At 49.4% G+C, this 68,916-nt stretch overlaps 2 protein-coding genes across 2 annotated transcripts; one reads left to right on the forward strand and one right to left on the reverse strand.

Annotated features, from left to right (window-relative positions):
* The first annotated feature begins 14,780 nt into the window (after positions 1–14,780).
* GRP (gastrin releasing peptide) lies at positions 14,781–27,461 on the forward strand. The gene is made up of 3 exons (XM_068993969.1): positions 14,781–14,919; positions 21,365–21,592; positions 27,424–27,461. Exons 1-3 carry the CDS (start codon positions 14,781–14,783, stop codon positions 27,459–27,461), a joined length of 405 nt encoding a protein of 134 aa, XP_068850070.1.
* Positions 27,462–49,489: 22,028 nt separating this feature from the next.
* Positions 49,490–53,538, reverse strand: RAX (retina and anterior neural fold homeobox). Its single transcript, XM_068993534.1, has 3 exons — positions 53,250–53,538; positions 52,692–52,948; positions 49,490–49,990 (listed from the first exon to the last, which is right to left on the reverse strand). Exons 1-3 carry the CDS (start codon positions 53,536–53,538, stop codon positions 49,490–49,492), a joined length of 1,047 nt encoding a protein of 348 aa, XP_068849635.1.
* Between the last annotated feature and the right edge of the window lie 15,378 nt (positions 53,539–68,916).

Raw genomic sequence — 68,916 nt, forward strand, 5'->3', positions numbered from 1 at the left:
CCTACTTTCTTCAATTTCAGTCTGAATTTGGTAATAAGGAGTTCATGATCTGAGCCACAGTCAGCTCCTGGTCTTGTTTTTGTTGACTGTATAGAGCTTCTCCATCTTTGGCTGCAAAGAATATAATCAATCTGATTTCACTGTTGCCCATCTGGTGATGTCCATGTGTAGAATCTTCTCTTGTGTTTTTGGAAGAGGGTGTTTGCTATGACCAGTGCATTTTCTTGGAAAAACTCTATTAGTCTGCCCTGCTTCATTCCGCATACCAAGGCCAAATTTACCTGTTACTCCAGGTGTTTCTTGACTTCCTACCTTTGCCTTCCAGTCCCCTATAATGAAAAGGACATCTTTTTTGGGTGTTAGTTCTAAGAGGTCTTGTAGGTCTTCATAGAACCGTTCAACTTCAGCTTCTTCAGCGTTACTGGTTGGGGCATAGACTTGGATTACTGTGATATTGAATGGTTTGCCTTGGAGATGGACAGAGATCATTCTGTCATTTTTGAGATTGCATCCAAATACTGCATTTCGGACTCTTTTGTTGACCATGATGGCTACTCCATTTCTTCTGAGGGATTCCTGCCTGCGGTAGTAGATATAATGGTCATCTAAGTTAAATTCACCCATTCCAGTCCATTTTAGTTCGCTGATTCCTAGAATGTCGATGTTCACTCTTGCCATCTCTTGTTTGACCACTTCCAATTTGCCTTGATTCATGGACCTGACATTCCAGGTTCCTATGCAATATTGCTCTTTACAGCATCGAACCTTGCTTCTATCACCAGTCACATCCACAGCTGGGTATTGTTTTTGCTTTGGCTCTATCTCTTCATTCTTCCTGGCATTATTTCTCCACTGATCTCCAGTAGCATATTGGGCACCTACTGAGCTGGGGAGTTCCTCTTTCAGTATCCTATCATTTTGCCTTTTCATACTGTTCATGGGGTTCCCAAGGCAAGAATACTGAAGTGGCTTGCTGTTCCCTTTTCCAGTGGACATCAACTATCTCTAATTCAATCCCCACTCCCACCCAATGTAATGCTGCCATCCAGAGAGCTAAGTGGCCAGCCATGGGGGCAGGTGTCTTTACTCTTCAACTGGATTAACTCCTCCATCTTTTTTGAGTGATGGTGATGGGGGAGGAGAGGGACAGGATTGAGAAAAGCCCAGATGTCATTAGGTTTCTCAGTCTCAGCACTGCTGACGTTTAGGGCCAGAACCCCCGTGTGTGGGGACTGTTCAGCACCTGGCAGAATGATCAGCCACATTCCTGGTTCCTACCCCCTTGAAGTCAGTGCCTCTGCCCTCATCTGTCACCTCTGAGTTGTGACAACTGAAAACGTTTCTAGGCATTGCCAAGTGTCCTGGGACAAAGGGGTTGGGGATGGGGGTTGGCAGCAAACTGGCCAAGGTTGAGAACCACTGGATTAAAAGATAGTGCAGTTACAAGCTACTAACTTGGTAAAGAGTAGGTAAGCTCCAGTGTTTAAACACAAGCGGGATATGTGCCAGGCTTTCAGGAGTCCTCAAAGTCATCGCGCCTGCTGTGGAGAGAAGCAGAGTCCTGGGGTCTGGGAAGGCTCCAAACGCCAAGGAAGATGCATCAGAATGATGACTCGGGAAATGAATATTCTCGGGGTCTGCTTTCCCTTCCAGGTAAGGCTTCAAGAAATTTAATAAGAAAATTGATCTGTCTGCGCATGGTGGACAAGAATCTAATGAGCACCGAGCCAGGCAGATTCAAAAGCCTCAAATTATTCCCCCTAATACCAGCACGGCCATTTCTGAACACAATTATGGACTTGAAACGCCCCTGGGGAATTCAGTGGAAATCATTTCAACATTTATTTGATATGAAATCTCTGACCCAAGAAATTCATAGAGCAATTAAAGAAGTGGGGTCTGGGAGATTTGACGGTTACATAGTTTGGGGTTCTGTTGACAAATGGTCAGTGCAAGTAACATTTAGTGGCATCTTAAATTAGATCTGAATGTGAATAAGAATCAAGGATCCCATAGGGTTCAGTACAGGACACTGTATTATCCAGTAGACAGTGCTTATTAACAACCGGGAGGGGAAAGGCAATTCGACGTAGATTAAATTTGTAGATAATACAAACTGAGTGACAAGTGAGAAATGAGAAGACAAATTAAAGTCAGAATCGCCAGAGTTGTTGGAGGATCCTGGTCAGAACTGGATAAGATGGAATTTAATGAGAACGGGGAAGCTATTACCCCGTCAGGTTCGATTACACTCGACGACCCACGGAATCAGGTAATAAACACGAAGGAGGGGTCAGGATGGTGGTGGATAAACCAAAGGGAGACGTCGTATTCCTTCAACACGCCTCCAACGGTTGGCTCAATAACTTAGCATATCACGTCTGAGGGAGATTTTGCAGCGGAGGAAGTGGGACATGGCAGGCATGAACCAGCTGCCCCTGCAATTCCAGGTCAGGGGTATAGGGTTCACCTACAGGGAAACGGGATTCTGGCGGCACTCATACTCCAGTAAAGTGCAGGGTGATTCAGTGATTTACAAGCTATCGTTCTATCAGCACCATCATTCTCATCACCTATTGAGTTCCTATAGACAGTTAAAAGGACTTTATGTCATTAAAAAAATTTAGAACAAAGGTTGCTGAACATTACTCTGTCACTTAAACACATATATGTATACTGAACAGAAAACACCTAACAGAATACACAAGGGCAAGATAAAGATCAGCGTGATGGAAAGGGCTTCTTTCCCCTGATAACAGAATGATATAAAATTTTAAAACACTTTTTATTGGAGTATAGTTGATTTACGTTGCTGGGTTAATTTCGGGTGTACAGTAAAGTGAATCGGCTACATACACATGTAGCGACTCTTTTTAAGATTCCTTCCCCATATAGACCATTACAGAATCCTGAGTTGAGTTCCCCGAGCTGTATGGCAGGTCCTTATTTTGTCCATTTTTTAATATAGTAGTGTGTAGGTGTTAATCCCAACCTCCCAGTTTATCCCTCCCCCCTCCCCTTATTCCCAGCAACCTATGTTTTCTACTTGCTCTCACTCTGTTTCTGTTTGGTAGACAAGTTCATTTGTAGAATAAACTGTTTGTTAGATTCCACATATAAACTACATCATATGATCGCTGTCCTCCTCTGACGTCACTAGGTCTGACAATCTCCAGGTCCATCCTTGTTGCTGTGAATGGCATTATTTCATTTTTTATGGCTGAGAAAGACTTCCTCAGTGATCAATGCAAAGAAATAGAGGAAAACAACAGAATGGGAAAGACTAGAGATCTCTTCAAGAAAATTAGAGATACCAAGGGAACATTTCATGCAAAGATGGGCTCGATAAAGGACAGAAATGGTATGGACCTAACAGAAGCAGAAGATATTAAGAAGAGGTGACAAGAATACACAGAAGAACTGTACAAAAAAGATCTTCATGACCTGGATAATCAGGATGGTGTGATCACTCACCTAGAGCCAGACATCCTGGAATGTGAAGTCAAGTGGGGCTTAGAAAGCATCACTACAAACAAAGCTAGTGGAGGTGATGGAATTCCAGTGGAGCTATTTCAAATCCTGGAAGATGATGCTGTGAAAGTGCTTCACTCAATATGCCAGCAAATTTGGAAAACTCAGCAGTGGCCACAGGACTGGAAAAGGTCAGTTTTCATTCCAATTCCAAAGAAAGGCAATGCCAAAGAATGCTCAAACTACCACACAATTGCACTCATCTCACATGCTAGTAAAGTAATGCTCAGAATTCTCCAAGCCAGGCTTCAGCAATACATGAACCGTGAACTTCCAGATGTTTAAGCTGGTTTTTGAAAAAGCAGAGAAACCAGAGATTAAATTGCCAACATCTGCTGGATCATGGAAAAAGCAAGAGAATTCCACAAAAACATCTATTTCTGCTTTATTAACTATGCCAAAGCCTTTGACTGTGTGGATCATAATAAACTGTGGAAAATTCTGAAAGAGATGGGAATACCAGACCACCTGACTTGCCTCTTGAGAAACCTATATGCAGGTCAGGAAGCAACAGTTAGAACCGGACATGGAACAACAGACTGGTTCCAAATAGAAAAAGGAGTACGTCAAGGCTGTATATTGTCACTCTGCTTATTTAACTTCTATGCAGAGTACATCATGAGAAACCCTGGGCTGGAAGAAGCACAGGCTGGAATCAAGATTGCAGGGAGAAGTATCAATCACCTCAGATATGCAGATGACACCACCCTTATGGCAGAAAGTGAAGAGGAGCTAAAAAGCCTCTTGATGAAAGTGAAAGAGGAGAGTGAAAAAGTTGGCTTAAAGCTCAACATTCAGAATACTAAGATCATGGCATCTGGTCCCATCACTTCATGGGAAATAGATGGGGAAACAGTGGAAACAGTGTCAGACTTTATATTTTTGGGCTCCAAAATCACTGCAGATGGTGATTGCAGCCATGCAATTGAGACGACCCAGAGGGATGGTATGGGGAAGGAGGAGGGAGGGGGGTTCAGGATGGGGGACACGTGTATACCTGTGGCGGATTCATGTTGATGTATGGCAAAACCAATACAATATTGTAAATTAACTAACCTCCAATTAGATAAATTTATATTAAAAAAATAAAAGATGCTTACTCCTTGGAAGGAAAGTTATGACCAAACTAGACAGCATATTCGAAAGCAGAGACATTACTTTGCCAACAAAGGTCTGTCTAGTCAAGGCTATGGTTTTTCCAGTGGTCATGTATGGATGTGAGAGTTGGACTATAAAGAAAGCTGAGCACCGAAGAATTGATGCTTTTGAACTGTGGTGTTGGAGAAGACTGTTGAGAGTCCCTTGGACTGCAAGGAGATCCAACCAGTATGTTGTAAAGGAGATCCATCCTGGGTGTTCATTGGAGGGACTGATGCTAAAGCTGAAACTCCAGTACTTTGGCCACCTCATGGGAAGAGTTGACTTATTGGAAAAGACTCTGATGCTGGGAGGGGTTGGGGGCAGTAGGAGAAGGGGACGACAGAGGATGAGATGGCTGGATGGCATCACCGACTCGACGGACATGAGCCTGAGGGAACTCTGGGAGTTGGTGATGGACAAGGAGGCCTGGCGTGCTATGATTCATGGGGTCACAAAGAGTCGGACACGACTGAGCGACTGAACTGAACTGAACTGAATATTCCATTATATACGTACCACATCTTCTTTATCCAGTCCTCTGCTGAGGGACACTTAGATTGCTTCCATGTCTTGGCTATTGTAAATAGTTCTGCAATGAACACTGAGGTGTATATATCTTCCAACTATGATTTTCTCTGGATATATGCCTAGGAGCATGCTTCAAGTTTTTTTCCCCTAGCTTAAAAAAATATCCTTACAATTTCTACGTTTTATAAGTGAGGAAACTGAGGCACAGATAGGTTTTTGCCCAAAGCCAGGCAGAAAGTAGCAGAGAAAGGATTATCAACCCATATTCCTTGGGGAACAACCTGCAGCAGGGAGAGGTTGTGAGAAGCCCTAAAGACTCCTGGCAAATCTGAAAAAAGTGGTGAACGCTATTTGGAGACAAATTCTGTTTGTTGGCTCTAGTTAGAGAAACATGAAACATGACATTTGCTGTCAATATGTTCCCATCTCCTTTTCCAGAACCTCCTATATTGGTTAGGGGTTTATCTGGCTGTAAGAAAAGCCTTATTCACAGCGGCTTAAAACAAATGTGGTTTAAACAGGAGTTGACTGGTCACATGTAACAGAGGCAGACACTAATGATAATTTCCCATCTCTGCAATGTCAGGGCTGACATCTCTGTGTATTTCATGCCTTTCTTTCACGGTTGCAAGATGGGGCCAGAGCTGGGTGGAGTGTGGGTTCAAGGCAGGAAGGAGGTGGGAAGGCGGCACCATCCACGTTTGCTCCTTTGCCCTGATGGCAGAAGCTCTCCCAGAAGCCATCACAAGCTGACTCTCACTAAGGTCCCTGGGCCGAAAGGGGTCACATGGGCATGCTGGCTGGGGAGAGACCGGGAAGATAAGAAACTGGATTGTTAGGACTGAATTGGAGCAGCCACTGGAAGCAACTATGTATCTATAATTGACACCATTCATCTCAGATTGGGGCTTGAATCCACGTGCCAGGACTCAAACCCGGAGAAACCCGTGGTCTTCCAGCTGAGACCACACGCCTGGTTTTAGGACCTATGGAAGCTCAGGTTCTTAATGTCTCATTGCAGAGAGAACTGCGTGATAGGCTAAGTGATAGGTAAGAAGAGGATTTATCTAGAGAGAAACACTCTCCACAGACAGAGTCTGGAGCGTCTCAGAAAGCAAGAGTAGCCTCGGGAGAGTCACACTCCACAGACAGTGTGGGCTGTTACAGAGGGCGAATGCAGCCTCGAAACGGAGTGTGGTTTGCCTTCATGGGCTGGGTAATTTCATAGACTAATGAACAGGACTATTCCAACTATTTTGAGAAAAGTTCCCATTTTCTAGGGATTGGGCCACCACCCATATTTTGATCTTTGGTGGTCAGCCTTGGCACTGCCATGGGGCCTCTGGGTGTGTCACTTAGCCTGCCGATGTGTTACAATGAGTGTGTACTGAGGATCGCGGTCCAGTGACGTTGACTTGCCTGCCATCTTTGACCCGTTTGAGTCTCCTTGGTTTATGCCGCGCCCTTGATCTGCATCATTTGAAGGCTGTGTCCTGCCTGCTTCCTCCTGGTCCACGATGACGTCCTTCTCTCCTGCTTTCCGTCCACTCAAGCGGCCTGATTCCAGCAGCGCCTTGATCTGAGCGGATGACAACGTGTCTACACTTCTTTGAACTTTAAGAGAATCAACACTAATTTAAACTTGAATCCGATTTCCAATTTTGGTAGAAACGATTGTTTAATTTATCCAATTAAAACTGCTTTGTGTGTTGACGGAAAATAGTTCACTCCAGTGTGTATCTGTTAATTTGTCATCAAAAGAGCACTTTGCCTAACAGAAAGAACTGACAAGTGTGCAAAATGTTTACAATCTTTTGTGAAATTGCAGTTCATCATTGGTGTGTATCTGTCAGTTACTGTTACAAACATTACCTGTACTTTTTACTGTTAAATATCATAGCAGAGCTACGATAAGTGGTTTAAGCAACTTCCAGACTATTTGTTTGAGCTGATGCTGCCGTCATTGCCATTGTCCGTGGGCACTCATGCCGGCATGAGGCTGCTCTCCTGTCTCCCCCGTGTCCCCACGGGGCTGTGCTGGGAGGCCCCCGGTGTGTTCTTGACCCACCAGACCCCTTCGTTTCCACGGTAATGTAATATGCCTGTCTGAATACCTGGGTGCCTTATGCTAGGCGCCATCCAAAGGAGTAAAAGAGAGATAGACAGATGTATGTTGATTTGATAACTCAAATCAGATTAAGCTAATGGAATTTCAGAGATTTGCCTGAATAATGTTTTCCTTATGAACTTGCTACTAAACTCGGTTGCAGTTCGATCTGGCTAGACTTGAGAGGCTCCAGCCCAGAGAAGTCGACAGGCGAGGGGGACGGTGACTGGGAGATACCACACGGCACACGGGTGCAGTCGGCTCTTCACCTGGAGTCTGCAGAGCGGTCTCACGTTCGTGGTCGCTTGTATGCTGTCCTTACAAATATCCCAGGCGAGAGGCAAGCCGAGGTGCGCAGCCTCTGAGGGTAGGTCCCTGGAAGGAAGAACCAGAGCTGCTCCAGCCCGGAACGGCCCCAGCCTCTGCACCATCACCGAAGGCGCTGGGCCTCCTTCCACCCTCGCGCCCAGCGCCCTGCTCTCTGAAGGGTCGGGGCAGCGTCTGGAGCCTCCCAGCCTTCCAGGCACATCTGACCTGCGGCCGGCAGCTGCTTGCACTGTAGCTTTCATTTCCCCAGAAGGCCAAGTGACACAGGCATGTACCTGCGGAAATTTCTGGAAAACAGTGCCCCTTGCTCACCAGATCCTCTGATCAGTGCTCAGCACCTGTGTTTCTCCCTTTCTCAGGCTTAAAGGGAACACAAAGGATACATGTACCCTTACATTCACAGCAGCACTGCCTACAGTGGACGAAACATGGAAGCAACCTCAAGGTCCACTGACGGATGAATAGATAGAGAAGATATACTATATACGTGCGTGTATATATATGTGTATATATATATACACATATATATAGTGGAATGCATACGTACATATATATATAGTGGAATATTACTCAGCCATAAAAGGAATTAATGCCATTTGTAGCAACTTGGATGGACCTAGAGATTATCATTCAAAGTGAAGTAAGGCGGACAGAGAGAGACAAATATATGATACCACATATATCTACAAATGAAATCTACAAAGAGAAAAAATGATACAGATGAACTTACTTACAAAACAGAAATAGACTCACAGACATAGAAAGCAAACTTATGTTTACCAAAGGGGAAAGGTGGGGATGGGGAGAGAGATAAATTTGGAATCTGGGACTAACAGATACACGTGACTATGTACAGAATAGACAACAGCAAAGGCCTACTGTAAACACAGGGAGCTATATTCAGTGTGTGTCTATCTGTCCAATATCTGTATCTATATACGTGTATAACCGAATCAGTTTGCTGTACACCCGAAACACTGTAAATCAACTATGCGTCAATGAAAAGTGAAACAACACAAATTAAAAAAATAAAGGGGACCCTGGAGGATGTTCAGATCAGTGAGGATGGGAGAGGAGGCGCAGTCCTGGCCTCTGAAGAGGCGCTGCCAAAACTGAAGACACCAGTGAAGAGAAGGACGGGGCGGGCCCGGTGGAGTCTGCCAACACGAGGACAGGGCAACAGAAGAGGCCCCCTCGGCCCACAGGGGCGGCAGGCTGGAGAAACGCGTGTGGGTTCACGCTAAGGACGAGTTTCCCGGCATCAGCCGTCTCCAGGGAGGAGGAGGGAGTTCTCCAGCACTGGAGATGTTCAGGTGCAAGGAGCACCAGGTGAGGCGGGCGCTAAGGAGAAGCTGGGTTAGGGCAGACCCTCAGCTGGAACATTGCAACGTCTGCGGATCTTTTGGTTGTCACCCTGAGACACGTCACCAGCATCTAGTGACTAGAGGCCAGGGGTGCTGCCAACTACCCCACAGGGCCCAGAACAGCTCCCCACAACAGAGAATCATTCACCCCAAATCCGAACAGCACTGAGGTTGAGAAACCCTGGAGTCGATAAGCTAGAAGGCTGGAGTCTAGGGTAATTGACCCTGCAATCTGTCCAGGAGCTCAGAAGACCACAGAAGGTAATCAGTGAAATGCCAGAAAGAACCGGAATTAAAGGAAGAGTTCAACGTCAGATGTTCAAGTAGACATCAGAAATATACTTGCAGTTTCTGACATTGTGGGCTACATTTTGGGACTCTGGCGGTCCCAGCTATAGCCCAACCCAGGAGCCTGTTATCCTCCAAAAAAGCAAATTCATATGTCCCCAGCACCTCTGCCTTCTTCCACGTACAAGTTGGCAGGCCAGGCGCACAGATCTAGAGGCGGGGTGGGCAATAGCTGAAAAAAGTGGACAGAGGAGACTGCCCGCAGTTTCACCAGAGGCCTGTAAAAATGATCCCTGATATCTCCTCTAAAATTATTTTAATATACATTTACACCTCCTGGGTGATGGAATTTATTGACCCACAAAAAACTATAACCTCAAAGGAACTCATCTTTGCCAGATCTATCGCACTCACAGCTTAAGAATCAGATGGCTCTGAGCTGACTCTTGACTTTGCCAATTACCATCGGATCATTGGCCAAATGTTTTGCTGGAAGATTCACTTCTTTTTTTCAACAATTTTATTATTTAGTATTGGCTGTGCTGGGTCTTCGTTGCTGCTCGGGCTTTGTCTCTCTCTTGATTAGCGGGGGTCCACGCTCCAGCTCGGGCAAGCCTCCCCTTCGTGGAGCGCAGGCTCCCGGGAACAGGGGCCCCAGCAGTTACAGCACGTGGGCTCACCAGCTGTGGCTCCCGGGCTCCAGAGCGCAGCCGTCCCACCGCATGCGGGATCCTCCCAGACCAGGGACCGACCCGTGTCTCCTGCACTGGCAGATGGACACCTCACCACTGAGCCACCAGGCAAGCCCTTACTCTCACTTTAGGTTTAAGGTATTCGTTAACAAAAGAAAGCATTCTTTACACACAAATGAGCAATTTCAACTTTTAACAGAAGATTATTTAACTTAATTTCAATATACGGTCATTAGGAAAAAAAGAAATGGAGACAGTAGAGGGAAGTAATTATATATATACACATCACCAAACGGGGCCGGCCTGCATCCAGACTTGAACAGCCCCGCAAAGTCCCTCCTAAACAGCAATCTGGAGTCCCAACTGGGAAAGGGTCCTGGGCGGTGCATCCACCCCACAGGTGAGATTTCAAACAGCAGTTCGGGGGGCTCCTGCTTATGATCCCAGTCCTCAGACTGATTTCACCATCAGCTTGTGCGCAAAATCGCAGCTCTGGTTTTACTTCAACTTTACAGTGCTGCTTAACCCCAAGATGTCTTAGACCCTGGAGGGCTGGCCAGAACTCCAGGGACTCACGAATTCCAAGACCCACTCCCTTTCTTATCTAAAGTGCCACCTGCTTTGCTGTGCTTGCAGGCAGGTACAGAATCCGGACGGTGTCCAGGCAGGTTGGAAGTGGGTCAGAGGTCTGCTCTCCTGCTTCTGAAGCCTGAACAAGATTTCCTCCATTTTAATTTCACTAAGAGCAAGTTATTTAACCCTCCTGTGCCTCAGTTTCCTTGTCTATAGTGTGTTAGTCACTCAGTCGTGTCTGACGCTTTGTGACCCCATGGACTGTTAACCATGTCCCTGGGATTCTCTAGGCAAGAATATTGCTGGAATGGGTTGCCATTTCCTTCTCCAGGGGATCTTCCTGATCCATGGATCGAACCCAGGTCTCCCGAATTGCAGGCAGACTCTCCACCGAGTGAGCCACCAAGGGGGCCATTCGTCTATAAAACAAGACAAATGACATCCGTGTCACAGGACAGCTGTGCAGACTCCACACACACCCATGCACAACACCTGGGACACGCGAGATGCTCCCTGAGTGGCAGCTATCATTTATAGGGTCACCTCCTGGGGGGATCAACATAGCACATGGCATTGGGTTAGGCAATGAGCGAGGAAATTATGCCATCTTGACACTCACATCTAAGATAAAAATTAGCTTGTCTTAATTATAGTTCTCCATTATTATTAATTAAACCAGTGAAGTAGCTGCCAGTTAATAGAGACACATGACCTCACTTGATCCTCCTAACACCCTAGGGAGGGAGATATTGCCAAATCAATGGAGAAACCGGGATGCAGATGCCAAGTCACTGGCCTGGGTCACACAGTAGGTCCTCAGTGGCAGAGGCAGAATCGGAACGCATGTGTGTACAGGACACCAGTGCCTCCCTGCCAGCCCCTCCACCAACTGCTTTCGCAGGCTACTTCCTCGGCTTCGGACCGGACCTGGGGCTCGTGAGGCATCCTACTGCAGCCAGACCTGCCCTCAGAGCCTTCCTAGACACCGAGGTATAAATGACCAGTGACAGCAAAACTAGCCCCTAAACCTTGAACAGAGACCCCCCAACCCTGAACCTAGACTCTCCTTAGGACAAAGTTAGAGATGCATGAGCTATCTTCCATATTTCAAAAAGCCATTCATTTACCCCGATGCAGCTGCAAAGATGAACTAAAAGGCAATGTTTCACTGATGTAAGCTAGAACGACATCGACTCTCTAAGGTAACACTGGTGACTTCAGCCTGATTAGAGACTGCGATGGACAGACAGTTCCTATGTCTTTGATGGGTGAAAATGAGACAGAAGCAATATGGCTTTTTTCACAGTAAAAACACACACACACAAAAACATCAAAACCTGAACTCATGGAAGAGAATAATAATAATAATAAATGCCCTTAATGTAGTCTGGGGGTCACCAAGCTAAACAGAAACAGCAGAAGTCAGGAACTGTCAGGCAGAAGCTGGTGCCTGAGCATCCGGGGAGGAGGGCCGCGGTGTGTGAGACATCAGGGTGCCTGCCCACACCTTCTGTTTAGGGAACACTCTCCTGAGCAGAGCCCTGGGGAGTGAGCACTGCCATGCCTCTCACCATGTGTCCTGACCCTGATAACAGCGCATCGGACAAGGTGTGTGTGCTTAGCCGCTCAGTCGTGTCCGACTCTGTGTAGCCCACCAGACTCCTCAGTCCGTGGAATTCTCCAGGCAAGAACATGGGGTGGGTTGCCACGCCCTCCTGCAGGGACTGACCTGACCTGGGGATTGAACTGCATCTCCTATGTCTCCTGATTGCAGGGGGATTCTTTACCTGCCCAGCCATCGAGGAAGCCCCGGACATTGTAGACGCCCTCACCTTTAAGCTGTTAGGCAATCTAGAATCCATGTACTGTAGCTGGGTCAAAATAATGAGCTGGGTCCATCACGTTTCTCTCTTGGAAATCAGGAGTTGGGAAACAGAGATGGAGGCAGTTTCCAGTAGAGTTGGAAGACGGGAGGCCAGGAACCCAGCCCACCTGCACACACGCAAAACAAATGCCACTGAGATATGATGGCTGTTGGGTGCATCGATCTTTTGTGGAAGCAGCTAAAGGGTTAAGATCCATTTAGAAAGATTAGATGAAATGTTCCCAAACGGGGAATTCAATGAAGGAGTACCCTAATTTGTGCCACAGTGATAAGAGGGTGCAATGCCCCACTGAGCCAAAGCAAGTGATGTATCTAAGCCAGAGACTGGGTGCAGAAAGCCTGTAGACCAGGGGTCTAGAGCAAAAGCTGAAATGAACAAAGGAGCCCAGGTGCCTCTTGGCCTGTAACAGACCTAAGAAAGAGTGGCCTGCCTGAATTAGCTCTTTCTGTAGAACTGTTCCCACATTTTATTATATTTACAGTTGCTTTCCCTTGGTCTCATAGTGGAAAAAACTTTATTAAAAGATTCTAAAATAATCTTGATTAAACTAAGGGGAAAGGATACTTTTCTATCACTTAATCTGGAGAGAGAAAGGTTTAATGCCCCTCTGAAGGCACCGGTTGCAGAAGGCATTTAGATGCGAGCATTTCTCAGGTTAGCTGTTCATTCATCAAACAGCTGCTGTGTGCCACTGGGTCCAGGCGCTTTGCAGGCCCACAGGGGAATGAGACCCTGTCCCTGTGTTCAGGAGAGCTCCCCGCCAAGTGGGAGGCAGTGAGCCTACAAATGGTCACCTGATGGTGGAACATTTGCTGCCTAATAAGCAGAGCCTGGGAACCCAGAGGGATGGAGTCGAAGCCGATGTGGGCTTTCCCCCTTAATTTTCACTTGGGGGCAATTCCCTCAGGATGCTATTACTCTGTTGCCTGGCTAATAATAGTGCTCTTGAAATTAGTGCCTGTTTTAACCTTCTAGCCAGACACATGCATGGAAATACTCTTCCAAGCTCAAGAACACTCAGTCATGGGACATGCACATGTCACCATCTGAGGCTGGCTCAGGTGCACTGGGCCACGAGATAGAGAAGAATATGGTTTCAACTTAATTGGTATCAACAGCCAGTATTGACACGGAACACCAGCAGGGACCCACCAGCGAGTGATTCACCAGCACTTGGTGAGGAACAGGCACGCAGGAGCGCGGCAACACACCCCCAGCTCTGGCAGCCGAATCGTGGGCAACAGCATCCTCCCCGCTTCCAGTCGCTGCGGCACGGCTATGGCGCCCACCCGCTTTGTATCCATGGCATTGAGTTGAGCCGGTGGCCCTTCCTCATCTCCGAGAACAGAAGGAGCAGAGCAAAGATGCCCAGCCCTAGAGGAGTGTGTAAACAGCAGCTGAGGGACAGTTTGCGCCGTCTGGTAGGCGCAGCCTAGGAAACCAGCATAAAAGCTTCTTCCATTAGGCGGACGCTGATGAAGGGAACCAGGAGCGTAGTAAAACTGTTGCTAGTTCCATCACATTACACGTCTTTCCCGCTCCAGCTTCCATTGCACCTCACGGGCAGGGACGGAAAACCCAGGTGGGGTGAGGGTATTTGCTGGAGGCGGTGAACCGGCGGGGGTTAGGGGCGCTCTGCAGGAGGCAGGCAAAGCTCTGGAGTTTCGCGGGCTAGGACGCGAGGAGGGAGGTGGTCCCCAGAGCGGAAAGGTCTGAGAATCAGAAGTGCTTTGCAATTCGGGCTCCAATCCCCTCCGGCAAAGCCCGGCCTAAACACATCCATCCTCCGTGTTCATCCCTCTCTACAACCCGCGATCCGGCGCGCCCCTCGCCCCTGGGGTCAGGCGGCCGCGTCCTTGCTCCCCCTTGCTGGATCCGAAGGCAGCTAGCCAGGAGGCGCCCTGGCCGAGCTGCGAAAGGAGGGCTTCACTCCATTGTGCTGGAGCGACGGCGTCGAGGGTGGAAAGGAGTCCAGTGTGGGGTGGCGGGCGGGTCTACGGGGGAAAGAGAGAGGCGCGCGGGGTACACCCGGCCTTTTCACCCCTGGGCGGGAAGATGGATGGTTTTCGGAGGCCGTGGTCCCAGCGCCCCGGCTCTCGCCACAGGGAAACGTCAGAGCGCTCGGGGCCGCGGCGGAGGAGCCCCCCGCCCCCCGCTCCACGCCCCCCTACCCCGCCCTCCCGGGCTTGCATATAAAGCCCCGGCGCGGCGGCGGCCGGAGCAGAGGCGGGCGGCGGCGGCGGCGGCGCTTCTCCGAGCTTCGGGTCCTGGGCTTGCCTCCGTGGGGAGAACGCGCTCTCCGCCCAGCCTAGCCGCGGCGCTCCGGACGCCTCCCACCGGTACCATGCGCGGCCGCGAGGTCTCGCTCGTCCTGCTGGCACTGGTCCTCTGCCCGGCGCCCCGGGGATCGGCCGCCCCGGTGACGGCTGGCAGAGCAGGCGCGCTGGCCAAGATGTACACGCGCGGCAACCACTGGGCGGTCGGTGAGTGTCCCGCGCGCTCGAGTCCCGGCGGGGCCAGCCCGCCGCCGGCGCGCGTCTCCGCATCTCCCGGCGTTCCTGCGGCTCGGCCTTGGGGGGCTGGGTTTGCTCCGACCTCTCCACCCAAACGCCCACCCTGCCCTTCAGCATCCAGGGAGGCCGTCGGGCCTTGCCGCTGTCTTCCCTCCTCCCCAGGACACCCCCTCAGCACGCAGCGCTCCGAAATGCCAGCGATAACCCTCCGTGGGCATCTCCCTGCAGCACCCTTTATCCACTTAATCACAACCCTGTCTGGCACGGTTCTCTCCCCGAACAACTTCGGGGATCCGGGTCCCCAGGGCGTCCCGGAGCCCTGGTCCGGCCCGGCGGCTGCGCCTTTGCGCCTCACAAAGCCACAGGTGTGGGCCCGGGGCGCGGCGCCCACCCCGCCTTTCAGATCCGTTCAGCGCTTGAATCCCACCTCGCTTTGGGGCCCGCCTGAATTTCCTCAGTCTTTTTTTTTTGCCTTGAAGCGATTTTCTTTTCTCTGCCCTTTTCCCTCTTTCCATCTAGCAGGCTCCGCGCTCGGGGAATCGCCCGGTCTCCACGCGGACCCCGCGCCTCTGTCCCCAGAGCCCTGATTTCCCCCGCCTCTCTCGCCCTCTAACCTCGCTCCTTCCCCCTGCCGCTCCGCCGGTAAGTCCCGCTCTCCTGGCTTGGAGGTGCGCTGGTCCCTGCCCGGCGCCGCGGCGGGTTGGACGCCCGGCCGCGGAGCGCGCGCTCGCTGCCTTCCCGGGCCGCCCGGAGCGACCCCGCCGCTTCGACATCACCCCGGAGCCCTCTGCCGTGCGGAGCAGAGGCTCTGGCAAATAATGCAAAGCGTTCGGTTTCCTCCACCCCACAGCCAGCTGCAATAACCCAGCCTTTCCCCGGAAGCCAGTCGATCCCTAGAGAGATGTCAGGCGGCGTGTGTGTTTCACGATTCCCTTAGTCATCTACTTAGGAGAGGTGGGAGGGTGTGTTGGAAAGATACCTGCTAATTCAACTCTCAGAGGCGTTACAGGATCTCTGTGTGAAGACCGGGATGCGTTTATGGGGTGGGGGTGAGGTTAGAACTTCGGGCGCTCAGATCCCGTGCCTTGTCGGGGTTTCCCGCAGAGAAGCGGAGAGCTCTGGGTTGCAATAGCGCAGTTTTCATGACTACTTAAGGAATCATTTGCCACGTCCTCAACCCCCAGACAGGAAAGTATTTGTCATCTTTGAGGGAGAGGGAAGCTTAGGAGCCGGGGTACAGAAAGGAAAGATTGGGATGAGTGAAAAGCCCTGCACACCCAGAGAGGACACTTGGAAGGTATTAAGAGGCCAAACCTAGAATTGATACTGAAACAGCTGGGTGTGTTTGGGGGGTTCTGAAGAGCTCTGGTTCCACAGGCCCTTTACGTCCTGAGACCTTACTGGGCTACGGTTTCATGATCAAAGGACAAACAGGGAGGGGGGAAGGGCTTCTTGGCTTTGAGTAGACGGTCACGCGTCCACCATCAGCCCCTCCTCCAGCTTGGGCAGGGGGGTTCTGCAGTCCCTGTGTGGTCAGTCTAGGTCTACAAACTGTTGCTTTTCGTGTGTCCAGAGAGCATGTCCTAGGGACCATGAACTTACTGAGCTCACTGGCAGGATGTGGGTCTCATCCCACCATTGCTTTGTTGTTTGGGGACATGTCTCATTCTTCTGTTGCATGGTTTTGCTGTAAGCAAGCCTGCTTGGTTTTGTCATTAAGCAAACCCGCTCTCTTTGAGTAATCGTGAACTTACAGGGGTCTCCCATATTTTTCCTACTTACAATCCTCTAGTGGGGTTAACTACTTAATTACCTATTTTGTCCCTTTACTATGTCCCTATCAATACGTAAAAAGGGCTCCTGGAGTTTAGATCAGGTGGCCGGTGCCTAGTCTGGCCAGCAGCCAATGGGCTGAGAAGGTGGAAACCTCCAGATTTCTAGCCTCTTTTTGCTCATAAAAGAGAGCTAGCAGGAAAGAGAGAGTTAAGTTGTTTCTTTTTAAAGATTAATTTTGGGGACTTCCCTAGGGGTCCAGTGGTGACAATTCCGTGCTCTCAACTTAGGGGTCCTGGGTTTGATCCTTGGTCAGGGAGCTAGATCCCACATGTAGTAACTAAGACCCGGTACAGCCAAATAAATATAAATAAATAAATAAAAAATAACAATGTCCTTCTAATTTATATTGGAGTATGGTTGCTTTACAAAGCTGTCTTAGTTTCTGCTGTACAACAAAGTGAGTCAGCAGTACATGTACACTTAACCGCCTTCCTTTTGGGTTTCCTTCTCATTCCCGTCACCACAGTGCCCTAAGCGCTTCACAGCATGTTCTCACTAGTTATCTATTTGGTACACAATGTCAACAGTGTTTACGTGTCCATCCCCACTCTCAGCTCCTCCCACCCTCTCTTTCTCTCTTGGTATCCATATATTTGTTCCCAGCTCCAAAGTGTGCTGACCACTGGCATCCCAAATTGTCTTATTCTCTTATGTGCTCGCAAACACACTCATTTTCCTTTTTCAGAGTTGTGCAGAGTTGATGAAGGGAAAGAGGGAGGTGATGCAGGGAATCACATTTGCGTTGAAAGTGACTCAACTTTTTCTGCAGTGCGAAGGAGTTTGCTTTGGGAGGATGTGCCCTCTATCAGCCTGTGAGCATTCACAAGCATGAACACCACGCTAGGCTTTCAACTGAGCTTTCCGCTCTAAGTGAATGCCTGTCCTCCTCAATCACTGAAGATATGCAGTTTGGTTTTAATTAAAGCAAACGAAAGCCACATATCGCTGGCCATGAAGAAGCTGTCAGCACAAATTTGCAGGTTTGTCGAATGATTTGCTTCTTCCAGCTGAGAGGAACGTGATGTGGCCTCTGAAAAGAAGTTAGCAGACTGAAAACTTAGCCAGTTCTTACCTGGCTTGATGTTCATGGAAATGTTCTGTGTGTGATGCAAATGCAGGTCTAATGCTGGGGCCTCCCCCCTGTGTGCCCTTGAAGCGTTTCTGGTCGTGGTTCTGACTCTGGTGTGAAGCGTGCCGTGGAAGGTTCCATTCCGAACGCCAGTGCTCAGCCGCAGAACGGTTTACATAACTGCTGCACCAGCCACTGTAACGCACGGCTGAAGTATCACCTCCCCCCAAAAGAAAGAAAGAAAAACCAGCTCTTACACTCAACACTTTCTGTCTTAATAGATATTGCCTGAAGTTAGGATAATCTTCAAGTTTGCAGTTCAAGAAAATTCTTTTCTCTTGCAAACCTGCCATTTTAGTGATATTTTTAAGTGATAAAAAAGGACAAAACCCACCCCCGCCCCAGCGAGGGTTAATTTTTTCTAGTGCCTGTCTTTTGTCTGTGCTGAGATCTCCATTAATGTGATATGGACACTACAAATGATGATGGGAGAAGAGATGGAAGTGGGCATATCATCCATGTTGTCATGGAGACAATTGTTTGGTTGATGGTCACTAGCTAAGTAGTGCATTAGGACCCAGGGGATGTGTGCTTCCCTGGGATGTTATAGGTGGTGCACTTTCCTTAGAAAAGGAAAAAGGTCTGTGGTCTAGGGAAGGGAGTCTGAACACCCACCCACCAAAATGCCAAATACTGAAATTCAGTACAGGGTCCCCATAGCTGTGTGTAGCTATGTGCTAGGCTCCTTCATGTCTGACTCTTTGCAACCCCATGAACTGTAGACTGCCAGGCTCCTCTGTCCAGGGGATTTCCCAGCCAAGAATATTGAAGTGGGTTGCCATTTCCTCCTCCCCTGGCCCAGGGATCGAACCTGAATTTCCTGTGTCTCCTGCATCAGCAGGCGGATTCTTTACCACTGAGCCACCCGGGAAGCCCCCAAGGTCCCAAGAGTCTATGTTAAATCATCTGCAGAATGGAGGCCTACGTTAGCCTTCCATTGTAGAAAAGTCACAAAATTACTCAAGCATGACAAAAATGAAGTCCTTTTTGTAAAAAACATCTCCATCGTCCCTCCGCTTCAGTGCCAAGAAGGCCTTTCTCATTTCCAGCATCCTAACTAGATGACAGGCAATGACCAAGAGCAAGAGCGACTGAGGTCATTATTGGGAGCATCAGATTCTAATCCTGCTTTCCCATTATCATGATTCAATTTCCTCCATAGTAATAAAGCCAAGTGACTTGCTACTTCCTGGGAAGTTGTGCAACATAATCATTTTGATGGCTAAAGGCAAGGTTACTTAGTGCATGTCTGGACACCAAGTTCACCAAGCAGATAAGTAGGGAGCCAGCCTTTCAAGATTCCAGTCCTTCAGTTGGGACAGTGTTCTCAATCGAGTCTTAAAATTGTGTGAAGTGTCAGGCCCTAAGCGACTTGGCAAAGCTCACACTGCAATGCGGGAAAACCTCATTTTCAGGCTTCCCAATGTGCACAGAATCAATTTTTCTGAGTCACATAATGAGTCATGACATAGTGATATATGATCGCCATTCCTTTTGATGATATTAGAAAGCCTTTTGTAAACCTTATCCTTATTTCCAAGCCCCAGAATGATTTCTAACTGCCTTATATTCTTAGGAAGTTCAAAGACACTTGAAAAGCAGTATAATACCGTAGAGTCTGGACTGCGAGCTGATTTGAATCCCAGAATCTTTACTTGCATGTGTGCGACCTTTGGCAAGTCTCATTTTCATCAAATTGATTGGGGTGTGGGTCAAATGAAACAGTCCGCATTTAAACATCCTGTGGACTGTAAGTCACACACACAAGCAATAAAGTCACGGTCTGGGCTTCTCTCTTGGTAGACAGAGCTGTTAGGAAGGAGCCTCGTTCCATTTCAAGTGGTCTCGGGGTCTATCAATCCCTTTTTCACGGTCTTTGCCTTACGTACTTCTAATGCCAGTCAACCCTAAAGCCACAAAGAGCTCTTTCCTTGTGAACTTTAAATCAAATGCGCCATAGTTTTATTAATGTGAGAAAGTAAAAGTGTTCTAAAACTCAATTACGCAGACTTCCCCGGTGACTCAGTGGTAAAGAATCCACCTGCAATGCCGGAGACTCGAGTTTGATCCCTAGGTCAGAAAGGTACCCTGGAGAAGGAAATGGCAACCCAGTATCCTTGCCTGGGAAATCCTGTGGACAGAGGAGCCTGGTGGGCTATAGTCCATGGGTTGCAGAAGAGTTGGACACAACTTAGCAATTAAACAACAAAATCCAATTACAGAGAAATGAGGAAAATCAACCGGAGAAAGTAAATAAGATAACGTGCGTATATTTAAGCCATGTTAGGAATGCAGTCGTTAAGTTTCATCGCCTTCTGACCCTATGGCTATCCCCATTTGAGTACATGAGTTTTTATGTTTTTAGTGGTTTGGCCTCCTACATAGCAACTTTTATTTTTTTATGGCAAATGCTCGTCTCTGGAGCTACTGATAGACTTCTGTGACCATTTTAACCTCCAAGAGAAAAATCCTGCATCTCAGTGGCTGAAACGCATTGGCCAGAACTTGTCTTCAACTTATTTTTCATTACAAACGGTAATTTCTAGGCACAATTTTAGCTTCAGTCTCAGCTAAAATTCTAAGAAAGTCTAAATGAAAAATTCCTTTGGTACAGATAAGAGGGAAGTAACACCATTTCAATCACACAGAGAAGAGCATGGAGACTTTTCAGGAGAAATTCAAAATTGACTGGGGAAGATGTTCAGATGCCATCCTTTAGCTGGGAATAGAATTCTATGCACACAAAGCTGAAGAATTTTAGATGTAGAAGCTTCCTTCCATGTCATGTGACCCAACACGTTCATTTTATGGTTGATAAAATTGAAGGCTGGGGGTGCAAAATGACTTGAGAGAGGTCACCTGGCTAGTGAGCAGAGGGACCAGACCCAGGGCTCCTGAGCTGCGGTTCTGAATTCTGTCCATTCATTAGGGATTTTGATCTGGGAGCAAAATCTGTCAGTTGTTTACAGACTAACTCCTCCTACTAATAAAGTGCAATTTATATCGCATTTAGGAGGAGGAAGCACAAACACAGTTGGTGCCTTTTTTAATTTCTCGTTCATTCATTCCCCTGGGTTAAATTAGTGGCACGCTGTTGTTGTTTTTTTTCTTACCCAGAGTATATGTTTATCTTATTTTTTATGAATGTGGCATTGAACATCCTTTTTTAAAATTGGGGTGTAATTGACATCCAGTGTTTTGTAAGTTGCAGATGTACAAGGTAGTGATTCATAATTAAGGTTATACTTCATTTCTAGTTATTATAAAATATTGGCTGTGTATAGTTTCTGCTTTCGCTGCTGCTGCTGCTGCTGCTAGGTCGCTTCAGTCGTGTCCAACTCTGTGCGACCCCACAGACGGCAGCCCACCAGGCTCCCCCATCCCTGGGATTCTCTAGGCAAGAACACTGGAGTGGGGTGCCATTTCCTTCTCCATTCTGCTTTTGAACAGGACACTTAATGGGAAAAAAGAGTGTGGCAGAGTCCCCACAACTTCATGAGGAGGAGAGCCTGAAGGAGCAGCTGAGGGAGTACGTCCAGTGGGAAGAAGCGACAAGGAACTTGCTAAGCCTCCTACAAGCAAAGGTGGCCCAAGGCCACCAGCCACCTCGATGGGAGCCCCTGAGCATTCACCAGCCTGCCTGGGATTCCGAGGACGTCAGCAACTTCAAAGACGCAGGTTCGAGACTCAAGGGTACAGAGAACATACCAGGGAGGTGGAGGTCAGGAGAGGTGGGCTGGGGCGGGGGTGGAAGGTGCACGGGGAAGTTGGAAGGAGGGGAACTTTTTTTTGCAGGGAAGAGCAGAGCTGCTCTTCATGGCGGCTCCTGCAGGGGGACGCTGTACACATTCAGAGGGCGCGTGGCCAGTCCCCACGCTAGCTTTTCTTTTCGACGTCATCAATTATCTTTCCTCCTAAGACATTGAACTCCAGTTTAGGAGTTTTGTTAGCAATTGTGCATTGGTAGAGGTTTTTAATCTACCACATCCTTCCCCGATATTTTGATCGTGAGGCCATAGATTATTTGAGTTGATCCCGTGGAATTATAGGTATGTTGGTTCATTCGTATATATTTTAAAGATTCATTTATTTGGCTGTGCTGGCGCTGAGCCGCAGCACCCAGGACCTTCGATCTTCATTTCAGACCTCTTTAGTTGCAGTTTGCAGGGTCTGTAGGTGTGGCACGTGAATTTTTAGCCTCAGCATGTGGGATCTAGTTCCCTGACCAGGGATTGAACCCTCGTCCCATGCATTTGAAGACGGATTCTTAACCCCTGGGCCACTAAGGAAGTCCCAATATATGTTTATTCTTTGATGAACACTAGTGGAAGAGCCTTTTACAAGAGAGCATTCTTGTTTGCTACTTCTGATGCAAGCTAGTACCCCTTCATATTTATTCCAAATTTACCTAGTTTGGGTCTCATCTGAATATTTTAAAACTTGGTGAGAATATAAAACTTGATCAACTAATCCATTCTGTATGTGATTTTACAGAGGACAGAGGAAAATCTTTAAAATGGGCACTGTTAGGTGCAAAGACAGTAAATAAGATGAAAGAGAAAATAAAATTTATAGGAAGAAAGCAGGGCAACTGAAAATGAGATGTCTTGTTAACTTTTAAGAAGTTTCCCTGAAATTTATGACAAAGGGCAAAAGTAATCATTGAAATCCTCCCAATAATAATAGCCAAACTAACACAACATTGTAAATAAACTCTACTCCAATAAAAAAGTAATTAAAACGAATAATAACCACTAGTGTTAGTAAGTATTTTCCGTAATCCAAGAGCTGACCTCTCCCCCTGTCCTCGAGTGGATGCTCACAGCAGTCTTAGGAGGGAGACTCAGGAAGGTTGTCTTCCTCTCTCCATTTTAAAGGTGAGGAAACTCGGAGGCTGGTCATGCAGCCTTTCATGGGAAAAGCCAGTGGGATCTGCTGTGGACAGTCCGCCGCCGTTCGAGGGGGGGAATGGTCCCTGCTGATCGTAGAGATGAAGGGTGTGGGAGGCAGCGGCAGCCTTCCCTCTTGCTGCCTCTAGTGAAAATAACATTGTGCTTCCCTCGCAGACCATGGGGAGCTCTCACGCAGTTACCTCTGGCTGATGGCCCCTTAACAGAGGCTCCAGGCTGGCGTGGCCAGGCCTTGGCTGGTCTCTCATGGCCTTTCTGTGTCAGTCTACCGTGGGCTCTCTGTGCTGAATGCAAACAAAAAAAAGGTTATCTGTTGCATTAAGCACCTAGAGAGAAAGTCTCTTCTAGCCTTTATTCAGAAAGAAAATCTGGATTACATCAACCGATACAGAAATAAGTACCAACTTTGTGCAGAGCCCCAAGGGACTGATTCTCTGGTCCACACCGGTATTATATAAGCTCCCATGTCTGCTAATGAACCGCGTGGCTCTGAGGGTTCTGGGGATTTGTGATTGACTTCTTGGGCCCTGGCTGACCTGGGCTATTCTTGGTCAAGTGCTTTGCGGGACTTCCCGTGGGTGGATATCCAATAACAGGGCCTTCTCCTTGGTCAGAAGACTAACCATGATCACCACCACGCTGCTGCTGCTGCTGCTGCTGCTGCTGCTGCTGCTGCTGCTGCTGAGTCGCTCAGTCGTGTCCGACTCTGTGCGACCCCATAGCCGGCAGCCCACCAGGCTCCCCCGTCCCTGGGATTCTCCAGGCAAGAACACTGGAGTGGGTTGCCATTTCCTTCTCCAATGCATGAAATTGGAAAGTGAAAGTGAAGTCACTCAGTCATGTCCAACTCTTAGCGACCCCATGGACTGCAGCCTACCAGGCTCCTTTGCCCATGGGATTTTCCAGGCAAGAGTACTGGAGTGGGGTGCCATTGCCTTCTCCGATCACCAGCATAAAACCCTCTAAAATAGCAAACATGGAAATGGACTTACCCTCACAGAGCATTCATAGAATACCACCTCTCTACACCCCGGCTGCCCAGGTGTCTTAGTGGTAAATAAACAGCCTGCAAATGCAGGAGACCCAGGAGACTCAGGTTCCATCCCTGGGTTGGGAAGACCCCCTGGAGAAGGAAATGGCAACCCGCTCCAGTATTCTTGCCTGGGAAATCCCATGGACGGAGGAGCCTGGCAGGCAGCAGTCCATGGGGTCGCACACAGTCAGACATGACCAAGCACACGTGCACACACACCACATCCGGCCGTGTTATTAATCCACAGTGCCTCACGGTGACTCAAGCAATGGCATCCACTTGAGCTGCTTTATTCCCCCAAACCCTGCTCCGCACAGCTCTGGAATGTTTGGAAAGGTGCAACTCCTCCCTTGAAGATCAAAGTTCTTCTGCCATCTTCAGAAGGATGTTCTGCAGACTTCAAAAGCAATTGCAAAAGATTAGCTCCAAAAAAGGCTTTGGGCGGCAGTACTATAAGATGGATTGGGTGGGCAGTTACAGAGAGTGGCTGTTTTAAGGGGACCATATTTATCAGTATGCAGTGTGAGCTGAGGAAGTCATCTTTTTCTAATCAGGCCCTGTGTTCCATTACGTCTCTTTACGCTCTGTTCCTCTTTTTGCAGTTTCAGAAAGCCCATCTCATTTAATTCCACCTCAGACTGAATAGCTATTGCACACACTGGTCCCATTCTTTTGGACTTATTTCCCAGCAGCATGAAAGACAAATTCAACAGTTAGTCTTTGCAGAGACCAAAACAGTTATCACTTCTCTTGCTTTAGAAACTCCACCTCAGTGAAAGTATGTTGATATGAAAATTGAAAACATCCTGCAACTTTCTTACACAGAGGAAGTACCAAGAGAATCTTTCTGTTAGAAATCCTTATATCTCTCGGTGTTAGAAAGAAGTTTAATAATTCAGCCAAGCATTATCAGAATTAACAGCAGGACTTTTCTTAAAATTAAAAACTACCCCCATGTTCCCCTCTCCCATTTTAGTGATAAAGCATCAAGTCCCGTTGCCAAACCTCCCAGACCTGGAGTTACAACTGAGCATCTTCCTATGTTTGATGACAAAGATGTTTACTTGATTCAGGAAAAGATTTGTATAAATGCACACTGAACCTAGACTAGCATATCATGACCAACAGGATCCAGAACTTTATTAGCAATGATGGCCAATAGTTTCTCAAGGTTAAACCTATATCTTTTAACTCCACCCTTCTCACAAAAGGTAATGGAGTTTTCCCCCTATGGTTTCCATAACATGAGACAGTGGTCAGCTCAGCTACAGAGTCTAATCCGTAATCCTGGAGGTGGCTGTGGTTTGTCCTGAGTTTCAGTGAAGGTTGAAGCTGGTTTTAGGGGTTCTTTTTGTAATCTGGACCCAGCTCTTTTTATTTTTTCTCCTTCTTCTTCTTTTTCAGCCTCGCATTTTTCTCTTATTTGGTCGACATGGGGAAAGGGACCTGGAGAACGCACTGCAAGGGGTGTTAGGGAAAGAAAGTAAATGTTCAAATTTGCCGTCACTTTAATTTTTTTTTCTTTTTAAGTTAGTACTATTTTAATTTCGTTTGGCCTCACCATGAAGTATGCAGGATCTTAGTTCCTGGACCAGGGATGGAACTTGCACCCCCTGCATTGCAAATGCAGGGTCCTAACCCCTGAACCACCAGGGAATTCCCTGCCCTCACCTTTAAGAGATTGCTCTGACTGTTCCGTCAGATCAGCAAAGGGAAATAACTTTATTTATTAATATGTGAAATGCTCTAATGGTAGTTCCAAATATCATAAAAACAACATACAACTGAGAATACTAAAAAGCTTCTGATCACCCTGACCGTTGACATGAAGGAGCAGAGTAAAGCCGGCCCCCACCTCAAATACGGTTCCTTCCTACCCCTAACCGTGGACCCTCTCCTGCCTCCAGGCCCCTGATTTTCTGAGGTTACACGATTTGTCTTTTTGTCATCACTTTACTTTCATTCTCTTGAGCCAAGCTCTCAGATTCAATATTCTGAGCCAACACAGGGGATTTCCATGTGGCTTGACCTCGTCTGACCCCTTGTGTGAGCGGTGGCTCATATCACAAATGTATGGCAGCATCTTCAGGCAGGCTGGCAACCCTTAATAGTGCAACCTGGCCTCCTGGAGAAAAGCGAAGCTAATTGGCCTGTGTGGGAATTGAACCTGAGGCCCTGGCTTCATTATCACCTGGTCAAAACAATCGAGCCACTGAGCAGGTAATCACTGACCTGAGAATCTCAGTAATTCCTTTATTAGGAACAAATGGCTGGTCTGGATGTTGGGGAACCTGAATCGCCGGAGAATCTTGGAAGGTATAATAAGCTCTCAACTGGATGAAAAGCGGATAAAGGGAGCTGTATGGAAACAAAACAAGTGGGTCCAAAATCAAAGCTACTCATCCTTCCGTCTTAGTTAATTGTAACAGAAGCCACAACAAGCCAGCCACAAGCAGTGTAGAATTGGCAGAAACCCACATTAGCTCCTGTTCCCAAGTTGCCCACACGACTGCCATTTACAGTCATGGGTTTATAATGTGTAATTGTGTAATTCATGAGCTAGCCTTGACTTGTGGAATGAGGCTTTGCCAGAGAAGCAAAGTAGCAATTAAGATTCCACCTTCCCTAGCAGTTCCCCCACCCAGCTGCTACTTTAGTAGCAAATTCCTGGAAATAACACACTTACATTTCCAATGTCAGTCTAACTGTACCTGTGTAAATGCTCGTATCTGTGAAGCAGAAACGGAGTGACGAAGAGGTGGGACTCGTGGTCGCCGAGGGTGGAGAGGGGACGGATGAATCGGGAGGCTGGGATTAGCAGAGGCGAACTGTTCCGCACAGAGCAGGTGAGGCACAGGCTCCGCTGCACAGCGCAGGGAACTGCGTCCAACATCCTGAGACAAACTGTAACGGAAAAGAACAGGAAAGCAGAATGCATGTGTGTGTGCAATTGCTGGAGTGCAGAAATTAACACGTTATAAATCAACTACCTTTCAATAAGATACATTTTTAAGAAAAGTTTTTTTAAAACTCTGTGAATATACAGAAAACTTTGTGAAAATATATGTGACTACATCTATGTAGTCACATCAGGACGTAAAGTAAGCTAATATACCAAAAAGACCTGAAAATAAAGCAGCTCCCCGAAAAGAGGAAGTTAATTTCCCTCTAGGGGGACAGCTGTGGTCCTAAGTATTAACGTGCTCAGAGTCCCCTGGAGGTCTTGTGAGAGCACAGATCACTGGGTCCCGTTCCCAGTATTTCCAGTTCAGTAGGTCTGGAGAAGGAAATGGCAACCCACTCCAGTGTTCTTGCCTGGAGAATCCCAGGGACGGGGGAGCCTGGTGGGCTGCCGTCTATGGGGTCGCACAGAGTCGGACACGTCTGAAGCGACTTAGCAGCAGCAGCAGCAGGTCTGGGGCAGACCCACGAATCTGCCTTTCTACCAAGCTCCCAAGTGATGGTGTGTTGGGAACGGATTTACTTTGTAGTATTAGACTTCAGCATCGCTAACTACACCTGCTTAACTCTTCCTAATATTTTTGCACGTGGACTCTTCACTGCAGGTTCTCAGCATGAAGGAGGGAACCCCCAGCTGTACTGACAATGACAATAGCCGCCTCCCTCAAAGAAGCAAAACAAAACCCTTAAGAAACTGCGTTCTACGGGCATCCGTTCTACTGGATCATCAACAGATTTCCTTTGTGCAAAATACTTAACTATTCTTGTACCTTTCAACTTTGACTAAAGTCATGATTTTCAAGCAGCATCTTCCGGTTTGAACTTGTTTGCTGTGAAAAATTGTCCATAAAGAGTCTTCTAATTAATGTTCTTTACATCTAGGCTATCTATTAGATTCCAGTCCCCAACCTGTTACCAGTCACAATAAAAGCTTAAACATATTGTCCAAAGGCCAGGTAGTTCTCTTATTTTAGTTCCAGATAAGAGGGAGTGATTAGCACTGAGATTAACAAACAGCTTGGGACTTCCCAGTGGTTAAGACTCCACCCTCCCATGCAGAGAGTTCAGGTTCAATCCCTGGTTGGGGAACTAAGACCCCACTTGCTGCAGGGCGCAAACACACGCACGCGCCCCAGAAAACAACAGCAAAAAAGAAACAAGCAGCTTGATAATAAACTGGTATGCTTACAGATGAAGGTGGGCTGAATTTTTAGCTTTCCCTTCTGAAACCCAATTTATTGATGAATATATATATATATACTGAATTCTTTATAGATGCCATTAGAAGCACAGACTTGCTTTATCGTTACCAGCGGATGGGCTAGGTTGAGCATAGAGGCTGGCCTTTTTTATCATGTAATAATTCCCATTTTTGCAGCCCTTACCATGACCAGGTATTTGGTCGATGTTACTGCTATTCTCCTCCTAAAAGTTTCGTAAGCTGAGATTACCATTCTCACTTAGCCAAGGAAACAGGGAGTCAGGTCAGCTGACTTGCCCAAGGTCACACAGTCAAGGGAACTGGGATTCAAACTTCTACAGTCATCGGATATTCTGTAGCATTTCACAGTGTTTCTATTACCTCATTTTGAGGCCCTCTGCCAGGATATTTAAGCCTAGCAAGTAGCACCATTTCTTCAATATTCCACCGCCAGTCTGGGAGAGGTAGTCCCCGCAGCCAGATTTACTCAGCTCCACAGCAGAGGAAGAAGACAGGCTCCCCAAGAGCCCCTTGATTCTCAGAGAACACGGCCTGGCAGTTCACAATGCCCCGTTCCATTTTCATCATGGCATTCACACATTAACAGATTTTAAAGCCTCTTGCCATATGTTTAGATTTCTTTCATTTGGGGAAATCACATTTGAAACGGTGAAGAGATTTATCTTGACTTGGCTTTGATTATCAAAGAATCACGTAAGATGTGCCGTGTTGTGACCCTTTTAAAACTACATTGGCTCCCAGCTTATCCAGAGCCAGGGGACCTCCTCCTCTTCTTTGGATCTCCTAGTCCCCTTTCCTCAAGAACTCAGTCCTGGGGGCTGAGCCCACTAAAGCCTGTCAGGCAGCTGGTGATAAGGGGAAGCACTGTCACCAGCATTTACCCTCCAGGGGGCCTCCCTGGTGGCTCAGCTCGTAAAGAATCCACCTACAGTGCAGGAAACCTGGGTTCAGTCCCTGGTTGGGAAGATCCCCTGGAGGAGGGCATGGCAACCCACTCCAGTTTTCTTGCCTGGAGAATCCCATGGACAGAGGAGCCTGGCGCACTACAGTCCATAGGGTTGCAAAGTCGGACACGACTGAAGTGATTTAGCATGCACACACAGAGGACACTCATAAAGATGGGAACAACCTTTCCAGACTCAGGGGACATTTCTCTAGTGGTGGCATTTCAGGTCGGAAGAGGAAGGCAATGCTTCTGGAATAAGCCCATCTAGATGTCTCTTGTTTGGTTGTTTCATGAGAGCAGATATGATCCTTTGTTTTGGTTGCAATTATTTTTTCCTCCCATGTCCTGACCTAGACACAGGAATTCTCACTCAAATCTCCTGACACTTGCAAGCTCCCCTGTATCAAGCCTTGGTTCATCCATCAGTGACTAGATAAAGACGATGTGGTACATAAATACAATGGAATATTACCTAACGTAGAAAGAATGAAACAATGCCACTTGGAGCAACATGGACGGCCCTAGCGATGGTCGTATTAAGTGAAGTAAGAAAGAGAAAGCCACAGGTCACTTACATATGAAATCTGTAAGGATGACACAAATGAACTTGCTTATAAAACAGAAACAGGTTCACAGGCATGGAAAACAAAGTGATGGCTACCACAGGGGAAAGGTGGGGGAGAGATAAATTAGAAGCTTGGGATTAACATATATACACTATCATACGTCTGAGCCACTAGGGAAGCCCATACATAAAATAGAGAATCAACAAGGACCCACAGCACAGGGAAGCCGACTCAATACTCTGTGATGGCCTACGTGGAAAAAGAATCTGAAAAAGAACAGATAGATGTGTACATGTAACTGAATCCCTTTGCTGTACACCTGAAACCAAGCAACAGTGTAAATCAACTATAGTCCAACAACAACAACAACAAATTAAAACGTAAAGATCAGAATCCCTTCAGTGAAAAGATAATACCTTTCCCTACACGGAGAGCTTTCTTGGACCCTTGTTTTCCAAGTGGACTCCTATCACCTATCCGTGAGTGCCTACTGGGCCTGGGAAATCTCAGCTGCAGGGAACAGCATCCACCTTGAGTTGCTTAAGGAGGAAAGGAAAGCTCTAGGAGGAGACAGTGAGTGGGGAAGCCTGGAGATCACGGCTGAGCTTGCACGTCCAGGGCTCAAAGCCACGTCTCCGACAGGTCGATGGGACAGTTCCCCTGCGGCCTTCGACAGAACCACGGAGTCGGCGCTGTCTGCCACTGCCTGTGCACACAGCTCTGGGCCCCCAACTCTCTTCCGCCCTTGGCTTGCTTCTGAATCCAGGGTTTCGATGTCTGTGTCTGATTGGCAGAACCTAGATCACATGCCTGAGACTGGCATCGAGGGGAGCTGGGAAATGTAGTTACGAAGGTTCTGCTTCGGGAATATGGGACAGACGTTGTGGGACCTAAACATGGGTCCTTGCCACCTGCCTCTGCAAGGATGCGGTTCACCGGCCACTGTAGTTGATGACCTTCAACACACCCTGCAGGAGCGAAGGGGGATCAGGAGGGAGGCACTCTGGGCTCCGGGAAGTCTGGCAGGACAGGCCTTAAGGTAGTTATTGACAGATATTTCCAGGAGACGATTTATGAGCTCGGTTTCTTGCTCATACCTAGAAAAGCATTAAAATCATTAATGGACGCATCTGCTCCTCGTGACCGGCGCCCACCTTCTTGTGACCAGCGGCCACCTTCTGCCAAAATGTGTGCTCGATTATCCTTAACTCCCTTCCCCAAAACCACAAATACTCCAGGCTTCCTCCTACCCCTTCGGAGCAGCTCCTAGAGCTGTCTGAGCGCTGTTCTCCAGGCTAGAGTCCCCATTTTGCCCCAAATGAAGCTTAACTCACAACTCTTACGTACCCTTCTTTCCCCCGCCTCCCCCCCCCCCCCCCCCCGCCCCCGGCACAGTCAATAGACCCTATCAGAGAAGGCAGTGTATTCAAAAGCTGTGGTCAGGCTTCCTGGTGGTCCAGGGGGCAGGACTCTGCACTTCCCCTGCAGGGGGCACAGATTCAGGCCCTGGTTGCTAAGTTCCACGTGCCACGGGGTGCAGTCCAAGGTGGGGGGAGAAAAGGAAAATACATAAATAATAAAAAATGAAAGATATGGTCAGCCCCAGGTTACAGATGTCCCCTGCCCCTTGTGGTTCTCAAAAAAGAATTTCCTCTTTGATTTCTGCCCATTCCTATTCTAGAGAACAATTCAGCCCCAGCCTGGGACTCTGGGGGAAGGAAGAGGCTTCCGATTGTTCCCAGCACCACACAAGCTGGGTGTCTGTATGCCCACAGCGAGGAGAGAGGGTGGCTTTTAAGAGGTGACAGTATTTAGGCCTCCTTGCAGCAAAGCGGGATAATTAAGAGGAAGAATCCAAAAGGGAAGGAAGTAATAATTGCCTTCAAATTTGTTCTCTTAAAAACCACAGTCATTTTTTTTCTATGTGCCATGGGGCAGGTTGCTGTGGGTAATTCAGCAGTCTTCGCTTACGATCAGAGGCTCAGCAACTCGCTAAGCGGGCACGTCAAGCCGTGCAGTATGATTTCTAGCCCCACAACACCCACCTTTCCATTCCTCTTGGGGCATTTGGTCACCACAGGGCATTCTAAACTAGCTTGGATGCGTAGGGAGTAATCTAAGCAAAAAGTGGGGTTTACATAATTCATTTCCTCAACCACAGGCTGCCTTAATCAGAGATTATGAGATAACCCTTCAAGGGAAACCCGCAATGAAAAACTGTCGCTATTCCCAAAGCAGAAAGACCATGTGTATAACGCTACAATGGATGTGAGAACACAGGCATCTCTTGGAGGTGCGGATCTCATTTCCTCCGGGTTCCCACAAGTGGGATTGCTGGCAGTCCTAACCATAGCCCTGCTTCTCTTTGCCCTGTGATCAGACTCATTGAACTAAGTAGTGAATAATGAATGAATGGGTCCACGTGACTCTAGATGGAAAAGAGACTATGTCATAGACCTCCAGCAATGATCGCTGTGCCCATTAAGATACCTTTGGCTGTTAGTAACGGAAAACCCTCAACTCAAATTGGCATAAAAGATCCGATTTATTGTCTCATATACTAGAACTCCAGAGGGAGGTAGGATTCAAGGTTGTTGAGTTCAGTTTAATTCAGTGACTCAGCGATACCCTCAAGGAGAAGGGTCTCTCTGTCTTCCCGCTCTGACACCAGGATTCAGATTTATCCTTGAGCTGACTACTGTCGAGATCACAAGACGGCTGCTGGAGTTCCAGCTGTCACATCCAGACAAGACAACATTCAAAAGGAGAGGGGCCACCTCTTTTTAGGCTTCATCTTATTAACAGTGATAAGTCCTTTCCCAGAGGTCTCGAAATCCCTTGCACCTCAATGACCAGGTGGGTCACATGCTTGGCCTAATCCTGCCGCTAATGAACAGAACCAGACCACTGCAACTGACCTCACTGATTAGGATTTACCCATGAGTCATGTGTGAGGAGGGGCAGGAACCTACGCAAAGTCAAGACTCCCTCAGTAAGGACGTGGGGGGAACTTCCAGCGGTGCTGGTGACGGGCATGAACTTCATTTCTTTTGACCTCACACAACCGTGGTTCCAGCCGGAAAGCAAGTTCAAAAATGAGGCACTGCTGGGTGTTATTCCGTGCTCGGATGCCCACAGAGTCCTTCTGATGGGCTCAGGGCCATGAATCCCTTAGAGCAACAGTCCCTTTCTCTCGTTGCCACACTAGGCTGTGATCGCAGCTGACAGGACGCTCCTCACTCCTGACCCAGCTTTTCTGGTCCTTACTCCTCCTTGCTTTGCAAGATGAGTGCAATCAACATAACAGGTCCCCTGACACGCAGAAAAGGAAAGGAAATCGACAGCTTCAACTGGTACTCCCCACGGCCTGGCAGTTTCCCAAGATGCCTCTGCTAGGGACGGCCTCAATGGAGAGGCTGGGGATTGAACTTGATTTTGGAAAAAACAAAACCAAACAAATAAAGATGCGTAGGCCAGAGAGATCTTCCTTGCTTCCCCACCCACTACCCCCGCCCCCACTAAACTCCTGGGGATGGAAGGAGAAAAAAAACGTGAATGATGTGACAAACAATTTATTAATGACTTAGCAGTCAGGGACTGGCTGCCTGCTGGCCTGGGGAGTGTCTTAGAAATGAAAATTAGGGATTTCCCTGGTGGTTCAGTGGCTAAGACTCCACACTCCCAATGCAGGGGGCCCAGGTTCAATCCCTGGTCAGGGAGCTAATCCCACATCCTGAACCTAAAGGTCCCACACGCTGCAAAGAAGACTGAATATCTCAGTTGCCACAACCAGGACCCAGTGCAGCTAAATAAATGAATAAAAGAAAATAAGATAAAATGATGACAGTCGTTCACAGACATTTCAACATCAAGGGATTTCACCTACAAATCCAGATGGCAAGCCCTTTGCAAAATCAGAGGATCTGCCACTGGGCCTGCTCTCCCAGAAGACAGCCAGTGGCTGCCGTGGCCCTGTGGCGGGGAGGGGCTCACGTTGTCCACTGTGCCACAGTCCCCGCCGCGGCCTAGCGCACCCAGCCCGTTTCATTTGTCTCCATTGTCTGCCCGCCCGCCCATAGTGAGTGCTGAGAGGACGCACCATCCGTCAGTTTGATAAGTGACACGCAGCATGCTATCCGGCATTTCAGAGTCCCCCGGTGAAAAAGCACCTCCTGGGGGCTCAGGCAGTCTGCCTGCAATGCAAGAGACCTGGGTTCGATCCCTGGTTCAGAACCCCCTGGGGAAGGGCATGGCAACCCACCCCAGTATTCTAGCCTGGAGAATCCCATGGACAGAGGAGCCTGGCGGGCTACAGTTCACAGGGTCACAAAGAGTCGGACACGACTGAGCGACTAACACAACACTACACTTCAGTAAAAAAGCAACCTGTCTAGGGAAAGGGAATTATTTGTCCTTAATGCGTTATCCATGCAGTCCAGGCCAAGAAGCCCTCCAAGGCAAAGAGGTCGCCGAGGGAAGCAGGCTGTCTTTGCCCCCTTCTCCTGCCCGACCCTCTCCTTCTCGGATGAGACCCTTCCTTCTCATCCCCACGCGGCCCCGAGAAGAAGCTGTCCCTGGACGAGCCTTCGTCTGCCTCTCCACCTCCTGGACACACCCCTGACTGCGTAGGTCCCGTCCCTGGTTCTATTTCTGCCCCTCCCAGCACCAACCTTCCTGTATCACTTCCAGTATCATCACCAGGGTCACTGTGGCACCTTCTTCACCACTGGTGACACTTCTTCACTTTCCCATGAACTGCTTCCCTCTGGCCTTCCCACACTTGCGGGGAGGTTACGTCTTCGACATTTCCTCTCCCGGGGGGAGCAGATACCAACTTAGCATATGTAGCAGTCAAACTTGGAGCTACTTGCCTGGCGTTCCAGCGGTTAAGACGCCATGCTTCCAACGCAAGGGGTGTGGGTTCAATCCCTGGTCTGAGAACTAAGATCCCATATGCCATGCAGCATGGCCAAGAAAATATAATAAATAAATAAAGAAGTCAAACTTGGAAGTTCCAAATAGGTTATAGACGATTTCATGCCAATTATATGCAGGTTAGTAACATGTGGTATATAAACCCCAGGTCTCCTGCACTGCAGGTGAATTTTTTACCAACTGAGCTGCAAGGGAAGCCCAAGAGCTAGCTCAAGGGCACCTAGTTTGTAAATTGGAAAAAAAAAAAAAACAAACAGAATAAAACCCATCCTTCAAACTCTAAGGCAAGTTCTAGTTTTTATATCACATCTGCCTCCCGCAAGTGCTCCAGAGTCAAAACGGTAATTCCTCTCCTGGGACAGTTACCGTCTGTTTCTCTAGGAAGGAAGTGAATAAATTGAACAAGTCTTAATCTGCTTTCCCCTCTCTGAACCTTAAGTATCATCAGCATCTCAGCCATTAGCGGGTGGCCAAAAAGGTCACTGAGCTTCCAAGTATTTCCTGACCAGATGTCTTACACACCTAAATGCTACTGTTAATTCTTTGGGCTGGTCATTGTACCCTGGAAATTGACTCTTAGAATGTAAATATTTCTAGGTAGGTGACATATTAGGATATTGAAATCATTAATACCTCGGCATTAAATACCAGGTATTAGAAACTAACTTGAGAGGAAATCCTATAGTATATAATGTCTAGTGATAGCACTAAGCTTATTATCTATTTGTTGTGATTTGAAAGGACACCAGGAAGAAGATGGCTTGTATCAAATGTTTTTTACTCCACAGGCATCTGAAGTTCTACCCTTAGGATAATTTTTAATTAAATTTGAATTAAGGATTGCTCTACTTCAGTATTGACAGCAATGTTGTGCTACGATCATCAAACTTACTAGGAGACTGAAAGTTAGTTATCTCAACCACTAAAAAGAGAGGTGCTAAATTTCGCTCACACTGCAATATGTAAACTGACACATTGTACATCTTCAGTGTGCTCGATGGTATATGCCAAATACATTCAATTCAAAGAATTTCCCTGCTTCAGGGCTCATTTCATGAAATCATGCAAATATTTCCTCATGACAGTGGTTAGAGGTTAAGGCATTCATGGTTTGAATAAATTGATTTACAACTGATTTCTTTCTAGTCTGAATGATGGAGGGGCATGAGAAACATGGAAGCATAACCTTTCTTGGCCTCCCAGAGGCTTTAACGACAGAAGATTTCCCTGGGTTGGGTTGACCTGCCTGGGAGGGAGTCTGAGTAGAAAAGCCAGGGTTTTCCATCACAAGGAGAGGTGTGAAGCCCACGGACTTCGGAGGACTCAAAAAGGAAGGCCGCTGTTGGTTGAGGAAACGCCCTTCTCATTGCAGATGGCTCTGAGAAGGAAGGGTTCTACTGGAAAACTGTTGGTGCCCAACCAGAAGGTATGCAGATGACACCACCCTAATGGCAGAAAATGAAGAGGAACTAAAGAGCCTCTTGATGAAGGCGAAAGAGTGGAAAAGCTCACTGAAAACTCAACATTCAATAAACTAAGATCACAGCATCTGGTCCCACCACTTCATGGCAAATGCATGAGAGAAAATGGAAACAGTGACAGACTTTATTTTTTTTTGGCTCCCAAATTACTGCAGATGGTGACTGCAACCATGAAATTAACAGATTGCTCCTTGGAAGAAAAGCTATGACAAACCTAGACAGCGTATTAAAAAGCAGAGATATCACTTTTCCAAAAAGGTCCGTCTACTCAAGGCTATGGTTTTTCCAGTAGTCATGTACGGATGTGAGAGTTGGACTATAAGGAAAGCTGAGCGCTGAAGAATTGATGCTTTTGATTGTGGTGTTGGAGAAGACTCTTGAGAGTCCCTTGGACAGCAAAGAGATCCAACCAGTCCATTCTAAAAGAGCTAAGTCCCGAATATTCATTGAAAGGACTGATGCTGAAGCTGAAACTCCAGTACTTTGGCCACCTGATGTGAAGAACTGACTCGCTGGAAAAGACCCTCATGCTGGGAAAGATTGAAGGCTGGAGAAGGGGACGACAGAGGATAAGATGGTTGGATGGCATCACAGACTCAATGGACATGAGTTTGAGTAAGCTCCGGGAGTTGGTGAAGGGCAGAGAGGCCTGGCATGCTGCAGTCCATGGGGTCGCAGAGTTAGAGGCGACTTGGCCGCCAATCAGAAAGTGAAGTTCTCAGCATGACCACCGGGTGTCGCCATCAGCCAAATTACTGAAGCACTCTCTTCTCTGAGTCAGAACGTTGACAGCCGGGAAGATTTTCCAGTTCCTCTGGTATAATATTTCATTTTATTTTAATGTATAATATTTTAAATTGTTTTGTTTCACTTCACTTCATTTCCTTTTAATTTTTGTTTTTAGGCCGTGGCTGTGAAAGCCGGGAATCTCAGTCAGAAGGCCACCAGGGAACTCCTTGTTCTAATAACCCTTTTATTTTACAGCGGTGGAAACGTGGTTTCCTGTTCAAGCTGTCAAGGTCAGGTGTTAGAGCTGCTGCTGCTGCTAAGTCGCTTCAGTCGTGTCCGACTCTGTGCGACCCCACAGACGGCAGCCCACCAGGCCCTGCTGTTCCTGGGATTCTCCAGGCAAGAACACTGGAGTGGGTTGCCATTTCCTTCTCCAATGCATGAAAGTGAAAAGTGAAAGCGAAGTCACTCAGTCGTGTCGGACTCTTCGCGACACCATGGACTGCAGCCCACCAGGCTCCTCCATCCGTGGGATTTTCCAGGCAAGAGTACTGGAGTGGGGTGCCATCCGCCTTCTCGGAGGTGTTCGCGCAGAGGGTCTCTATTACCCAGGAAGCCCATGGGGGAAGGAAACAGGTGAGTGCAACACACAGAGGGAGCCTTGACGGCAGAAAGAGAAGTCAAGATGTGAAACTGCAGAAACTACCAGGGTGAAACTACCCTGCCCGAAGCCATATATCAAGTCTGCGGCTTAAAAAAAAAAAACGGCGGTGGCTGAACTGGGGTTCCTGTGACCTCCTGAGAAGGAATCTGGTCATCTCTCTGACAGTCATCTGAAGGAATACTCCTCACCCCACATGGAACAAAATACAGAAAAGATAGAAGGAGCTGCTGTTAGAGTCTGAGGACAAAGTCTTGCCTAAGCAAGGTTTTGGGGGCAGGTGTCAGGCAGTCCCATTTACTGCAGGCTTGTTTGCTCTGAAAAAGAGCCTGGAGTGGCCAAGGGGAAGGAGTGGGATTTCAGAAACACAACAGGAGAGACCGATCCTAGGAAATAAGAGGACAGAGGGCAGGGGAGGCCGAGGAGAGACGCCTGGAGGAGAGGAGCCGTGAACTAGGGACAGAGGGCTGCACAGAGCGGAGGAGAGGCGACTGAGACAGAGGACACTCGGTGAAAGAGCAGGACTGGGTCCACCCTGCAGCCTCCCTGGAGCCTGAGGTCGCGCTCCTGTCACACTTGCCCCTCCCCAGCCTCACCTCCCTGACTTACCACTGCAGAGAAATTTTTTCCAGTCAGGCGCTGACATCACAGGGTGAATTTCAGCCATGGTTCTCTTTCCCAGCAGAGCTGGCATTTTAGGATGGCCTCTCCTTTTGAAGAAAAGGTGTGGTCCACGGGCTTCCTGAGGTGGTCCAGTGGTTAAGACTCTGCTTCCACTGAGGGGGCATGGGTTCGACCCCTGGTCGGGGAACTAGGATCATGCATGCAACATGGTATAGCCCCCCCAAAAGGTGTTGTCTGCTTTGAGCAACAGTATAGAGGGGGGCTTGGGGAGAGTGAGAAGCTGGCAGGGTCAGTTGTTCATAGCAGAGGGTCTCTACCTCCCAGGAGTGAGACACGTGGGTGGAGCCTTGAAGGCAGAAGAAGTGGATGGCTGTATTGATCGCAATGCCTGGGACAGTGGGGGCTCATTCTCTGTTAGCTGAATTGATACATCTTACTGACTTTGAAGAGGCTCCTTGACAACGGAACATCACGGCATTTAGGAAAATTCTTCCAGTGTGAATACCTGAAATGGATGGAAGCTGCAAGAGCTTGATGGGAAGACTTTTATGAAAAAAAAAGAAAAAAGCTTTTTTGAGATATAATTCACATACCATACAATTCACCCATTTAAAGTGCCCCATCCAACAGTTTTTAGTATGTTCAAAGATATATGCAATCATTTCTCACCACGGCTGAGTTTAGAACATTTTCATCTTCTCAGAAAGAAATCCGCCACCCTTAATCACTCACCGTGTTCCCATCCTCCCTGCCCCCAACACAGACCAACCATGATTCCGTTTTCTGTCTCTATGGATCTCCCTATTCCGAATTTCCTCTGAATATCCATTCACATGGTATGCGGTCCTTTGAGTCTGGGTCTCTCACTTAACGTGTTCAAGGTCCGCCCACGCTGGAGTATGTGTCGGTGCCCCATTCTTTCCATGGCTGAGTAATATTTCACTTTATGTACTCACATGTACCACATTGTGCGTTAATTCATTCTGCGATGGGCATCTGGGTCGTCTCCACTTTCTAGCTGTTATGAAAAATGCACGTTATAAATATTCATGCACAGGTTTCTGTGTGGTTATGCTTTCCTTTGTCTTGGCCAGAATTGATGGTTCCTATGGCAACTTTGTATTTAATCATCTGAAGGGCCAGATGGTTTTCCAAAGTGACTGCACCATTTTACATCTCCCCCGGCCATGTATGCTGGGTTCTGATCTCTCTGCTTTGTCACCGACATTTCTTGCTGCTGACTTCCTGATGACAGTCACCCTAAGGTATGGGAAGTGGGATCTCATGGCTCTACTTTTCACTCCCCTGATGATTCGTTATATGAAGTATTTTTTCTCTACTGTTTCCCATCTGGATCTTTACTGGTTCCTTCCTTTTGCTCACTTCACGTTTAGTTTGATCTTTTTTCCCGTGTGCCAAGATGGAAGGTTAGCTTATTGATCTGCGGTCTTCTTTTTCAGAGACAGCATCTACAGCTGTAAAATCTCCCCTAAGCACTGCCTTCGTTGGGTCCCATAAGCTGTGATATGCTGCATTTTCACTCATCTGAAAGTATTTTCTGTGGGGGAAGATATTCCGGGTAGAGGGGAGAACTTGGATAAAGGCATAGAGGTAGGAAAGCTTGGGTCAAGTTTGCTGGACAGTTTGGCAGCAGTAGAGGGTGTGTGCAGAAGAGTTTGAGTGACGGAGGAAGGTAAGTTGGAACCATCTTTAATGAAGGACCAAATCGTTCATACAGGATGGATTTCAGAGCCTCAGTTGCCATTTCTAGGACTGTTATTTCACTTTCTTCCTAGATGTGGAGTGAGTGTCTTTCTGAACATGCAAAAAACAGGTGGGGAAAAGTTTAGAAGGAGGGACAGGCAGGGGGTCAACACAAACAGAAAAGCAGTCAGTGTCGGAGCAGCCCTTCGCTGACCGCCCAGTCCTGGAGAAGTGACCGCTCGGGGTCTGGCCGCCACAGCGACCGCTTCCCAGACAGCGGGAACCACTGACAAGGCTTCCCGATAGCCGCACCCTGCCCCCGCAGGAAGCAAAACTGTATGTCCTTGCTTCAGCACTGGCTAAGTGTTAAGTTTTTAAAAATAATAACAGTCTGGTTGCTCATCCTTCCCCGTTTGAAACTCTTTCTTCAGCTTCCATGTCACGACACTTCCCTGAGTCTCCTTTCCCCACGCCCTGCCTCCTCCAACACTGCCCACAGAGCCAGGAGCCTCTCAAGGCGCTGACGCCAACCTCCTCTACTCACGCCACAGTCCCCCGGTCTCTGCAGCCTCATCTCGTGTCTGCCCAGGGCTTCGACGATCATTTGTATGGTGATCTTGAGCTCAAATAGCAGCCAGCTCTTTGCTTTAAGCTCCGAGCCAGTACCAAGAGTTGCCCACCCAGTCTCTCCACGCCAACTCATTTGATGGAGACTAAACTCAGTCTCCTCATTCAACTCCAGGCCTGGCCTCCTTGCTACCAAAAGAGGCTCTCACACTGTTTTGCCTTGATCACCGCAATAGACTTCTAACTGGTCTTCTAGAACTCTCTCTTGCCTCCTTTCCAGTTCTTCATACTGCAGACAGGACAATTTACTTGAAATGATCTTGTCACCTATATGTCTGCCTATAGCAGACATTAGTTACTTTTTGGCCGTCGGAGCAGCTGAACACACTTCCTGTGTTGGAAAATTCCCCTGCTTATGAATCTTGGTTGGACACAGACCCTGCCTCTTAAGACTGTTTTTAGTTGTAGAGACTTTCACTTCTCTTGTCCTTTGGCTTCTGCCCGATCAGCCTTGTTCCGTGAGCCTCACACTGGCTCTGGTCTCTCCTCCTCTGCACACACCCTGCCCTCCCCTCCCCTCTTGCCTGGCTGACTTGTTTTCCCTTCAGAGCTCTGGCTGAGTGTCCCTTCTTCAGAGAATTCTTCTGTGACTTTGTGGTCTGGGGCAGATTCTCTGCTGCAAGCCCTTAAGGGATGGGGAGCTCTCTCTGGGAATCATGTATCCTTGTGCTAGTTACTGGGCATCAGTTTGGGTGCCCCCGTCAGGCCAGGCACTGAATGTGCAGGCAAAAGTCAGCTGCCCTTTAAGGACCCCTCGGTCTCCCTGGGGGCCACAGGCAGCACCACGGGATGAGTGCTGGCACAGCGCTCAAGGCCACACCAGCAAGGTGCCCTGGGGGCAGAGGAAAGAGGAACCGACCACTGCAGGATCGCAGGCCAGCTGCGCGGAGGCAGTGGCACCTGAGCCAGGTCCTGACAGAGTCGGGCAGGAAGGGGAGGGTGGGAAGTCCTTCCAGGCAGAAGGAGTGTGCATACCCAGGGCCACAAAGTGGAAAAGCACGTGGCAGACCAGTGAAATGCAGAGCACGCCGGTGCCCCCTGAGCAGAGGATGAGGAGGGAAGGGGAGTGAGGAGGAAGACAGCAGACAAGCCTGGAAAGGTGGGTTGGGTCAGACTCAGAGGCTCATCAGGTGCTCCCAAGAGCCACGAGGAACTGTTCAAGTACCTAATTCTGACCACAGTGTGAAGGACAGATCGAAAGGATTGAGGGACGGGGGGATAATACAGAAGATGTATCTTTGTCTTTATTACACTTGGACTGCAGGGAGCCCAGACCAGTCCATCCTAAAGGAAATCAGCCCTGAACGTTCATTGGAAGGACTTCACTGGAAGCTCCAATACTTTGGCCACCCGATGTGAAGAGCCGACTCACTGAAAAAGACCCTAATGTTGGGAAAGATTGCAGGCGGGAGGAGAAGGGGACAACAGAGGATGAGATGGTTGGATGGCATCACCAAGACTCCATGGACATGAGTTTGCACAAGCTCTGGGAGATGGTAGAGGACAGGGAGGCCTGGCGTGCTGCCGTCCATAGCGTCGCGAAGAGTCAGACACGACTGAGGGACTGGCCAACAAAAAACAAACCTTTACAGCTCCAGAATTTAGCAAAAGGAGAGCCCAATAAAGATAATAAACAAATCAAGGAAGAAATAACCCAGGAAGCGTCACGGGTAGGTGAATCAATGAGTAAATAATCATAAAGCGGGGCCATAGGTGGTAGGTGCCAAGAGAGGCACTGCACGCCTCGGGAGGCCGTGCACCCTGGTGAGAGTCGAAGCCCTGAGCTAGAGAACTTGCTGAGGGAGACAGGGCTAGGAGAATTTAGGAGACATTCTGAAGTGAAATCCATGGGGCTGAGTAGTTAACCGCATACCGGCATTGAAGGAAAGGAATGAATGAATGAAGCTTAGGTTTGGCTTCCCCTGCGGCTCAGCTGGTAAAGAATCCGCCTGCAATGCGGGAGACCTGGGTTCAGTCCCTGGGGTGGGAAGATCCCCTGGAGAAGGGAAAGGCCACCCACTCCAGTATTCTGGCCTGGAGAATTCCAGGGACCTTATAGTCCTTGGGGTCGCAAAGAGCTGGACACAACTGAGCAGCTTTCACTTTTGCTAAAAAGGAAAGCGCCGGTGGCAGTCCAGAGCTGGCATGGCGTGCCAGCGGTCCCTTCCATCCTGTTAGTCAACGTCCTCGCCACGTGCCTTCCTGACATGGTCCACGATGGGGGATCCAGCGTCACAAGGGGGCCTGTCCAAGGTCACATGACCAGGCAATGTCACAGCCACAACTGGACCAGAGAGCTCAGACTTCCAGGTCAAGGGGAGATGCTGCACCCGCCCTTAAGAAGATGACCCACCAGACCAAAGGGACCATATGTCCCTAGAGACACACACAGCCACCTGAAAACAAGCATGCCAAGGGGAAGTCATGGCAGGCCTTCCTTGCCAGATGTCAGCCAGGAGAACCCCCGGCCAGACCCTTTCGTCTATATGGATGATTCTGGCATGAACTTCCAGGATGATGCACAGATAGCAGCTGGTGCCATCAGTTAGCAATGTTGTGATACTTTCAGGTGAACAGCGAAGGGACTCAGCCAGATATACACATGAATCCACAGCAGTGTGTACGTGATGTTCCCGAAGCCCCCAACTAGTCCTCCTCTGCTGGTAACCATGGGTTCGTTTTCTATGTTAGCGAGTCACTTTCTGTATTGTGGTAAGTTCATTTGTATCATTTCTTTTTAGATTCCACGTATAAGGAATGTCATGATATTTCTCCTTAAAAAAAAAAAAGGAAGATGGCCCTCCGAAGATAAGGGAACCCAGCCCTCTCTGAGTCTTCCAGAGCTGTGAGAGACTGGGGCCAAGAACCTGGACGATTTAATCCAGTTTTTACTAAGTCTTTACAGTGAGCAATTAAGGCACAGTTAAGGAATTAATCACTAATGAGTCATTAACTCTGCCCACTATTGTAGAGTTAATGAGCTGAGGCCAGATTATTAGAGCCGGTTCCCAATTAAGGGGACGACTGGCCTCTTGAACAGTTGGGGGAGCCAGCCTGCGGCTGCCCGGCCTCCCCTTTCCCGGGCAGGTCAGAACGCAGGCTGAGCCCCCAGGGCTTGCACTGGCTGGGCAGAGGAAAGGCCAGTTTTCCATTAATATCGCTGGTAAGTCACTTCAGTCGTGTCCGACTCTGTGCGACCCCATAGACGGCAGCCCACCAGGCTCCCCCGTCCCTGGGATTCTCCAGGCAAGAACACTGGAGTGGGTTGCCATTTCCTTCTCCAGTGCATGAAAGTGAAAAGTGAAAGTGAAGTCACTCAGTCGTATCTGACTCAGCAACCCCATGGACTGCAGCCTACCAGGCTCCTCTGTCCATAGGATTTTCCAGGCAAGAGTACTGGAGTGGGGTGCCATTGCCTTCTCCGTCCATTAATATTACCTTCCTCGAAAGTCTTCTTTTTTTTTGATGGCCTCCTAGAGGCTTCAGTTCCACTAGTAGTAATGGTCTGTGGGCCGAAAGGAGCATGTGGACCTGAGACAGAACCGCACGCGGCCAGGCTGGGGCTGGGGGTTCGAAACACTACATCTCACGCTAAACAACAGGGGGAGCAACCGAGGCCCGAGATCCAGTCGGTCCACCAGCTGCGCGAGGGACGAGGGAGGAGCCTGGGGGTATACGGAGGGCTCTCTGCAAAAGCTTTCAAGTAACTGATGAACTCAGTGAGAAAGCTGGTTTAAAGCTCAACATTCAGAGAACTAAGATTATGGCATCCGGTCCCATCACTTAATGGGAAATAGATAGGGAAACAGTACCAGACTTAACTTTTTGGGGCTCCAAAATCACTGCAGATGGTGACTGCAGCCATAAAATTAAAAGATGCTTGCTCCTTGGAAGAAAAGTTATGACCACCTAGACAGCATATTAAAAAGCAGAGATGTTACTTTGCTGACAAAGGCTTGTCTAGCCAAAGCTATGGTTTTTCCAGTAGTCATGTATGGATGTGAGAGTTGGAGTATAAGGAAAGCTGAGCACCGAAGAATTGATGCCTTTGAACTGTGGTGTTGGAGAAGACTCTTGAGAGTCCCTTGGACTGCAAGGAGATCCAACCAGTCCATCCTAAAGGAAATCAGTCCCGAATATTCATTGGAAGGACTGATGTTGAAGCTGAAACTCCAATACTTTGACCACCTGATGCGAAGAGCTGACTCACTGGAAAAGACCCTGATGCCGGGAAAGATTGAAGGCAGGAGGAGAAGGGGGACAGCACATGAGGTGGCTGGATGGCATCACCGACTTGATGGACATAAGTCTGAGTAAACTCTATGAGTTGGTGATGGACAGGGAGGCCTGGTGGGCTGCAGTCCATGGGGTCACAAAGAGTCAGACACGACTGAGAGACTGAACTGAGCTGAAGTGATGAACTTGGCCGACAGAAACAAGCATGAGGTCTTCCCCGCACTCCCTTGCGGGGGCAGGGATCATCTCCCTTCCTGTAACATTTCCCATCTCCCCAGAAATTAACTATACGTTTAAAGTAAGTGAATAAGGACTTCCCTGGTGGCTCAGCTGGTAAAGAATCCGCCTGCAATGAAAGAGACCCTGATTCCATCTCTGGGTTGGAAGATCCCCTGGAGGAGGGCATGACAGCCCACTCCACTATTCTTGCCTAGGAAATCCCACGGACAAAGTCTGAGCCTGGCGGGCTACAGTCCATGGGGTTTCAAAAGACTTAGCAATTGAGCTGAGCAATCACATATAAGGTGGCACTAGTTGGTAAAGAAACCGTCTACCCATGCAGGAAACTTAAGAGACCTGGGTTCAGTCCCTGGGTTGTGAAGATTCCCCGGAGGAGAGGAAGGCAACCCACTCCAGTATTCTTGCCAGGAGAATCCCATGGACAGAGGACCCTGACGGGGTACAGTCCATGGGGTCGCAGAGAGTCGGACACGACTGAGCGACTGACACTTCACAGTAAGTGGATACAGCGGGGCCGCCCGAGTCCAGGGGCTGAACTCTGGCAGAAGCCAGCACCACCCCAAGGGCTCTCTCTCCCAGTCCTCCCACCCCATCTCACCTACACCTTCCCCTCCCCCTCCCGGCAGCAGGGATGAGAGCTCCGGCCAGCGGGAGACAGGACCGGGTTTCGAGAGCCGGAAGCCCACGGCGGTAGAACAGCTGGGACGGGCCTCGGGCCACAGCGCAGGCGAGGGCCGAGCGAGGAAGACCCCGCGCGGCTGCGGCCGCCTCTGGACGCCGGGGCTCCGGAGACTGGCGACCCGCAGAGGCGGAGCCCTCGGTGCCCCGCGTCCCCAAGGGAGAGAAAAATAGCCACCAGAAGTACGGAGCCATCCCGCCGGGCGCGGAGGCGCCACGCTCACCAGCGGGAAGAGACTCCTCCAAAAGGGAGAGAGGCGGAAACGGAAGTGCCCCAGCGCGGCAGGCGTGGCTGACGGAGGCTGGGCCAGCAGGGCGGCAGACTCCGCGCGGGCCGGGCTCTGGGAATTAGCCGCGGTACAAGCGGAGCGCAAAGAACCTGCGGCCACCGCTCCCCGGGACGCGCAGGGCCCCCCCCGGGCCCCGCCCTGCCCGCGGAGCCGTCCAATCAGAGGCGCCCCGCCCCCCGCGGCCCAGCAGCTCTTCCAATGAGAGGCGCGCTTCCCCGCCCCACCCCCGCATCCCGCCCAATCAGAGGTGCCCTTCCCCGCCCCGCCCCCGCGGCCCTGCAGCCCAGCCCTGGGCGGCTCGCGTCGGTGCTCCCGGGAGCCGAGGGCCGCGGTCCCGACGGTTCCACCCTCTCTCCCAGGCTCGGCTGCGGGTCAGATCCTCCTTCCTTCGAGGGAGTCCCCCAGGCCGCCCCTAGACTGCCTTGGTCCGAGCTGGCCTGCACCAAGGTTTGTTTATAGCCGCACACCGCCTTTTCTCCCCGATCCCCGCGAAACCAGTGCCAACAGGTTCCTGTCCCGCTGCGGTGCACACATGTAGCATCGTCTGGACCAAACCCGCAGCCGCATCGTGGAAGAGTCAAGGGCCACTTCCCAAGGGATGCAGGTTTACTGGGGGCGGGGGGACTTTCCCCAGAGTCCTAGAAAGGCGGGTGCCCCCCCACACACACACACCAATCACAGCCGGGAGAGTCTAGTTTCGGAAGCTGGGGCTCTTCCTTGGCCGGCGCCTCCGCAAACTGCTTTTCGTAGCTGTGAGCTTGAGCGGCGGCCCCGGGTATTTCTCGGTCGTCTAGGGTTTTAACACTCTTTACCGCAAGCCATTCTCACGTCCAGCCTGAGTAAAGTACCGCCTGTCCGCCTCACCTGCACCCCTCCTCCTGGAGCTGGGAGCTTGACTCACTGAGGGCCCTTAAAGCCGCCCTGCCAGGCAGCCCGTAGAACTGCGTAGAGAGGGTCCTCGGCTCGTCCACATCTCCCCCAGGAAGCCCAGGAAGGCGCTCACAGCTAGCATCCATTCCTCGGCATCTCATTCCCAGCGTGGCCTAATTAGCTGTTCGTGGGAACTGGAATTAAGGAGTCCTTATTCAGCAAATATTTCCTGAACATGCGATATGATCGTGAATTGATAGAGGACTTCTAGTTATTCCAGCTCCAAGGCCTACGAGCAGAGTTGATTGGTGCAACCTCTCCAATACCTCAGTCTCCTCATTCATAAAATGGGGCTAGTTGAATCTTCCTGGCAGAGTCCTTGTGAGGCTTCACTGAGATGAAAACCACTTAGAAGAGAGCAGGCACACAGTAAGCTTTCAATGGTGATTAGCTATTAGGATTTTGATCATCCTCCAGGGACTTGTTCCTGAATCCAGGTATGGTTCAGTCTGTTGCTGCCTAAAGAGATGGTTTAGAATATTCATTCTCAGAGTAAAAGAAGAGGAAAATGGTGGAAAGCTGCATCTGCAGAAAGGAAAAAAAAAAAAAAGGAATAGGAAGGAAAATGGCAGAGAGGAGACAGAATGAGCAATGAAAATGACCTAAGGAAATCAAAGTAGATGCTAATGGTGAGAAAGGAAAGGTCAGAGGTGTCCAGGACTAAGGTGAAACGGTGGAATAAGTGTGGTACTCACCTGAAGTGAAGCTTCAGGTACCACCGAAGTTCTCAGAATAAATTATTCCTAGTAAAATGAGGGCATTGAAGGATGAAAGAGAAAATAGGCCAAAGTGAGAGAAATTTACTTATTTATCCTGAGTTTACCTATTTTTTTTTCCCTGCCGAGAGCTGATATCACTTGGGCCACTCCATTCATTTCTCTTGTCAGAGAAAAGCATTAAAATGTATTACTCCCTACCTTCCTGGAAAGGGGCTTCCCAGGTATCTCAGTGGTAAAGAATCCATCAGCCAATGCAGGAGACGCAGGTTTGATGCCCCAGGATTTGACCCTCCAGAGTCAGGAAGATCCTCTGGAGGAGGAAATGGCAACCCACTCCATTATACTTGCCTGGGAAATCCCATGGACAGAGGTGTTGGGGGTCTATAGGCCCTGGGGTCGCAAAAGAGTCGGACATGACCTAAATAGCAACAACGGCTTAGGGAAAACAACCCACTCAATAAATTCTTACTAACCAGCTTACTATGTGTTAGGCTCCAGAGGAGAGCCTAGGGGTACACAGCCCTGGTTATGCCCAGACTCTAAGGACCCACAGGGCAAGGACTGGGTCCTGTGATGACGCTCTCTCCATTTCCAGCCCCGACAGTCCTCCTTTCCCCGGGTAGGTTTCAGGAACCCAAGGGCCGCACAGGGATACTCTGGATCAGAGAGGTGGGATCACAACGTGTATTGCCTTCTGCCAGGTCGCCAAGAGTTTACACCATGCGGTAAACTACCCATCTTTGCCATTTCCCAGGGAGGCCCGGCTCGTCGCAGGAGGAAAGGGGGCTGGGGTGGTTCACTAACGTCCTAACGACCCTCAGACAGTACTCCGCGAGAACCCCTCGAGATGCTGACGCCCGTAGAGACTTCTGAATTTCTCCCCCAGCCCTAGCGACGGCGCCAAAGAACTGCAATCCTGTCCATGACGCACCCGCGAGGAGTGCGCCCCGGGTTGCGGCGCACAGCGCTCCAGGACATCCTCCCGGAGTGCGGCTGCCAGCCCCACGCGCGCCACGCCGAACCGCTGGGCTGGGAGGAGCGGAGCGGTTCTGGAGGCGACACTGAGACCCGGAGCTGACGAACATCGGCCTGCTCCAGCCTCCGGAGCACTAATGTCATCAACCATGGGTAGCAGGGGAGCTGGTGACCTGGACAAGGATCTTAGAGGCGTCTGGGGCCGTTGCGGGCTGGAAAAAGGGAGGCGGGGCCGCCAGGAGCTTCGAGAAGTTCAGCTCTTACCCTGGGAAGATGGTATGGGTGGATGCTTCCTATTGGAGTCAGTCCCTCCAAGTAGCGGCTGCAGCCGGGCTGTTAGCGTATCGAGGGGCTGGGAACGCGCAGGCAGCTGAGCCTTTGGCTCCAAGCACCCAGAACCCCGCACACTCGTAGGCGCCCGTCGCCGCAGGAGAGGGGAGCTCGGGTCTAGGGCGCCGCGGGGTCGTGGACGCGGGCGAGTCCGGGTAAGGATGTGCGGCCCGGGGGGGTGGGGGGTGGGCCCGGCTCCTCCGCAGCCAGCTGCTTTTCCGGCAACACCCGATCCATCACCCGAGCGTCCCCAGAACCCACATTCATACACACAGCTTCCTCCGCGCCCCCGCAGTCCTGAGAGCGCTGAACCAGTCAAACCAAAACAGGTCAATCTTTAATTCTCCGCCCCACCTCAATTCTTTGAAGCTACTTATTACAAACAGTCCCTCACACTTTCTCCGTCTCCCCTTCCTCCCAGTCGTCCTTGTTCCGGGTTGCCACGCCGCCCTGGAGGGGCCGAGGTCAGAGGCTTCGAGTTCCTTGAACCTGGAGGCTCCGGGGCCCGCCGGGTGGGGGCAACGATGCCACCTGTCTCCGTCCAGCAGCGAGGCCAGGGGTCCGTGGGGACGTAGGGGTGGCCAGAGGGCCTCGACTGGCCTGGGAGTCAGCCCTCCGGGGCGAGCCAGGCGCAGATGCCCGACCTGGACCCGGCTGTTCCGGTGGCGCTGGGCAGGAGGGGCCGAGCCCGGGAGACCCAGGGAGAAGGGGTGCGCGCGCCTGCGGCTCAGGGTCGGCTCCCGGGACGGCGTCTGGCCCGATCGGGTCCCCGGGGCCCCTAGAGGGCCTGCCACGGCTTCCCGATGGCCTGGATGTGCTCCTTGGCCTTCAGGCGCAGCGCTGCGATGCTGCTGTTGCGCGGGTCCGCCTCGTCCAGCGGGAACTTGTCCCCGAAGCCGGGCCCGCAAGGGTAGGCGGGCGGCGGCGGCGGCGGCCCGAGGGGCTGCAGGCCGGGGCCGAGCGGCGGGGAGTTCAGGAAGGGCGGCGGCGGCGGCGTGTAGCTGGCGGGCAGGCTCTGCGCCGGCGGCCCGAAGCCCGGCAGGCTCTGCAGCGCCGTGGCGCCCCCGGCCGGCAGCGGCGGCCCGAGCCACGACTCGAGCGGCAGGGCGCCCCCCGCCGGCCCGCCGCCGCCGCCCCCGGGGCCCGCCCCGAGGGGCGCCAGGGCCGCGGCGGGCGGGGAGCGGCTGAAGGAGAGCAGGGGCGAGTCCTGGAGCTTCATGGACGACACCTCCAGCTTCTCCTGCCGCCGCCACTTGGCGCGTCGGTTCTGGAACCACACCTGCGGAAGGCAGCAGGGCGCTGTCGGGGTGCGGAGGGCGCAGGACTCCCCGTTCCCGAGGAAAACCTGGGCTCCCTGGCTCCCCCTGCGCCTCTCATCCCCCGACCCCTGCTGCACACCCGCGGTGCCCTTCTGTTCTGTCCCGTCTGCCCAAGGCTACCCTCTTCCCTCCTGCGCTCTGAGACTCAGTCCCACCCCGGTCCTCCGTGGTGGTTCCACCCTGTCCTTGTTTCACCTCACCCTTAGCTGTGGTTGTTTCCAACTCCTGGCATCAAACAGGCGGGGGAGAAAATGAAGTTAACCCTGGAACCGGACCGTGGGAAACCCGATATCACTGAATTTCTGAGACTGCTGGCTGGCGCCCCATCCTGACATTTCGCTTTAGACCCGGCTCACAGTGGCCTATCTAAGGCTCGAAGTACTCTAACTGACAACACTGGCTGTTAAAATGGACCTGTCTCCACATTAGTGGTTACAGTAACTGACAGGACAAACTAGGTTGATTTTATTATCCCGGGCATATTTAAATATGCATGTTGCTGCTCTCCTAAGATTTTCATTTTTATTTAATTGATCTCTGACTCATATTTCTGATATTTCTTAAAAATGGCTTTCGAGGATTACAATAGTTCAATAGTCTACTTTTATTGTATGGAGTTAGTTCTGACATGACCCTAAGATGAATTCAATGAGTTCAAGTTTCTCTTTTTGTTTTAGAGAGTCCATGCCAAGAGTGAAGTCTCTCTTCTTTAAAGAGTGAAGTCTCTTAATGCTGAAACTTCCATTGCTGATTTGATAAAAAGCACAGGAGAGGGCATAATTAAGGCTTCACTACCAAGTTACCACTGGGGAAACAGAACACAGAGAATTGGTCTAGTTTAGTGCAGAATCTAGAAGGAGCTTTGGCCAAACTGGTGGCTTCAGCATTGAATTTATGAAGGAAAATGTGGGAAAGGTTGACACCTCCAAAGGGAGACAGCAGTTCTGAGTTAATAATAGCGAGAGGGACTCCCTAGGAAAACTGAGGAAAAAAAAAAAAAAAAAACACCCAAGCAGAGCAGGGCAACTGTCTGCAAGACTGGGATTTGGTGGGTGGGAGAGAAAGAACAGAAAATGCAGATTCCCTGGGCCCCTTTCTATAAATGATTCATCTGTGTATTCCAGACCCTAATTTCCCCAGAAACATTAGATATATGAACACTGGCACATCCCACTGCCCCCCACCAAATCCCCACTCCATCCCATGAAATATCAGCTATAGGCTTTAGGTCCCGTACCCAGAGTTCCAGGGCTAAGTCTGCTCTTCTCCTGCTTTACTGCTCTCTCAACATAGTGGGGACCCTGTGATCCCCCCCATCTGGTGACATCATAGCCGTGTGTTAAGCACACACCATATGCCGGGCCACTGTGCTGGCCCTGTGATAGAGAAGTCAGACACTGTTCTCAAGAAGAACACATCTTAGACAAGAAGCAAACATCCCAGAACAAGTCCAGAGGGAAGGAACAAGAAAAGGAGAAGGAAGGTGGCACAGTGGTGTGGAGACAGCCCTTGAGTGGGCTGGGCCTGTATCCCAGAGGGTCACTGGAGGGCTTTGCCCTTTCCTTTTCCTTCATTTTTCACTTGTTTTCTTCCCTTCTCCTTATCCCACCCTCCCTCCCTGTAAAGCAGGTGCTGAAATGTCCACCCCTTCAGTGAAACCCTTGCAGCTCCTCTGCCCAAAATTAGGAGAAATTGAACTGTCCTTGCTAGTTAGTGCTAAGTCACATTAGGGAACTATGTTTTAAAACCATGACATTAACTCATTAGTTTAACCCCTTTAACTAAGCAGAAAAGACAAAAAGCAAGAGTCTGTCCGCTTTTACTTTTAAGACAAGGCTAAAAGCCCCAAAGTCTGACTGAGTTTCCTCCCTTCCTGGAAATCCAACTCATTACACACACACAGAAGTCCCATCTAAACCCCACGGCCTTACAGATGCCGCGAAATTTGTTCCCAGTGTCTCCCCTTCAGGCCTCTCCCAATTTGGAAATCCTCCCAGATTTTTCACAGATGACTAGCAAATATTTAAGGCTTTCAAATATTTTAATGATCAGGGATTAAAGATAATTCAGCCTTAATTAAAGCGAAAACCCCTTTAAATAAAAAAGAAAAGGGCCTCTGCAGCAGCGGGAAGTTTGGCTGGAGGTGCACCAGAGAAGCAAAAGTCAGTTTCTTAAACAAATCCTCCGAAAGTTTCAACTGTGAGGCGCCAGGCTCCCATAAGAAGACAGGGTTTTGGTTTGCAAGGAGGTGCGCACGGTTATCAAACAGGGTGGCATTTGGGGCCTCAATCCGGTTACACTGGAGCCGCTGTCTACACTCTCTCTCCACTCCGAGTTTCCCGACCACCCCACTCCCAGATCCCCCTCCCCAGTCCAGGATGCTGCCGCCTCTCCATCTCGTCAGCCATTCCCAGCTCCTTTAGTTTAGAAGCAGGGCACCCCAAAGGGGAGATGCTACTACGAACTGGAACAGATCGTCCAAGGGCCGGTGCGCGGGGCGCATGGAAAATCAGTGACGCTTCCAAAGGGCTCTGGGCGAGCCAAGTCGAGGAAGGCCCACGGGGAAAGTGCCGCCATAAGCGCGAGGCCGCCCGGGGAGTCTAGGGAGCACCGGCGAAGCCTGAGCCACCCGCTCTCCCCGGGCCCGTCTGCGCTCTTTACCTGGACTCGGACCTCGGGTAAGTTGACTTTGCCCGCCAGCTCCTCGCGGCTGTACACGTCGGGGTAGTGCGACTTCTCGAACGCGCGCTCCAGCTCGTGCAGCTGGTACGTGGTGAAGGTCGTGCGGTTCCGTCGATGCTTCTTTTTGGGCTGCTCCTCCTCCGACAGCTTCGAGTCGCCGGGGGCGGACGGCCCTCCAGGAAGCCCAGGGCTCGGTCGAGGCTCCCCGGTGTCCTTGGGGCAGTAGGGGCGGGGGGCTGGGACGACGAGATCCCCGACGGTCAGAGACACTCGCTCGGCGTACACGGGGGCCGCCCTGCCTACCCACGTGGGCTCCGAGCTGGCCCAAGGAGGTGGGGGGTGAGGGCTGCGAGGGGTCCCTAAAGCTTTCCCAGAGCGCAGGTGGGAAGCCCTTGCTATGCACACAACCCCCCCCCCCCCAGCCCCGCGCCCAGATGCTTTAATAACAGTGAAGGCAGGGGCACTCTCCTCTTCTCGCAGAGTTCCTGAGTCTGGGAGCCCTAAGAGGGTCTCGGAGCAGCCCGGGTGTGCACTCACCTTCGTACTCCAGGATTGGCGCCGGGGCGGGCGGCGGAGACGGTTCGGCGCCTCCGGCAGGCGCCTTGGGGCCGGCGGGCCGCGCGCCCGGCCTCCTATCCCGCTCCTTGGTGCCCCGGGCTGCCCGCTCCTCCGGGAAGGAGCCGAGGACCCCGTCGTCCTTGGTAAATCCCAGGATGGCTTCGATGCTGTGCAGCCGCGAGGTGCTCCCGCCGGGGCTGCGGAGCAGGTGGCCGGCGAGCGAGAAGCTGCCGTCGGCCATGGCTGGGGCGCAGCCCGGCAGGTGCATGGGGGGCGCCGGGGCCGGGAGGACGCGGCCCGCGCTCTCGGCTTCGCAGCCGGCCCAGAAGACCGAAAGCAGAGGCTCGAAGTCGGCTCCCCCGGGGGCGGCCGTCCAGCCCGAGGGGGACCAAACTGCGGCCGAGAGCCGCGAGCACCGCCAGCCCCGCCTGCGCGCACTAGAGGCGGGCGAGCGCCGGGTCCGTGGGCCCCTGGGTCCCGGCTGAAGTTGGAGCTCCGCCCGCGGGTGGCCGAGACTCGGGGTGCTAAGGCTGGGAGCGCGCCCGCCCCGGCTCCTCCCCTCGCCCGCACCGTCGTCTGCCCTGGCCCCTCCCTGCAGCAGGGCGGGTCCTTCCCCGGGGTCCTTCCCCTTCCTCAGGGTCCTTGCCCACCCAGCCGGGCGGGGCGCGCGCTCGGAACCTTCCCCCTCCCCTCTCTCCATCCACCGTCCATAAGCGGGAGGCCCGTGGTGGCCTGTTAGACGGGCCTGGGCGCCTGGCTCCGAGGGCCCGCTTCGCTCAGGCCTGCCTCCGTGGGGCCGACGCCCTCCGTCCCACCTCCCCTGGGAGCTCTGCTCCCTTTCAGCCCCCTCCCCTACCCCAGACCCGCCTGCTGCCCCCCAGGCTCCGGTCCTCTGCTGGGCTGAGCGCCTGCGGCGACCCTTGGAAAGAGCCGGAGAAGGCGATCCGGCCCTACGGCGTCGGAAGTCTGTCCACGCTCCTTAACAGTTTGAATTGTCTCCTCTCTCTCCCTATGTATGTCCCCCTGCCTGCGCTCCTTTCTCCGTAGTTTGAAGCCTCAGGTTTCAGGTTGGTTGTGTTTGACTTAACCGCTTCTCCCTGTCCCCTCGGATCGCGCTCCCGCAGCTCCCTGACGACGGCGCTCGCTCCAGGGGCGGTGGGGCCATCCGCGTCGCCAGGCCCGGCGACCTCCCGGGCCCACCGCCCAGCCCGAGGCTCGGGGGCACCGAGTCCGACGCGCGGCCGGCCTCAAGCCGGTGGGAGACCCGCTGGGCGTTTGTCCTGAGGGACCCTTCCCCACTGAACAATGTTCCAGGCCAAGATGACCCAACCTCAGGCTGAGGACGGAAGGACCTTCCCCGCGGGGCAAGGTCTCGCCTCTCTGCGGGCTCCGGGCGCCATCGGCCTGCATTTCTTTCCCCTTCGGGGACTCCACGAGGCTGCCATGGGCCGGAGTGGCTTCCATAGGCCAAATGGAAAGATGATTTGCACGGGTGAACCCCGCCCCCCCACCCCCACCTTCTCCCAGTGCTGTGAACAGCGCGGCTCACACCTGATGCTAGTTCCGGGGAAGCACCCCCGACCTTCACTGAAATGCTGCCAGGAAGTGTGAACCAAAATGCTTTCCAAATAAAAGCCTACGGACCTAGAGAGTTTCCTTTTGTTTCCTAGTTGTGTTGACTATGTAAGTTTAAGGTGCGCGGCATAACGACTTGACGCACATACAAATGCATACACACGGAAATGATGACTGGTTTAGTTAACACCCACCATCTCATACAGACAGAAACCTCAGATTTAAAAATTCCTTGCCTTCCGATCTCTAGGTAGGCGCGTCTCCCCTGCCCCCACGGTGAGTGACTTGCATGACTGACTTCATCTTGCATTAAGATGGGCACTTACTCTGTCCCTACTGAGGGTGGGACACTGATGTGGGGCTCGTTGACATCACACAGGAAAGGAGAGGCTGGGGCCCAGGGGTTTAACTTCCAGTGTGAGAGCAAGACAAAGGAAGTGCTGTGGTTCAATCGCTAAGTGTATCCTACTCTTGGCCACCCCATGGACTGCAGCATGCCAGGCTTCCCTGTTCCTCACTATCTCGTGGAGTTTTCTCGAATTCATGTCCATTGAGTTGGTGATGCTATCTAAGCATCTCATCCTCTGCCAACAACAAGAGAAAAACTCATATCTTAGGATCCTCCACCTTTAATGTTAGAAGGACATTTAAAAGGGCACGGGACAATGTTAAGGGTCTTTAAATGGAAATGGTTAATTCTCCACAAGGGGCCCACGGGAGGGGTTCAGTCCACTGATCTCTCTGTTTTTAATAAAACTATATAAAGGTAAATTAAAATAGCAAACACATGAATTTGCCGTAGGTAAACTGATTCATGTGAGAAACTTTTTTTTAAAAAAGCTACATTAATGAAGATCAATACCCACTTTACAGTTTTGCATATCACTTTGTGGCTGGCAGCACATTCTTCATACCATCCTCACAACCCTGTGAGGTGAGCCGGAAAAATATATTTACCCCCATTTTACAGAAGAGAAGACTGAGGCTGTAAGTGATACAGCCCTTAAGTGGAGCGGACAGGACCAGAACTCAGACTCTCTGACTCCTTATCCAGTGCTGTCTGGCTGTCCCTCATTGGTAATCCTTACGGCAGAGTGTGATATTTTTGAACAGATTCAAGACGCATCTTAGTCTGCAGTCTGTCTTTAATCCTCCCCGGACCCTGAATCCTGTGTACAAGACGCTGAGGCAGAGGTAGCTTAGTTCCTCAGAGAGATCCAGTTGAGACAGTGGCCTTTGGGCGCCAGGGTCCAGGGTGAAGGACAGACTCTCGGGAGGGCCCCGCCCCAGGGCAGGAGAAGCCTGCGGCCAGCCCCCTTCAGCTCTCCTAGGCTGTCAGAAGCGCTCTCCCTGAAAACAGGCTGGTGACACCCGACGAGGTCCCCCACCTGGTTACAAAGAGGGAGAGCTGATGACCCCTTAGTGACCTGAGGGTAGCTGCAGGGATAATCGGTTGCTATCTGTTGTTTCCCCTCTGAGCATGCTTTTTATGTCAACTCCCCCAATATTACAATGATCTCTGTAACCACCACTCAACAAAGATTGACAGCATTTTCTTAAGCTCCTGCCCACATGCTAAGGGGCTTACGGCCTTGTTTTCCAAAGTTAATTCCCTCTGGAACTGCCCCGCACTCCCCAATAGGTGCAGGTGAGGTTAGCTTCTATTTACAGTTCATTTCAGAGTTTATTTCAGAGAAAAGCAGAAAGGACTTCAACAGCCACTGGCAAGGGACCACGCAGGAGACAGGGCAAGGCAGGACAAGGGGAGGCTGGGACTTCTTTTGTGTGTGGCATAAAGAGCTAGTCAGGACCATTGCGGGCACAGTGCAGGGTCCTCCAAGCAATCAGCCGGGGGCCATTGTTAGGGGCTAATCTACATGTGTATTTCCCAAGAACTCGATTAGGGAAGATGAATGGACTCGGCCATGTCCCTAATTCTTTTGGCCCAAAGCTGCATTTTTCCAGCAGTTATGCCTGCTCGTAATCAGCCCAGCTTCAGCAAAAGTAAGGAGCCTGGCTTCTGAACTCCACTTCTGTTTAATTCATTAATTCATTAGGTAGATGAAAGGAAACCGCCTTCCCCACCCCGTGTGGATTGAATTTTATGCTGCTGAGTCCCTTCAGACTTGGTGTGGTTTGGGGAAACCTTTCCGGAAGTAAGGAGAAAGAGGGTGGTTAGGACTTAGCGGGTGTCTGAGGGTCGGAGGCTGGGCTTGATGCGGGGTAGGTGATGTAGAACGGCGATCGGAGCTGGGAGGTTTTGAGGAGAAAGGGGCTAGGGACTGGCGAGCTTGAAGGAAACAAAGTCCAAACAAACAATGGCAGTTGCGGTTGCTCTTCACCTTTGATGTGTAAGGGGGTCTCCTTTCTGGGTGGACCGCTTTGCCCACCACACTCCTGAGGAGATGGGCATTTACGGAGTGACTTTTCTGTGCCCTGGGTGGCTCGGGCATACTCACTAAGTGAGCTCATGGCGTTGGAATCTCACCTGGAAGAGATGTTTCAGGTCCAGGCGGATAAAGTGCCTGCTGGAGGGCCTATGCGTTGTCACTCCGTAAAATGTATAAAACCAGCACGATGTCTTCGTGGCGACTTTCCCCGTAGTAGATGCCTTTTAATTCGGGAACAAGTCCATCTGTCTCATGCCACACCGTCTCCTCCTGCAAGCTGATACATGTTCATCTGGGCAAAGCAACCTAACTTTAGTTATAGCCAAAGCAAAATTCAACGCGTATAATCACTGAACACACATGCACACACTGAAGTTCAACGAATTCAGTCATCAAAAGTTAAAATTTATGTATATATGACACATTATTTATTGAACACTAACTGTATGCCAGTGGACACTCTTCTGAGTCCTTTATGTGGATTACCTAATTATGATAACCCTGTTTATCAGTTCTCATGATAACCCTGTGAAGTGGACACTATTATTATCTCCACTTTCCAGACAAGGAACCTGAGACACAGCGAGGACACATCACTCGCCAGGTTTACAGCTGGTTTCAGGTGGAGCTAGGACTTGAACCCTGCTGCTTTTTCAGGAAAGGTACCACCTCCCAGTATGGTGTGTGTACACATACGTGCGTGCTAAGTCGCTTCAGGCATGTCTGACTCTTTGCAACCCCATGGACTGTAGCCCACCAGGCTCCTCTGTCCATGGGATTCTCCACACAAGAATACTGGAGTGTTTTCTTTCAATGCCCTCCTCCAGAGGATCTTCCCGACCCAGGGATTGAACCCACATCTCTTACATTTCCTGTATTGGCAGGCAGGTTCTTTACTGCCTGGCAGGCTACAGTCCATAGGGTCACAAAGAATCAGACATGACTGAAGTAACTTAGCATGCACACACGCATTCTCCTCTATACTGTCTATTACGGTATATCATCAGTACAATATACAAGCCGCTGTCAGTCATTGCCCAAAAAATCAAATGCAAAACTCACTTGTTAACACTGACATACTGAGTCCAGAGATAAAATATACTATCTCTCACTATCAGATCTTCCCAACTGATGAAACTTTTCCCTACTCGAAGCATCACAGAAGGTATATCAGGAAAATGTTCTTGGAGTTCCTATCACAAATTCCATTTTTTTATAAGTAGACAGTCCCTCTGTCACTTCCTCAAAATTGGCACGAATGACCAACACACTTCCTAAATTCCAGTTTATTAGCCAATATGACCACCTAAATCTTCTCTACTGGTTTCAGGCTACATTGAAATACGTGTTTGGAATTCCCTGGTGGTCCGTTAGTTAGGACTGTGGGTTTCCACTTCAGGGGACATGGGTTCAACCCCAGGTTGGGGAACTGAGATCCCACAAGGTAAGCAGTGCAGCAGGAAAAAGAAGTGTTGATATAAGTGTATTGCAGTGAATAAAAATCCTATAACATAATTGTGGCTAAAATACATAAGCCAATGACGAGATGGGCCTCACAGGCATCTCTGGCTGAACTGAGCGCCCTGTTAGAAGAGAAGATGAAAACGGACATCTCATCTACTAACAAAAATGAAACATAGCCCCGTTGGGGACAGCTGTGTTTTCCGGCAGAGGGCTCCATTTGAAAGACTTCCTTTGATGTAGGAACAGGGACCACAGCTTTCTGCAGACCATCCAGTAATTAGCAAGAAGCCTGTCCTCTTTGGCACTCCCCTTGGTTTCCAATTACATCATTTTGGGAACAACAATACTTAAAACTAACCTCCGGTTTAGTTTTCTGTTATTTCAGAGGACCACGAGCTTCCCAGATGGCTCAGTGGTAAAGAATGTGCCTACCATGTGGGAAATCTGGGTTTGATCCCTGGGTGGGGAAGATCCCCTGGAGGAGGGCATTGCAACCCACTCCAGTATTCTTGCCTGGAGAATCCCATGGATGGAGGAGCCTGGTGGGCTACCATGAGGTCACAAAGAGTTGGATACGACTTAGTGACTGAGCACAGGCTTAGGAATTAGAAGAGGAAGCTTGGTGACAAAGCTTGGTATCTGCTCTTTTGCTTCTAGCTGCCATTTTTCCTTAGTGAGTGTGGAAACATGGATCCAGATCACCCTAATGAGACAGAGCGTCTGCATGGAGCTGGGCTGGAGGCTAGGCTCCAGACTCCCAGACTCCACCAGGCTGCTGTGGCTTTGCCATTGCCCCTCAGCTCGCAGGACCCGTCACTGGGTGCCCCATGCTTGTGCACAGACCTGGTCCGTGCTTGAATCCCAGAGGAATATGTTTGTTGTGCACACACAATGAAGCTGCTCCTCAGGATACTCCCCAGACACTTGTCGACAGTTACCTTGGCCCTGAGCTTGCTTTTGCAGCTGATGCAAATCCAGGCAGCCTTTGTGGAGGAGAAAAGTGCCCTTGGCAACAGGTTTGCAGGGCCTTTGGGCAAACAGTTGATATCCAGACCCATTGCTGCGTGAGAACCAGCTCTTCCTGGCTTGTGCACCGAAGGTTAGCACCTTTCGCCAGCTCTGAGTTCCTATCAGTAGCTTGAAATCAGCCATAGTGGGAGTATTTTTACAACCCAAATTAGCAAACACTGCAAAATCAGAGCATTCTTACTCTCAACATCCTTTAATGTTTTAAAAATATTGACTAGTGTATCAATGCTCCTACTTCATTCAAGAGTGAAGAAATCAGAAAGTGTCATTACTTCCAAAAAGTAAAATATGACCTCTTGGGCAAGAGATGTTCATCTTTTTTGCCAAAAGAGTGGGCCATTTACATCATTATCTCATAATAGGTAAATAAAGGGAAACTTGGATTTCTGCCAAAGAAATGTGCTTTTTTTTTTTTTTTGAATCGTTAGAAGCAAAGCAAAGCTATATTCAGATAATTCCTCTTTACTTGTTTTCTAATTAAACTAATTGAATTCAGAGTGTCTAGGGGGAGCACAAGAGACATTTATCTCAAGGGGATGATGGTCTTGAAGCCCATCAATCCTCTTAGGGTGCTAAGAAGGCAAATCTGAGGATGCCCGCTTTGCAGCAGCCTTGACCCAACTGCCACCCAGAGTTTGGCCGTCTCCAGGCTTCTTCTCTTCAGCATGGCTGTCTACTTTATTTCTGGCTGTGCTGTGCCTTTGTTGCTGTGCCCAGGCTTTCGACTGTCTTGGCGAGCAGGGGCTGCTCTCCAGTTCCCGGGGTCGGGCTTCTCGCGGCAGCAGTGGCTTCTCTTGTTGCCGAGCAGGGGCTCTAAGAGAAGCCGGCTCCGTAGTTGTGGCACACGGGCTTTGTTGCCCTCAGATGCGTAGAATCTTCCCAGTCCAGGGATCGAACCCACGCCCCCAACGTCGGCAGGCCGATTCTTAACCACTGGACCCCGAAGAAAGTCCTCCCCTCCCGTTTTTGAAAGGGCAGTGATCAGGGAGTCAGTCCTCATTTCATCTTCCTGGCACCCTGTAAGGGCAGGATTGTTATAAGCCTGTTTGTCTCTCCCCCAGTTTCCGGATGGCCTCCTGGAGTACTTCCGGCCACTGTCCCATCAGCTCCCACTTGCTCACTGAGCTCCAGCCTCACGGGCCTTTTCTCTTGAAAACGCCCAAGCCCCTTGCTGCCTCAGGGCCTTTGCACTGACTGTGCTCACTGCCTGCAATGCCCTCTCACATCTTTCCGTGATCCTTCTTCCTCATTTTTATTGGTTTCACAGCACCTTCCAGTCTCCAAAACTGCCTTCCTCTTATTGATTTCTTTGTTACCTGTCTCCCCTCATTAGAACCTACGCTGCATGAGAAAGGGGACCTTGTTTTCAGATCCCTAGCATTTAGAACATGTGTGACACTCAGTGGTGGCTGATTCAATGAGTAACTGTGAGGAAGACGAGGACACAGATTTAGTAAATTGTCTCATTTCACACAGCTATTAATGAGCATGGGTATACTTTTTTCCCCCCTGCATTATTTTATTCAGTCCTTTGGAGCTTTTCTAAAATATTAATTATTTCCCAGACGTTTGGAAACGTCAGACTGTTTCGCTTGTCCTTCCCAAATAGTCCACAGAAATCATTTGATCGCTTTCAAAAGTCAGTTCAGTCCACTCCAGTCTTGTTAGCATCAGCGCTGGCTGGGGTTGCCTGCTCCGCCTTTGATGTGAATGTTCATCAAACCAGGAGCCGGGGCTCCAGCAACACCACTGCCGTCTGTGGGAGCCCGCCCTTCGCCGCTGTTCTCTCTTGGCGGGGTGCACCGTCTTAGGGAATGCTGTTCTTTTCTCCAGAGGGGCTCCTCTGTCTCTAGGCAGACTGTTAGCTTTTACAGTTGACTGCAACTTTATGGACATTTGTTTGTCAATTTTTATTGTACTTTCTCCTTTGACCCCTTAAGCCCTAAAAATGCTGATCTTATGTCCTGACCAATCTAATTAGCCCCTTTTAACTGCAAGATGCTTTCAATGGGGTTTTCAAGATGCTCCCCAGAAGTCATCTTTATTCAACTGTCAGGAGCTTGCCGCATTAACTAAAGGGTAGATGTGTTGTAAGCTAAAGAAATGAGAGTTAAAGAAACACAACTTGGAAATCTTTTAAGATCTCTAAAATGACCTAAGAAAACAAGCAAGCATCACTGTGCTTTCTTATATTATCCTTCTATAGCTCAAGGGCTTAGACACCATCTAAGAACGATGTCTTCAGTTTGTAGATGGAATTTCAACAGTATAGAGTTTTCCAAGAGCAGTGGCACTGGGTAAGGTGCCACCCAAGTGCCAAACTTGGGTCCATGTGGATTTGTTATACTTGTATTTCTACTTTTGATTAGATTTGTAATTTTTCCATAATAAGAGTTTTTAGGAGGCAAAAAATTTTCACAATTTCTGAATCTGAGTTTAATTTATATGACATCTTAACAATTAGTGAACTAAAATGGACAGGAATGGGCGAATTCCATTCAGATGACCATTATATCTACTACTGTGGGCAAGAATCCCTTAAAGAAATGGAGTAACCCTCACAGTCAACAAAAGAGTCTGAAATGCAGTACTTGGGTGCAATCTCAAAAACAACAGAATGATCTTGGTTTGTTTCCAAGGCAAACCATTCAACATCACAGTAATCCAGATCTGTGCCCCAATCACTAACACTGAAGAAGCTGAAGTTGAATGGTCTGTGAAGACCTACAATACCTTCTAGAACTAACACCCAAAAAAAGATGTCCTTTTCACCATAGGGGACTGGAATGCAAAAGTAGGAAGTCAAGAGATACCTAGAGTAACAGGCAAGTTTGGCCTTCACTACAAAATGAATCAGGGTAAAGGCTAACAGGATTTTACCAAGAGAACACATTGGTCGTAGCAAACACCCTCTTCCGACAACACAAGAGAAGACTCTACACATGGACATCACCAGATGGTCAATATTGAAATCAGATTGACTGTATTTCATGTCTTGGCTATTGTAAATAGTGCTGCTATGAGCATTAGAATGCATTAACGTTTCTATTTTAATTGCATTAAGAGATGTGAAATTCTTGTTTCATCTTTTGTGGGAGTGATATTTACATATTGTTCAATGCTCTGAACTCTTAAATGAGAGTCCTACACATGAACACAAGAGTATGAAACAAATATCTGTTCTCTGTTTGAAGGCTTAGGCAGAGAAGAAAGTGAAAGATTAAAGTGTATGGAGAAAAATGTGTTTCACTTGTTTTTTCAGCCTTCCTTCCTGTCATTCTTTTTTCACTAGAGCTGCCAAAAGGAGAGAAGCTTGCACATTCTGCTCCAACATTTAATTATAAAATATATATTTGGATAAATTTAAAATATATAATAAAGTTGAAGTATTATAAACACCCGAGAAGACTCTTGAGGGTCCCTTGGACTGCAAGGAGATCCAACCAGTCCATTCTAAAGGAGATCAACCCTGGGATTTCTTTGGAAGGAATGATGCTAAAGCTGAAGCTCCAGTACTTTGGCCACCTCATGCGAAGAGTTGACTCATTGGAAAAGACTCTGATGCTGGGAGGGATTGGGGGCAGGAGGAGAAGGGGACGACCGAGGATGAGATGGCTGGATGGCATCACGGACTCAATGGACGTGAGTCTGAGCGAACTCCGGGAGTTGGTGATGGACAGGGAGGCCTGGCGTGCTGCGATTCATGGGGTCGCAAAGAGTCGGACACGACTGAGCGACTGAACTGAACTGAACTGAACTGAACTGAACCCACCACCTAGATTTTAAAATTAATACTTTGCTATATTGTTCCATTATATCTCTCCATCTACCCATCTCTTACCTATCAATCCATCTCTTGGTTTTGTTTGTTCCTTTTTGTATTTCTTAAAGTAAGCTGCACGTTTCAGTGCATTTTATCCCCCAAATACACAATTGTGAGTATATCGTTGGCTAGAGTTCAACAGTTTTTTCAGGATTCTCTTTTTCTTTTTCAGTAAAACATACATATGGTGAAATGTATATATCTAATGTACTATTTAATGAATTTGGCAAAGATGTATACCTTAATATGCTTTTTTGTAGCAAACCCCTATCAAGATAGGGTGCATTAAAATCACCCCAGAAAATTCCTGCCTGCCCCTTCCCGGTCAGTGCTCACCACCATTCCCATAGAGGCAAACACTTTCCTGGTATTTTTCCCCATTGACTAGTTCACCTGTTCAAGACCTGGTCACAAAAGGAGTTGCATTAGCACATCCTTTGCACAAGATGTCTTTCATTCATCTTCAGGCTTTTGCGATGGATCCATGTTGTTTTCTGTATCAGAGGGTCATTCATTTTTGCTGCTGAGCTGTGGGAATATTCCGTGGCTGTTTACCCACGCGCCTGTTAATGGGCCCTGGACTGTTTCTACTTCCTGGCTCTCATGGATAAAGCTGCTGCCAACATTCGTGGGCACATCTTTTTTGAGGACATGTACTTTCAAATCCTGAGAGTGGAACGCTAGGTCAGAGGCAGTTTAGCTTAGTGTGGGTTTTTTTTTTTTTTTTTAGTGTGTTATTTTTATACGAAACTTTCAGAACGTTTCCCAGAAGTTGCTGTGTTAGTTAGTAGTCCCTGCAATAATATATGAACAGTCCAATTCCAACACATTCCGACCAGCACCTGTCAGTTTTTAAAATTTTAAACAGCTTACTGGTAAAATGTCGTTTTGTTAAAAAAAGAGAAAAGGGGGAAAAAAGGAGAAAGAGGGAATTCCCTGGCAGCCCGTGGTTAGGACTCTGCACATCATGGCAGGGTGTATGGGTTTGACCCCTGGTTGGGAAACTAAGACCCGACGAGCCATTCAGTGTGGCCAAAGAGAAAGAAAAAGAAAGAAAGTCATTTTGTGGTTGTTTTTAATTTTCATTTTCCTGACTGTTGCAGTGAGCACCTTTTCACGTGCTCAACCATTGGTGTATCTTCCTTGCTCAATTATTTTGTCTTTCTTTTCTTGTTTTTTAAATTTTAATTGTTTAGTTGCAAGAGCTTAAATATATATTTCTACAAATTATATAATTTATACCCGACAAAAGACTGGAACCTTAGCTATGTATGTAATCTATATAAAATGCATTAAACTATATATTTATCTGTAATTAGATCTGAAAAAGAAAAAAATATATTTCTCCAGGATTCCAGTCTTTCATCAGATGCACATTTTGAAAATATTTCTCCCAGTCTCTCACTTAAATAAAGCTTGCTTATAAACCTAACTTGTTTATGATATATTATCCATTTTCTATATTGCTGAATTTGATTTGTTACTAGTTGCTGAGGATAATTTTTTATCTCTATTCAACAGGGAAATTGGTCTGCTTATTATGTTTTGATCAGAATTTAGAGTCAGGGTTGGAAGAAGCCCCTCCTCTCATTATTTTCTTTCTTCTCTGATATCTCAACAGGGAGAGAATCTGCCTGCAACGCAGGAGACACAGGAGACTCGGGTCTCATCCCTGGGTTGGGAAGATCCCCTGCAGAAGGGAATGGCAACTCACTCCAGTATTCTAGCCTCGAGAGTCCCATGGACAGAGGAGCCTGGCTGTATGTAGTCCATGCGACCGCAAGGAGTCAGACATGAGTGAGGATGAGCTTGGTCAGGGACCCACCTGCTAAATTTAGGGCCGAGGTTTAGACCCAGGCAGCTCGGCTCCCAGTTCAAGCCCTCCACTCCTGTTTCCTGAAAGGGTCTCTGTAAGCTGACGTTGTTTCTTCCTTGAATATTTGGCGGAATTTACCAGTGAAGTTATGTGGGCCTGGGTTTTTCTTTGTGGATAGATTTCTGAGAATTATGTCTATTTCTTAAATAAACATGGAGTCACTCTATTTATCATGTGTCAGTATTAGTGAGGTGTGTTGCGTCAAAGACTTGTCAAGTTCACAGAGTTGTCAAATTTATTGGCACAAAATTCTCCATAATATTCCCTTATTAAACTTTTGTTTTGCTTTCTGCCTATTAAACTTCCTGAGAGCTCAGTTGGTAAAGAATCCCCCTGCAATGCAGGAGACCCCAGTTTGATTCCTGGGTCGGAATGATCTGCTGGAGAAGGGATAGACAACCCACTCCAGTACTCTTGGGTTCCCTTGTGGCTCAGCTGGTAAAGAATCTGCCTGCAATGCACGAGGCCTGGGTTCAATCCCTGGGATAGGAAGATCCCCTGGAGAAGGCAAAAGCTACCTGCTCCAGTATTCTGGCCTGGAGAATTCCATGGACTGTATAGTCCATGGGGTCGCAAAGAGTCGATCACGACTGAGTGACTTTCACTTTCAAGGGTTTTCCAAGTGGCGCTAGTGGTAAAGAACCCTGCTGCAAGGGATGCAGAGACTTGGGTTTGATCCCTGGGTTGGGAAGATCCCTTGGAGAAAGGCATGGCAACCCACTCCAGTATTCTTGTCTGGAGAATCCCATGGACAGAGGAGCCTGGTGGGCTACAGTCCATAGGGCCGCAGAGTCAGACACGACTGAAGCGACTTAGCATGCGCTGGAACTCTTTATTAGTATTTGGAGGATCTGTACCTTATCCCTTCTTTCGTTTCTCGTGTTAATATTTGTGTTCACTTTTTTCCCCCTTAAGCAGTCTTTCTAGCATTTGTCAACTTTTTGATCCTTAAAAAAACCCAAATTTCTGAGTTTATTTTTTTCCATTTTTTGTTTTTTTATGTCACTGATTTGTGCTCAAATTTATTTCCTCCTTTCTACTTATTTGGTGAGTTATGTTTTTTAAAGAGTATTTTTGTTTGTTTTTTGGTTTGTTTAGCTGTTAGTGAACTTAGCTGGATACAAACTGCAAACTGTTTCTCTTGGATGGGCAGCGACAGAATTCTTAGTTCAGTTAAGAAACAGTTAACAGGGCTGCTTGCAGTCAGCCTAATGCGTGCATAGGTCAGGGATTAGCCAGTATCTACATAGATTTCCTGGTGGCTCTGATGGTAAAGAATCTGCCTGCAGTGCAGGAGACCTGGGTTCGATCCCTAGGTCAGGAAGATCCCCTGCAAAACGGAATGGCAACCCACTCCAGTGTTATTGCCTGAAGAAGTCCATGGACAGAGGAGCCTGATGGGCTACAGTCCATGGGGTCAAAAGAGTCGGACACAACTGAGCAACTGACACTGATTAACTACACAGATTTCAGGACTGCCCTCTTAGGTCTGTCTCCCTTCCGGGAATCGCTGTTTTATCCCAGACTCTGCTGGTTCTTGGAGCCCATACGACTGCAGCCAATACGACTGCACGTTTCCTGAATTTTAACTAACTTGGTTTGAGTGGGGCGAGCCGGCAGTAGTAACCTATAAACAAACAAAAACTCACGAGTGCTTTTTTTTCCCTCTGAGTGCAGATCTGATTCCCCTCCAGTGCAGACCTGCTTTGGGCTGTTCTCTGGTGCCTTCAGGCTGTTTCTCTCTGTATTTTGTCCAGAGCTTGCAGTTCTTTTCAGAAGGAGGTTTAATTCCGTAGGAAATTATCCTGTTATCAGAAGCTGTGATCACTTTTAGACTCACTCCTCTCCCTGTCTCTGATGGTTCCATTTGTAAGCGGTGATCTAGCAGGTAGACAAAGAGCGAAGATGAAGTGCTTATACACCTCACAACCTGGATTAGTTGGCCTCCGAATGGCTGAGTTCCCTGGGTCAATATTCCTTCATTACACTGGAAGGGTGCATATCTAAGTGAGGGCTAAACGAACTCCTGGCAAATTGGAAAGTCCATTTAATTTGTTTTCTTGGACTCCACTCTACCACACCTCTCCCCAAATTCACTACAGTTCCTTCTGCCTGGCTAGGAATGCCCCCTGGACCCCTGAATTTTCTCTCCATGGGCAGCCCTCTGTGTTCTTGATCCCTTTCCTTTCTAGTACCTACAAAAACTCAGTCCCCTGTCCACCCAGGGGCCTGGAGTTAGTAAAGAAACCCAGGTCTGCGACAGTGACCGTGGGCCAATCTGCCCTGTTTCACAAGATAAATCTGCATGGGATATCGACCGCCCTTGAAAGTGTTGCACGAAGCAGAGAATGTAAAGTCACCCAGCCCCTCCATTTTCACTCTTGGGAAAATGAACTCCCAGAGACAATCATTGACTGGGTCAAGGTCACGCACTAGCAGAATTGGTGCTAGGACCCTAATTCCTGACCATCAGTTAGCTCAGACATCAAGGGAGGCCAGGTGTGGAGAGCGACAGCACCAGAGCCTTCTGCAAGGCCGGCTTCACCTAGGGACAGTGACGGTCAGAGCAGGATTGCCTGGTGGGTAAATGGTGTTGATACTCTGCGGTGAGAATTGAGGAAAGAACTGAAGACATCTTCACTGGGAATGAGAATGCTGGGAAGAACTGGGAACGGGGGCATCATCAGGGGCTTGAGTGGGACCTGAGGTTCAGCTGCGGACTGTTATAAAAGAGAGCTGGGGCCAAGGGGTTGGAGGTGCCGCAGATATCAGCTTAAGACGAGGAAGGCTTTTTTAACAATTAAAGGTGTCCACAAACCCACAGTTGGAAGGGGTGGTGGCTGAATTCTCCTGCAGCAGCCAAAGGTGAATTTTGTACCACTGGGCTTCCCTGATAGCTTAGTAGGTAAAGAATCTGCCTGCAATGCAGGAGACCCCAGTTCGATTCCTGGGTCAGGAAGATCCGCTGGAGAAGGGATAGGCTACACACTCCAGTATTCCTGGGCTTCCCCTGTGGCTCAGCTGGCGAAGAATCCACCTGCTAAGGCAGGAGACCCTGGTTCGATTCCTGGGTTGGGAAGATCTCCTGGAGAAGGAAAAGGCTTCTGGCCTGGAGAATTCCATGGGCTGTATAGTCCATGGGGTCGCAAAAAGTTGGACACGAGTGAGTCACTTTCACTACCTCAGGGAGCTTTCAGCTAAGGCTCCTCTGGGCTATTGTAAAAGAGATCCCTTTACCGTATGGGAGGCTGGAATAGATTCCTTTTGGCCCTTTATACTTGTTGGATTCTGTGTTTTCTGTCTGTCCCATGGTATAGACACATCTTCCTTCTAGAAGGAAAATGCCTGCTGAATGTCCTAATCCATGCCCTTCCCTGCCCACCCCAAGCCCCGCCACACATGCACGTGACATGGTACTGATGGGGTGGTATTGTCTGGTGTGCTGCGATGTGGTGTGATATGCCATGGTGTGGGGCTGGATGGAAAGTT

This window comes from Capricornis sumatraensis, chromosome 21 (genome assembly GCF_032405125.1).
Source record: "Capricornis sumatraensis isolate serow.1 chromosome 21, serow.2, whole genome shotgun sequence".
In the NCBI taxonomy this organism is placed as follows: domain Eukaryota; kingdom Metazoa; phylum Chordata; class Mammalia; order Artiodactyla; family Bovidae; genus Capricornis; species Capricornis sumatraensis.

What these genes read in the sequence shown, in the direction of transcription:
- RAX (XM_068993534.1), bottom strand. Translation starts at nt 53,538, where the DNA reads ATGCACCTGCCGGGCTGCGCCCCAGCCATGGCCGACGGCAGCTTCTCG. An exon ending in GCCAATCCTGGAGTACGAAG is followed by an intron (nt 52,949 to 53,249) that starts GTGAGTGCACAC and finishes TCGTCGTCCCAG; the next exon opens with CCCCCCGCCCCTACTGCCCC. An exon ending in TACCCGAGGTCCGAGTCCAG is followed by an intron (nt 49,991 to 52,691) that starts GTAAAGAGCGCA and finishes TGCCTTCCGCAG; the next exon opens with GTGTGGTTCCAGAACCGACG.
- GRP (XM_068993969.1), top strand. Translation starts at nt 14,781, where the DNA reads ATGCGCGGCCGCGAGGTCTCGCTCGTCCTGCTGGCACTGGTCCTCTGC. An exon ending in CGGCAACCACTGGGCGGTCG is followed by an intron (nt 14,920 to 21,364) that starts GTGAGTGTCCCG and finishes GCTTTTGAACAG; the next exon opens with GACACTTAATGGGAAAAAAG. An exon ending in CAGCAACTTCAAAGACGCAG is followed by an intron (nt 21,593 to 27,423) that starts GTTCGAGACTCA and finishes TCTTCACTGCAG; the next exon opens with GTTCTCAGCATGAAGGAGGG.